The sequence below is a fragment of the Rhea pennata genome, chromosome 2 (assembly GCF_028389875.1).
Source record: "Rhea pennata isolate bPtePen1 chromosome 2, bPtePen1.pri, whole genome shotgun sequence".
Classification (NCBI taxonomy): domain Eukaryota; kingdom Metazoa; phylum Chordata; class Aves; order Rheiformes; family Rheidae; genus Rhea; species Rhea pennata.
In genome coordinates, this window is record NC_084664.1 from 102,924,260 (window position 1) to 102,989,805 (window position 65,546).

At 39.5% G+C, this 65,546-nt stretch overlaps 2 protein-coding genes across 2 annotated transcripts; one reads left to right on the plus strand and one right to left on the minus strand.

Annotated features, from left to right (window-relative positions):
- Window positions 1-12,022: 12,022 nt before the first annotated feature.
- C2H18orf63 (chromosome 2 C18orf63 homolog) lies at window positions 12,023-26,163 on the minus strand. Its single transcript, XM_062568095.1, has 13 exons — window positions 26,030-26,163; window positions 25,298-25,376; window positions 24,724-24,780; window positions 23,172-23,283; window positions 21,707-21,748; window positions 20,688-20,764; window positions 19,128-19,237; window positions 18,377-18,473; window positions 18,163-18,248; window positions 17,433-17,610; window positions 15,564-16,643; window positions 14,227-14,343; window positions 12,023-12,079 (listed from the first exon to the last, which is right to left on the minus strand). The coding sequence occupies exons 1-13, from the start codon at window positions 26,161-26,163 to the stop codon at window positions 12,023-12,025; spliced, it is 2,226 nt and encodes a 741-aa protein (XP_062424079.1).
- Window positions 26,164-30,620: 4,457 nt separating this feature from the next.
- Window positions 30,621-44,419, plus strand: LOC134137284 (cytochrome b5). Its single transcript, XM_062570066.1, has 5 exons — window positions 30,621-30,821; window positions 38,125-38,253; window positions 39,883-39,912; window positions 42,418-42,452; window positions 43,292-44,419. The coding sequence occupies exons 1-5, from the start codon at window positions 30,678-30,680 to the stop codon at window positions 43,368-43,370; spliced, it is 417 nt and encodes a 138-aa protein (XP_062426050.1). The 5' UTR covers window positions 30,621-30,677; the 3' UTR covers window positions 43,371-44,419.
- Window positions 44,420-65,546: the final 21,127 nt, after the last annotated feature.

The window sequence follows — 65,546 nt, forward strand, 5'->3', positions numbered from 1 at the left end:
AAAAATCAAATGGCCTTAGATAAGTCATTATGAAAAACTCATCATTCTGGGCTATTCATTCTGGATAAAGGATGCATTAACGCACACCTGACTTAAAATGCATATTGCAAATACGAAGTGCAATTATAGTGAACAAAATTTCAAGCAATAGCGATGGCTCTGTAGTGGGGTATTCACCAGCAGTAGCCCAGGGTCCAACGAGCCACATTTAACTCCTTGTTCTTGTAAATATGCTGCGTGCCAGGCTCCCCTGGAGCGGCGGCAGGAGGCTTGGCGTGTTCACCGGTGCAAAAGCCACTACGAGCCCGCGGGAGCTCAGGACCAACCCAGCTCCCCAGCAGCCCTTCACAGCAGGTACATGCTCCCCTCCAAAGACTTGAATACTGATATGATGTTAATTTTTTCCAAAACTAGGGCAGTAGCAAATGTCTACAGTTGCAATTAGACATGTGCCATATTTGCCAATTCTGAATCTTTTAATTTCTTGGAGATGCCTGATCCCAGGTGTGTGACAGAAATATTCCCAACAGCTTCTGTGGGCTTTGAACCAAGCCCGTGACTCCCCACTGAACGTGGTATAGCTCTGTAGGGCCACATTCAGAAGCGACGGCTGGATCAGATCCTTAATTTGTATGTGGCAGTGTTCAACTCATGCGCTCGCTGGGTGGGCGGGGGAATTTGATGGCTTTCAGATTGTGTGGGGAAAAAGGAAAAATACTCTTTGTTCTGTGTTTGGCATGAAAATGATTAATCTTTATATTCTTTTAAGTTAAGACATGGATGTGGGGTGAGAAAGACTAAGATTTTAATCTTTTCACTAAAGTAAAATAATTAAAAGGGTTTCACAAACTCATTTATTTCCACATGAAATATTCTATTTCAGACATGTCTGAAAAAGTATTTCAGAAGTCAGGAATTTAAAGCAAGCAGCTGCGTACTGATAACAAGGGAAATATCTCACTGCAGCTTTAGATCACAGGAATCCACTAAGCAAAGGTACCAATTTTTCTTTTTAATTTTGAAAAAAATAGCACTGGTTAGAGTGCTAGTCTGAAATTAAGTCATGTATCTGCTTATTTTGCAAGAGAAACATTACAGAAGTAGGTTTAAATAGCTGCAGCTTTTCTGAATATCTCACAAACAATAATTTAGTGTGAATGGAAAGGCCCCTGAATGCTTCCTCCTCTAATGATTATTCATTTGTTACATAAGGACTGGAGATGTGATGCTGTTCATAAATGCACTTTAAATACTGACTGTTTAAAAACTTTATGCTTGTTCTTAAAGTTATTACCGCAGAATTGAGATTTAAGAGGGTTATATGTGTTTCTAATGCCTGCTGTGGTACACTCGGAGCAATTCTGAGCAGCATTTATCTGCTGGGCTCAGAACAGAGACCGCTATCATCATAAATATCTACATAGTGCTTGTAGTGGCTTGTTTTCCATGTAACAGCCTGTTCTTATGCCTTAACTTCTGGCAGCTCAGTTTTATTAAATAATAAAAAAAATTGTCAGATGAATCAACGCTTAAATAGAAAACATGTTTTGGGAGAACTGGTGATGGCTTACTTATAAGGCGGTTTGCTCAGTCCCTTTGCCTGCCCTCGGACTCACGACCAAGCTGAGCATGAAGACGATCAAATCCTGCTAAGATTTACACTTGATATAGATGTGGAATAACTGATCAGGTCAAAACATTATCTCAGACTGATACCCTGCAACACAGGGGTACGTGGGGCTGAAGAGGGCTGCGGGGTGCGTGCTGGCTTGCAGTGGGGCTCCTTGGTGGCCCTTCAGAATAAAAAAGCTGCTCCCTACCAGGAGAAATTTTCACCTTCAGATGTCTCCTGGGACATGCGGGCCTATGATCTTCTAGGCAGTGTTTCAAAACTGGGCTTTTCCATAATTATTTCCTTACTCACTCAATACTCGGAGTTTGGCAGAGGAAAGGTCTGCAAGGGAATTCAGGGTGCAGAAGGTCATGCTCACTTTATCTGTATCTTAATTTACCCTGAACTCAGACTTAAGCCCAGGAGGAATTATTAAATATTGTAATCTTTTATAGATCACAGGCCATTGACTTTCGTCCAGTTACCCTTGGTGGAGGCCCCCAAAATGTTTGCTTGATTACTCATCTCTTCCAAGGGAGATTTGATTGTTGATTTGAAGACATCCAGACATGGAAATCCTCCACTTCTCTTCGCAGCTTGTCCCAATGGCTAACCGCTCTCACTTGTTTCTCAGTTAGATCTGTTCGATACTGGCTTCAAGCCATCTATTCTTGCTATTTCTTGCTCATGAAGGAAGACAGCTTTGGCAAGTTGGGGTCCTGCATTTTTAAGCTACATCCACCCAAGCAAAATGTTCTGTGGGAGTGTATCTGTTAACACATTTTTATTATGAATTCTTTATAGGCTTATTTAAATGAATTCAAATTACAAAAGTGAATTTAAATGGCAGCATTTTAAAGGTTGGGGCACATTACAGACACATGGCTTTGTTTTAACATTTCTCAAGGCAAACATTAATGAGAATTGGCAGAATACAAAAATCGGTGCATTCGTTCTTTCGCTTCACATAACGGCCGCCTGCGCTCCGCTCTGCTCCAAGCGACCGCTCGTGACGGCTCCTGGAGAAACCCGCCGCCCAAGGAGCAGGCCACCACAGCACGGCAGTCTCCGGGGGAAGGTCAGCAGAGGCTCTGCCTGGCTAAAGACGTTTAAAAAAGCCTGAAAACTGTCACCTGTCCTTTACAAAATTAGTGGACCCCCCAATCCCCCAAGGCTAGGTAAGATTTATTGTAGTCATCGAACTAACGGCCTAACTTTTTTGGTCGCCCTCCACCGAGGGACCTCCACCGATGACACCGTCACAGCGCAGCCGGCTTTGCCCTCTCCCGCGGCGACCCGGCCACGTTAACGCGTCGCGCCTTTCCCGCGGGACAGCTGGCGGCGAAGCTACGCGCTGTTCCGGAGCGGTGCCCGCGGCAGGTCCAGCTCCCAGCGAAGGGAGGATGATGCTGCTTCAGCCAAGTCGCCTGGGGTTTGTTCTGGCTGTGTTTCGGGGCTGCCGGCACGCTTTTCCACGCAGACGGCAGGCGTATTTTTGTAACGCAGAGTTCTCCCTCCTAAGGAGACTTTCTGAGCGCTTTCTCCCGCTCCCCCGTCTCCGCAGCGGGACGTTCCCGGCAGAGGAGGAGGCAGGCGGACGGGGGGAAGCCGGAGGTGCCGTCAGCGCGCCGGCTCTCAGCCCAGCGCCCCGGCAGAGCCGCAGCCTCCTCTCCTGGGCCCCCAGGTCTCTTCGAAGACCCCAGAAAAACTTGCCATGGGAAATGCCGGGCACGGGCTGGGTGCAGGCGGGACGGTCGCCACGGGGCCGTGGGAGCCGGGTGCCTCAAGGGGCTGCTGCCAGCCCGGGAGGCAAAAGTGACTTACTGCATAAATACTTTATTACGGTCACAAAAATCCAAAGAGCCCCTTCATACCGCTTCCCACTCCACGCTCCCGCGAGCAGAGCGCGCGTTGCTCACGCCAGCCGATTCGCCTCTAAGTCGAGAGTTAAGGAAGACGCGTGCGTGTAGTGGCCAGCCGGGCTGGCGCGGCGCCCGGGCAGCGGGAGCTACGCGCTTCCCATTGCTGGAATGCGTTTGCTCTGGTTTTACTGGTCTGCAGAGCTCTGATCTTACTGTTATTCTTTCTGAAGCAAAAAACCTGCCGAGGCAGAATATCCAACCAGCACGGTCAGACTGAGAGCAAATAACCTACGGTTGGCCAAGAGGGCAAAGCAAGCTGCCTGGGGCACGTTTTAGGCAACGCAGTCCTAGAGTCGCCAGGAGATTTGGGGTGAAATGACGCGCTTTTGTCAGCCTTCAAAGTGCTGCCCTCCCCAGAAATAAAACTTGGTGGAACCAAGTCAGACTTCAAGCGTTTTCCTTAGTAGAATGAATGCTGCAGAAATTCACTTGCTAACAAAGGCTTGAGTTTATGCAAAGCTCAGTTCTTTACAGTTTTGGTCATGTCTATTCAAAGATTCATAGTAACCTACAAAATGACACCTGCTTTACGAGTGAGGTTTCTCTTTTTTCCTATTATTCTCCATTATATGATTAGTAGAAAAAGAAATGAAACATTCAGGTATTTCTGATATTTTTTTTTCTTTCAAAGAATAAAAAACACACAATATTATACTGAATTATAACTTACCATCCATTTTTGCCCCTTCAGCAGAGGCTGAACTTTGCTTTGTTCGTCTCACTGGCTTTGAAGTGTCCCACAACCACGTGGAGCCCACAAGTCAATACATGCCATGTACGTACGGACATAGTACAGTAAAAAAGGTAACATGGAAAGTTATATGGGTATCTCCATCTATTTTGAATGTGTGAGCATGGGTACCTTTTACTAGCACCTCCCAATGCAATAACCTTTTCTTTTTTATTATTCTGAGAAGCACATAGGTGCGTGGGCAGCTGTGGTTGAATGTTGTAGTGATCGGTTGTAGTATGCAATGCAAATACTGAACGTTTGAACATGTAGGTCCTGGCACGAGCAGAAAAAGTGAAAGTTTTACTGTTAAGTTGGCATGACTCGAGATTTCATACTGTAGCCACAAGGCAACATGCAGCTATCAAAGGACTTTGTTAACAGCTGATTTATTTAAATAGTAGTATATTTTAATAGTATTTAATTAAACTCATGTACAGACAGCACAGCTGAACCAAGCAAGCTCTGGTAGCGTGTTCCCCTTGACGTAAATGGTGTTGTGTGTCACGGTTCTGACGTGGGAGCTGCAGCTGCAGAGCGGAAATTACCCGTTGCATGTCAGCCCTGCGCTGCCTGACAGCTGGAACTACCAAACGCTGCTGGCCAATGTCGACTCACTGCTCTAAAGCAACATATTTCATATTACAATACCCTGCATATTTTTAACATGTGTAATGAAGTATAGATTGCATGTGTATACATACATACATACACCTATTGGGCTGCTGAAACAAAACTACAACTGTTCTTGAAACTGGTTATTTGCTTCCAGACAAGGAGAGGCCTCCTGCAAGAAGACCAGACATACTAATTTCCAATATTTTTGAAACTTCCCTCACTGGGACAAGCCTAAATCAAGCCTTGCTTATTGGGTCTAATACAAAATTTGTTATATATTTTTTAATAATATCATTGAAAGAACCTGTACATGTTCTTGATAGAATTGTAAGCTCTTTGGGAACAATTTCCATGTATTTTCTGGCTAACTAAGACTGCTTGGTCCTTGGTCAAAACACTACCATGGGAGGATCAAGCTCTTGAGCTGCTGCATCCAATTCTGCAGAGATCCCAGGAAAAACACAGTGGCTGGGCCTGCCCATGGAGTTTTAAGTGAGAGGCTGAGCCATGGCTCTGGGCTGCCTGTGGGCTAGCAAAATACAGTTTTGAAAGAGAAATGATACTGCATCTTTTTCAGTGCCACAACAAATGAATTTCCTACGAGAGATGCCACAAAATTTCTGCAATTTACAGTTCTCCCTGAAGCACAGGACCAACACATCGATGCAGAAGAGCTCAAAGTTATTAAATTATTGTATTTATTAAATTATTGGGTAATATAGTGACATCATTTTTTTCAGAGAGCTTAATGTGACTATTTTTAAATCAGCTATGAAGCACACATTCTGGTACAAAACCTGCACAAAAGGAACTAAATAGCAAGCTTCCCTGCTGTTGTAAACCCCCCAAAAATAATCTGTAACATGTAAATTCAGATTTAGCACAGTGCTTGAGCATATGCCAGTTTTAAGTACATAAATTGTCCCTTTGGCTCAAATCTGTGTAGACTGAGGAGAAGGAGAAGACTGACAATTTATGGAAATATGCTAGATAAATAAGATCTTCCTCTGGAAATGCGTATTTACTGAATAATGTAAATCACTACATGTACTTCAGCTGAGATTTCCTGGATACTACTGTGGCCAAAGAAAGCATTTTCAAACCTGATTAAAGAGCTATGCAAAATGACAAAACCCAGCAGCTGATACTTTCTGCTGTGCGACCTCTTACCATTTCACTCGCACCTGGGGATTATTTTACCCCTATGCATTTCCACTGGTTATTGATGTACGTTTGGATATTTTGGGGGCAGGCGGGTGGATCTTTCCCTTTAATCTTGACAAATCAAGCCTGCAGGCATCACACGCAGAGATGGTCAAGACTCCAGGTGATACTAGATGTTGAGGGCATCTGTGCTTTGACTTCTCCCCTGCCAGAAGCGAGGGGATCCTGCCGCTTGATGAGGACTGATCAAAAAGAGACCCGGAGATGGACTCCTACAACCTCTCCGTGGATATGAGGAAGGGGAAGGCAGCAGCAAAGGCCACTTCGGCATTCCCGAGGCCCTCCGAAGGCAGCCACGGACCTATTGCTTCCTCCCCCGCAGTGGCATTTCCACCACCACCCCTGCACCCAGCAAGTTTCTGCTCAACATCAACACATTAGTATGCACTTACGGGGCAGGGGGCTCGCCCCCCCCCCCCCCCCCCGCAGGAAGTACTTGAAAATTTAGCACATATGAATTATTTATTAGTTTATTTTAAAGAGAACAAATCAGATCTGCAATAATTACATTTTTTTTGTATCTTGAGTAATATAATAGGTAACATAATGTAAAAAAATAAAAATACAAGAATAATGCAAAATAACTTTTGTTACAATAAAACAGAAGGCAGATGTTGGCAATAGGAAGCTTTTAAAAAGCAGCAATAGGAAACAGTTCAGATCATGTACTAGTTTACATAATACAAAATAAATGCAACTGTTCTTCAGGTTTTTTCATATTTTAAGACAAGAAAAAGATCAATTAAATATAGTCAACCTATGAAAGAACAACTTTTCTACAGCATTTGAAAAACAGCTATGTATACTAATTTCCAGGCAAAATGTAAATATGATTTGATTTCTTTCCTAGTTGACAAATTTAAGCATATGCTAATTTTTGTAATTTGAGTATTGAGAAATACATACATAGGAGAAATACATGAGAAATACCTACAAGAAAATTCTATTCTGGTGACATGCCCACCTGCTGTTGAATACTGACACCATTAAGTTAGAGCTATGTTAACAGCCACTACTTGAGAACAAAACGGAAAGTTTTGATACTAGTAAGGAAAAATCTTAATCTGAAAAGTGAGGTAAATACAAAACACAACTATGGCAATATAAACAAAGAAAGTTTTTGTAAAACACAAAGTTTCAGTGTACCAAGTCCTTTAGGAAAGAGGTTTTGCAAATGTATATCCAAAACAAATGTTGAACTACAGGTGTGTATATCCATTGAGTATAGGAGTTACTGTTGTGACACTTACTGCTGAATATCTACATAACACAATAATATTCACTTTAAAAAAATAATTACAGGGCAACAATCATACATATATGTATGATATGTGTGTATATATATGTATATATGATTTATATGATATGCATATGTATACATACATATATATGTGTGTATGTATATATGTGTGTGTGTACACGTTTTTGTAACTACATCTTCAAGTAGGTCTTTGAAGATATATTTATTCTGATAAAATTACTCAAATGGCAGTAATACATATTTTAGGGGGAATTGCTTAAGAAGGGTGTTATTAGCTGAACTTAGAAAAATCTTTTACATATCAGTTTCACCTTTGAGAACAGAAATTCATTAAAAACCATAATAAGAATTAAGGAAGCAAGATTCAAATAGAGCATTCAGATTATTCCCAATAAAAATGTTCCTAACCATTTGACTTGACAAGGAGAATTTATTTAGGAATGTTTTACTGATGAAACAAAGAGCCCTAGATATTGCAGCAAAGAATTAAATATAATTATGTCATAAAAAGCCAGACCTGAAACTGCAAAAAAATTTGGAAGAGTGATTAAGTTTGTAAGTAAGTATTAGGACAGACACAATGTGATTCCAAAACTCTAAGCAGTTAGCTAAATTTCCAAATCCATTTGAGGTTCATTAACCTCCACTGGCTGGAGGAGAAGTTGATATGTTGTTTCACTTAGATGCAGGTATTTAACCCTCAGTTTTTCACGTAGAAATGAACAGGTACCAACAATGTGAATATAGAGGAGCAAAGATCACAAAGCCCAGAGCAGCCTCAGATATGTTCATGCCCTCTTGGGAACCTGAATGGAGGAAAACATAGAATAAAAGTTTAGATTAAAGAAAAAGAAGACAATTCAGAACTATATGTTCAACAAAAATCCAAAAGGAACTGTATTTTGGCATTCATATTTTAATTCTGTTTTCATTTTGTTACAATATTTATAGTGTACTAATTAAACTTTTCTCTTTTTATGCAGAACAAGAAGAAAGTTCTGTCCTTGATAAAGCTATGGTAAATGTATACTGTCTCAGCTTCATTCTCTCTCTTATGTTCTGGTCTTTACATGCAAAGTATCTCAAAATTTTAGAAAGTTAGTGGTGCTGGAGGAAGGAACTCTGACTATCAAACTGTATTCCTACTTCTTAACCAGCTGAGATCAAGTAACTAAATCATATTCTCAATTCTGCAAGAAAGAAACAGATGGAATCTGAAAAAAAAACATTCTTCAGCATTTTTAAATGGTCAACCATGCATAACTTGGATTAGCCCTAACCTAGAACAATTCCACAGCAATGAAAAATCAATAGGATAATAGCAGTAATGTTATGATCACATCTGTTTTTTGAGCATGGTTCAGGCATTTAGGTACCACTAGTGCACACAGTTCAAAGGGTATTTCTGTTATAGACTTGATTAGGAAATGAAATTTATGGTGTCATGAAGTTGGGTTTTTTTCACTGAAAGACTAAATATTTTCAGAAATATTTTCACCACATACAATTTCCATAAATTTTTTAAGTTTAAAATTTTTCCATTTATAAAACCAGATCAAGCTATTGCATTAATATGACATATAGGAAGGTATTATTTAAATTTAATATTTCATGTCCAGAAAGCATTTGAAAGACGGCTTTGTTGAAATTTCACCACAACATCCTTCCAATTAGAAGGGAAATTCCTAAATGTTTTCTTGAGGCAATCCACATTTTAGAAGAAACAGTTCAGTCCAGTGCCTATATACAAAATTGCTGAGAGTTGGTTATTGGAATTCCCTGCCTTCACCTTTTGTTCACATGATATCCTTACAGCAACGGTAGCAATGTAAATATAATGTAAAATAATTCTATTATTACATCTGATTGATTTTTAGCTTCTCATTTGCTAAATGAAATTTGGCAACTAAAACCACAGGTCTGATTCACATAATAGGACAAGAGTAGAGCAACAGAAAGAGTTCTGTGAACTTCAACTCTGTTGTTTTGAATATGTCTATCCTAATAACAGTCTGTAATTACTCCAGTCCTTCTTCTTAAATCATTTTTCTGTAGTAGCACATACTCTGCTTTGGAAGCTCTGCTCTCCTGATTGGTCTCAGGAGCCCAACTTTCCTTTCCTCAATAGTTTTGACCTTGAAAAATAGTAGGATAATTTTCTTTAATGAATGACTAGACATAGGATAATAAACTTCTTCAGATTGTTTTATTTAATTCAAATGCAAATCTAAAACTGCTAAAAAAAAATCTATAAATCTCTTCTGAGAACTTTGTAATCATGCAGGATTTAGTTAAGCTATTAGAAGACTACCCAGTTAGTCACTAAGTTTGACTCTTGGGATGGTATTCAGCTGGAGATTTAGACAACCTTACACTCAGGTGTCTATATATGTCCTAGGCGGCAAAACTCCTGTGAAATTCAGTGGAAACCCAGTGAACTTTCCAAGAGACTCTATAAAGCTCACTGTGCAGCCACCACCCTCTCCCCCCGACTCGCTGGGCAGCCCAGCAGCTCTGGAGTTCCACCGGGCTAGAACAAGAACTTACATACTTGGGGTGCAGCCACACCATGAATACCCGTGTTTTAATCTCAGGTTGAAACCTACATTTAATATCTAAGAACTCCTTTTATGTCAAGCAAAAGCCCAAGTCCTTCTCTAAAGAGCGGGAGATTGTATACAAATGTATACAAACAGAATGAATGAGAATAATTTAGTACTAGAATCAAATGTTAGACATTTTAAAATGTCACATGCTTCTCTTGTATTGCTTTATAACCTCAATTTTATTAACATACTCCCTATTTTCATCAATAAAACCAAGAAGAAAATTAAGAATACATTGCGGTTTCTTGGCCTAGTTAGCAGAGTGGGCAACTTGGCACACATTAATCATAAAAATTGCCCCTTTTTACAAGAAATTGAAAATATAAAATTTTTTAACACTCATGAATTACAGATCTGCTCCTTCCTGTAGACTACATCATTGAATTTCATTGTAAAAACTTCTCACCCATAAATCTTGCAACACAGTAAATTTGAAAACTTACAATTAATTCTCAAGTGTTCAAATGAAAACAAGTGTTGTAAATGTAAATGTACTAATACATCAAAAAGAAATTTAGAGCAAAGCTTTTTACTATCAAAATTGCAGGCACCAATCCAACAGCAGAAGTTATTTTAGCTCTAGTTTTAAGTAATCAGTACTAATGAAGAACCCATACCAACAGGATTCTTAGGAATCATATTTCGAACACTTTATGGAGGAGACTGTTTTCTTTCTGAGGTGTAAACATTACCTACGCAATCAACTGGATCCTATAGCACCTACCTCATAAATAATGAAGAAGTTGGGATTTTTTTATTTAGTAAAAAAAATAAAGTAAAAAATTTCTGGCCATTCTAAACTCATCTCTCAGAGACACCACTTCTGTTGAAAGTAGTGAAAGTCATAGACTCCAAACCTGCAAGTATCTATGCTGAATCTGCTAATATAGATCACTTCTGAAGAAGGACCATGTCTTGCTTTGCTGTCTCTGTTTGAAGCAGGACAGGTAAAAGGACAGAAGAAATGCTAGTCAGAGGAACAGGATATGCTGAATGCTGAATTATGAAGGCCCTATGAAAAGCTTTCATTCATGGAAGGGGCTCTCCTTAGGCAACACAGACAATTGACATGTATTTTCAATTGAAGAAATTTATCCACCACAAAGAATGGAAGGGCATAAAATGCGTCACTGAGACAAAATGCACATTTAGCTACTTTTTATCACCTTTTTTGAAGACAAAAGCCAGACTGAAGGACCTGGAGTTTGTATTCTGCTTCTTTATTATGTTTTTCCATTTGCTTTCTATAATGTGCATTTTGTCCACTTGTGTCTGTATGACCATCTTACTTACACTTATATTTTCTTTTGAATGCATATGCTTCTACTTATCTCTGAAACAGTTAACTGCATGTCTTTATAATGATAACTTGCAATAGGTTAGTAAATCAGTAACACTAGTGGTTTTCATTCAATATATATATCCTTCACATTCAAAGGAAAAGCTTGTTCTCTCCTGCAAGGTTAACATCAACAGCTTCTCATAATGTGGGCAGTGTTAGCTCAAATGTATGGTCAGAAAACTAATTTTTATTCATTTTATATAGCTGACCATTTTGTCCTTGGATTAGATCTCAGCATCTAGCCAATCTATTTCACATCAGGATATTAATGATATATGCAGCTTCATATTAATGGTTATATGGTTTTAACTTTAGCTCAGATTCAAGTGAACCTCAGTAACAGAAAAAAATAGGTTTATTTTAGTTTTTTTAAAAAGAGAAATATAGATTTAAGCAAGATTGTGCATACTACTACGGACAAGATATCTTTGTATTTAACATTACTTTTTTTTCTTTTTACAAAAATGGAAAGCTTTATTTGCTAGTGTCCAGAGAAAGCAAGAATTTTGGCTTCCATTACATTATTATCTTGTTCTAGAAGCTATTCATTTAGAGAAGTGATTCCTTTAGAGATAGTTGATAGGATAATCATAATCTGTAGTAGAAGAAGCTATTATAGATATGTAATATGATTTTATTAAAGAGAAAAACACTTTCAGATTTTTAATGAGCATACCTAGAGTTCTCCTTCAATAATCCACAACATCCTACACAGAAGGCTTACTTCTTTTGGCTTTCTTTAACTTCGAAGAGTCTTGTTCTTTCTGTAACAAGAAATAACAAAAAAAAGTAAAGCAAACAAAGCAGTGACACTAAGCTAACAGTTCAACTAAGAAGTTTTTTTTGAGTGAAATACTTAGTTGAAAGGTATCAGAAATGGAAAATAAACAATTTTATTAATCAATGTAAATATTGTTTAAAATGGGATTACATGTGCAATTAGTACATAATTAAAAAACAGAGCTATTTTGAAAATACCCTTACAAGTACTGGCAGCCAAGACTTCCAGAAACAACTGATCAATTTTGGTGTCCAAACCTGAGATAATGATAAAGGCTTAGTTTTCAGAGAAGTGTTAACTGGTGTTCCTATGACATACAGCAGGATTCAGCACCATTATATTCTATTTTGGAAAGAGGAGGAACTAGACAAAAGAGCACTGCGGATCCCATCCCTAGCCAGTCATTAGGCAAGTCCCTCTCCTACTCTTGAGACTCCAGATGAGCGCAGCTTCCGCAGAGCCATGGAGCCACATCACTTGGCTCCAGCGGTGGCAGTGCCACGCTGGGAGCATGGCGGGGAGCTGAGGAGGACCTGCTGCCTCCTGCCACCTCTGAGCAGCAGCTCCCAGGGTTCAGGCTAGTGCCAACGTCACTCACAGCCTGCCTGGAGAGGGAGAAGCAGCACAGGGTGTTTGTGACCCACGGCGAGGGCAGAATAGTGCCCTTTCCCCAGACCAGCGTGCAAGCAGCCCAGCTACAAGCCCTGTGCTGGCCCAGGCTGTGGAGCTAGCTCCGTGCTCACAAGCCCTAGTACAACCGACATTCGTCATTCGCAGTGGCAGGCAATGGACCTTAGTACCTAATGCCTGTTATGCTGGAGCTCTGTCTTTAGTAGTCAGGCCCCAGAAGCTCGAATTTTTATACTTCTGTGGAGGGACTGGGCCAGCCCAAAGGGGTTGGGCTCATCTTTTGCACATCAACACTTCTCTTCCCTGCCGTGGCCTGAGCTCTAGCATATGAGTGTCTTTCTGCAGGATGCCCTTGAGGCTGCTGTCCCAGCCCTTTCGGAACTGCACTGATAGCACAGACTGTACTCTTTTTATTGCCATTAAAAATTACAGACTAGTCTGTTATTTAGCTTTAAAAAACATATCAAAACAAAAAGATGACAAATGAAATTTAATGTGAAGAAATGCAAATTTAATCAAAGAATCTCAAATATGGCTACATATTAAGTTCTTAATCAACAGTTAATGAATAGGTTTGACAAGGTAAGTTTATATATTGTAATATGTGACTAGGTAAAGGCACTATGCTGAACATGGGTTATGAGACCTCAAATGGTCATGTGGCTGCTTGAGATGGAACATAAAGGCAAGAAACCTAGGCAAAAAAAGGAGTTAAGTGTGCGTAACTTTTCCACCTTCTGGTTTATTTTGTGGTGTTATTACACAGTATTTTCAGCTGGCTAGTGGCACAAATAATACATACGTATCTATGTAAGAAAACATAATTATACTGAGCTTTGGAGACTTGGCACCTGCTCTTTACTAACCTTTCTAATTTTTACATAGTAAAAATATTAAAAATGTGGCCATGAGGAAAAGGAGAGGGAAGATACTACTAAGCATTCAGGAAGTGATATTTAGAAATAGAAATATACCCCACTAGTGGATAACAGCAACATTAAGAATCATGAAAAAAAAATCTGTAGAGGATTTTAGAAGTGCGTACTGTTAGACAAGCATCTACTGGATAAATTACATAAAAATACAAACAGTATGAGGAGACTATTAAGTTGTTGTTGTTGATCCTTTCTAAGCCAAAGAAAATGCCCATAGTTAGATTAGACAGGATAAAACTGTCTTCTGTAGAACCAGAAAATATGCTCCAAAATCATATTTATATTAAGTAACATCATTAAATCTTTCCATTTCAGTACCATATTTTGCAGAAAATAAACATTTTCGACACATAATTGAAATATTTAACATAGCTGATAGAATAAGGCTAATTTTACTCAGAGCAGGAGCAATAAGATTTTGTTACTTTCCCTGCTTTAACTGGAACATGCTAAAATGACAAAGCATATATTTTCCTTTTTATCTCTTAATTCAAATTCTTGTAGACCAGATGAAAGGTGTCAGGGTAGAGTTGGGAAAGGGATAGGGTTTGTGTGTTTTTTTTACCTGCCTTCTTCTGGCACAATCTTTCTTTACAGATGCTTCCATGTTGCTGCCCTTCATTAAGTCAGTCAGTTTTGAGGTCAGTGATTCATATGTCAGATGCTCATTCCCTGTAAAAATCTTAAAGCATAGAAGTTCACACCTTCATTAGGAAAAAATCCAGCCTTTTTCTACTTGTTAAAATGACTGACTTTTTATTAATACATTTTGTCTGACGGATCTAATCAATGTAAGTCAACAATACTTAGCACGAATGTGAATTATACAGATAATTTAATTGTTCCCCAAACCAAGCTTCATCTTGATAGCTTTATTTATCCCTGTTAGAAATTGCTGTATGTGTGGTCATTCTAACAGCTAATCTGTGTCTGTCATACAGTAATAATCTGATGCTTTTTATTTCTAGGTGCTTTGGCAGTTAAGAACTAATAGAATCGAAGACCTGTGCTCATGGAACAGCAAAAGATGCCCTCGTAGCACAAATTTGAAATCATCTGCCAAATTACATTTTATAGGTGAAAACAGTGATAAGTGCAACACAATTTATTCAAGTGCTCAATCTGTGGGATATCATTCAGAAAAAATCGCACTGAAATCAGTTCAGCCATTTGCTTTATTGAGATACAGTCACAGAATCATAGAAAGTTTAGGTTGTAAGGGACCTCTGGAGCTACACCTAACTTCTACTCAAAGCAGAACTAACTTCAAAGTTAGATCATGTTGCTTTGGTCCTTGTAAGTTTTGGAAAATCTACAAGGCTAACGATTCTATTGCCTCTCTACGCATCTTGTTCCAGTGCTTAACCTCTCTCATTCTGAAGAAATATTTTTCCTTTATGTCCAGTAGGAATTTCCCCTGTTGCAACTTGTGATTTAGTGAAATTTGATTAAACTTGTATTTGCAAAATTTTATGTTTGTCTAGGAGCCCTATGCATTACAGATGCTACAGCCAGCACCACACAACTGATGAGATTCAAGATTTCTTCCAGGAGCTGTTTATTAATACAGTATTGTATGCAGACAGAATGAACACAGAAAATCTCACCATATTACTTTTACACAAGTCTCAATAATGGTTTAGTAGAAAGTTTTAAAGAAGTAAAAACAAATTATATCACCTTAAAGATCCCAAATAAGAGTATTTATCTCAGATGACAAAGCAAATGATCTTCCCTTTCAGAAAAAAAAATAAAATGACAGCGGTTGAAAACATTAACACACACTGCAGAAATTTAGAAAATTGTATTGAGAAGGATGGTAAAACATGATGAAAGTCATGCTTTTTATTGCTTATTATTTTTTAGAAACCCAGGGAGAATGCATGCTGTTATTCATCATACCTGCTCACTGTTAACCTTTGAACGTCGAGTAGTTGTCTTAGTGATACAGTCCTCAGAATGGCATGATTCTGGATGTTCTCCATTTTTGGCTATGCACACAGTATCATGTAAGATGCATTCATGAATATTTAACTCTGCTCCTTCATTTAATCTCTTTGTCTGTTGCAGTGATAAACCAGAATTTGTCATTTCATTGTCTAATTTGCAAGCCTGCAAATGTACTTTCTTTGACTTGTATTGTTTCTCAAGAACTTGTGTGGTGTTTTGACTTGTAAACTGTTTCCTCCTTCTTCTACTGGAAGTAAGAGCTGCACATGCATTCAAATTCACATTGACGTTTGATTTCTGAAGTGCTGACCTAGCATTCTTAGGTAATGAAGGAGAATTTGTCTTATTGAGATTGACTTCTCTTGAATTTCCACTTGAAGCAGAGTTATCAGAATATTCAGAATTAGTCATTTGTCCACTAGACTCTGTTTTCCACTGAGATACAGATATACCATGTTTTACGTATGTTTTCTCTGTTGTTATCTGAAGTACGCTGCCGTGAATAGGATTTTTGACTGACATATTTTGAACAGGTTTGTAAACCTCAATTATGCTGGACTTGCACACTGTCAGCATAGGTGATGAGGCATCCATAATTTTTATTGGTGAATGTCTTCCAGAATTTTCTCTTTTTTTCTCATCAGTTTGTCTTGTGCTTTTTCCATTCATTTGCATCAACTTTCCTTTGAAAATAGGTATAAATTTGTTAACACTTTTTCTTTGGCAGTCAAAGGCTGAACTCCAAGGCCTTCCTAAAGATTTTGGAGAGTGAATTGGTAAGTCAGATACTCCTGGTATTTGCCTGTTATTCACTGATATCTGTGCTGCTTCAGAGCTAACCTTTCTTGTACCTTTACTGCTACTTGAAGTATGTGTTTTTGGCTTGTTGATCAAATGCTCCATCCAGTGGCTTTTTTTCATACTGCATGATGAAGAAATTGCAGGTAAAGTCTCTTTCCTTGGAGGAGCCTGGGTTAGAGATGCTGAACAAACCACTTCATCAGCCAGTTTCACAGGCTTCGATTTTATTTCCTGCAATACAATAACAGTTGCTAAATGTAATGAACTGGATTTAAATATTTCATAGTGCCATTTAATGCATCACTATATGATATATACCTGGTGCACATCACAATATAAACTGTACGCTTTCCTGCTTGAAATAGAATGATCTATATTTTTAAACAATATTTTGTGGTCGCTATCAATAAATTTTGTCTTCTCCTCCCTAAGTTCTTTGTTCATAAACTATGCTGAGAATATCATATTTCTCAGGAGAAGGGAAGACATAAATTATAGTCATTATCTCGGTTTAGTGCTTTCCAACGTGGTATTGCCTAGCATTTTTAGGTGGTCTGCAGAGAGTTGTCTGACTATTCTCCTTGTCTTGTATGACTTCTAAAAGCATCTGTAGTCTAAGCAAAAGACAGTCTCAGTGTTTTTAAAAACTGCAGAAGACAAGGAGGAGCCCTTCTAGCTTTGATCACTGAAGTGACATAAACAGGAACTGTGCTCTGAAAGAAGATTATAGTATTTTAGAATCTGCAGTTTCTGTATTTATTCTTTTTTTCAGAATTAATTATTTCATTTCTTTTTTCAAACATGACTAATAAAGAAATTTCAGTTTCAGCCTTTGTTGCAGCCTCAAATGAAAGGAGTTGAGATTGCTCTTCTCCTTTCCATCACCTGTCACAAAATAAAACTTACAGCCTAAGTGTTTTTAAATGACTAAGTCCACACAATTTTATCTTTTTGCAGTTTCTTTTTTAGAGAAATACATATACATGCCATTAATGTTTATATAAAAGACTTTACACTTACTAGAGCTCTGGAGAGTCCCTGCGTAGCATAAAGTGCTTTATTTGTCATCTTTACTGGAAATCCACATAGATATGAAAGATTAGACTTCATGTCAGAAAGAAAAGAGTTCAACACACTTTCTAAGTCTATTCTAGGGAAATACTGCACTGGTTGACTTCTAATGCAACTTAAAGGGTACCTGAATAAATGTTCAGGGTACATAACAAGGTTCTTCATATTTCTATAATTTTGAATCATCTTCTTTGGAATGAATTTGGAATGAATATGTTTAAAGCTTTTTCAAAAAGCTGAACAAAAGCATTTACTTTCTTAAGGAGCTAAAACTTTAGAAGCTAAAGAACTTTAGTATGTTTATATCATACTAATCTAGCTTTGCTCAACTTGAGTATTCTTTAGTCTAGTCTTTCCTAGCAGGAAAATTCCCTTTAGAATGAATCTTTTCAACCTTCTTTTACTGAAACAACAAATAGCATGAATTCAACTCTTCCTTTTTTTTACTGTTTAGAATGGTATTACTGTGTTTACAGAAGCTGTAAGGCAAAGCAATCTATTTGACTTAAGATTACTCAATACGAAGAGACTCAACTGAGTATTTTGTTCTAGTTTGTCTAGTTAAACAATTCCATTGACTTTTATGTAATTATGCAAGAGATAAATGTAGCACATGCAAAGATGAAAATTTAGACCTTAGCTAGAGTAGTAGTGAAGGAGATGTATACACAAAGGATACGTAAAAAATCTTTCTCCTATTGGCTTGAAGTAAACACTGCAGTATGTTTTTGTCTCTTCAGTATTCTCTGGAAGAATATATCCATACTAAAAAAAAAAAAAAAAAAAAAAAAAAAAAAAAAAGGCACACACATATAAATATGTATTAAAAAATACAAATTCAATAGATAAAAAGATGGAGGGAAAATTTTAAAAAATAGTGTATTCCTTCTTACCAGACTCTTCCAGTGCATCTGAAAGTCTTTATATGAATGAAAAGGAGATTCTGGAGGAATTATGTGGCTGATGCTTATGATCTGACCCATTTTCATGCTGTATATGGGTAAAGAAATGATATTTAGAAAGGATGTCATATAACACAGCTGAAAATACACTAGACTTTGGGGGAAAAAAGTTAATCTCATTTTTGGCACTGCAAATATTTATAGATTATTGTTATGTTTTGAAAACTATTGTCTATAGCTCATGCATTCAGGACAAGTACATGCAATGACAGAACAACACCAACATTTTTCCTGAAATATGTAAAAGAGTTTGTCATCTACAAGTTTGATTTCTTCTTGTCTGTTATACCATTACAATGAGTGTAGAACAGGAGGAAAAATATTATTACTTCTGATGTTGCTGTAATAAAAATTGTTGGCAAAAATAGAGGTAGTTTCTGGCAAAAGAAGAAATATTTTTTCTTTAAATAGACACTTTCTGCTAAAATTATGTTTGAGAGAAAGGTCTTACATATCACATAGTAACAGATTTTAGTAATAGATATTTAAATATCAGATTTATCAATTACTGATTATTTTTTCTTTCTCCTTTTCTATAACACTGAGACAATAAATGTAAAATGGCTTCCTGACAGTAAAACAGACTATAAAACAGAACTGCTTTTATCACTAGTATCAAATTCACAATTTGCATAGCAAATATAGCAAATATGTTTCTGCTGGAATTTAAACAAACTCCTACCTTGGCAGAACATAGCACCAGTTACTCAAAATGGAATGCCTGTGAATAATTGCATTTTCATTGCTGTCAAATATCTTTAAGATGTTTTCTGAAATATCAAACTCTCCCAGCTTAAAACAGAAAACAAAGTTATTTGCAAATATTCCTGCAACAGTACAAAAATAAAAACACGCAAAAATAAATATGTATATCAAAATACACTGAAGGTCTTGCATTATTATTAATCTATCTGGTCTCATGAACTGCTTATTTCAGAAGCATATTGTCTCCATGGTTAGAGCCTATACTTCCAAAAGGTACTTAAGTCAAAAGATTTAAAGGTCACTTAAACCAGCAAGATTTAAATTTTATTTAAAGTGCTTTAATATGTAGGGATATAGAAGGAATGCCTCAGACTACAAGCTCTCTCACTTCCTTGTAGATTTTTTTTAAATTCAATTTAAATAAATGAGTTTAAATTCAAATTTAAACTCATGTTTGACAACCTAGTTGCTCCATATTCCAACTTACCTAATCAAGTGCAAAGTCTCCAGCAACAGCATTAACAAGACATACACCTTTACCCTGTGAGCAAGTCAAGAAACTCCACACATTTTCATGGAGGAAATATTTGACTATAGCAGCCAAACACTTAGATTTGAGAAACATGTTTTTTCTCTAAGGTCTGTCATGGTTTGCATTAATTCACTGGCAGGAAAATCTTACCATTTCTGTTTTAGAAAAGTAGAAAGGCATGAATATTAAAATGACCAAACTGGTAAAGAAACCACATTATGATTACTTCTATCATTGCTTTGTGTACTTCTGGAATTTGATTCATAGACATATCTTTAACGTTTATGTTGTCTAGTTAAATCAAAGAGAAAATCCTGATCTTTTGTTCTAAAGAAGAAGAGTTCAGATCAGAAATACTTATTTTGGGAGAAACAGCGAGCCTGACAAATAGGCCCCTCTATGCATAAACATATTTGGTAAAGGCAACATGGCTGTCAGAAAGAGACTTATTTTTTAATCTTAAACACAATTTCTTAAAGCATTTACTAATTATTCGCAAAAGTAGCATAGTCTGAGCTGTTCCCATATTTTGAAAGTTGCACAGAAAATGGAGAAGATTGCAGAAAAATAATATATAGAGATCTTATATGTAGTGCTGATAACTTGATCTGTAGCTTCACATTTATTACTCAGAGCTGTCTATACATTAAAGTGACACTATGAATGCCTTCTAGAGAACACTGTTAGAAGGAAACATGCCTCAACACTATAATCAGAAAGTATTTTTCCAAAGGTCTCCTAATTAGTCTATAATCTCAGTTTTACAAAGACAAGTTTGGTATGCTTGCTAGAATGCATCAACAGGCATATAATGTGGAATGTTATACACTCCATAGTGTGTAGGCATAGGAATAGATGTATATGGTCAACTAATAAGATTACTGTCTTAATACAACCAGAAATAAGCACTTCCATCCCCACCACATTAATTAAAGTCATCTGAGAGAGGAGAAAATAAAGCTAAGTAGGTCAAATAAAGTCATAGAGAGTATAGCTGTTATATACCTCAGGTAGTGGCAGCCGAACTGAGTAAGCCTCCACACTGATGCAAAGCTGTGTCTCTGATACATTGAGGTCTATAACTGAAGTAAAAAAAAGCCCAAGGCAGTATCTGTAGTCTATTTGTTAAACAAAAAGCTAAAGCAAATGTTTATTTAAAAGAATTTTTCATTGCAGTACTGAGTTTGGAAATCAAAAGATAAGACTCAGCATGGAAACAGAAATTAATTGCATTTTAGCTGTGAAAATAATGAAGTATCATCTATAAGGTAGATCTCCCTAATAACTCATGGCTGTCCATGCAGCTGGATGCTTGATATCCTTATCTTGGATATACAAATACCTATTTTCAAAGCAAATGTATTTAATGCAAATATAAGATTGGCTCATCTAGCACAATACTGTGCATCCAGTAGTGGTCAACAGGAAAGGCCATAACACCAAGGCAAGCATTCACTGACACTTCCTAGAATATTTAGCCAGCCCCTGAGCAAGCACAGGGCCTTAATGTATTATGTTCCTGAACATATGTCCCTACTGCAAATTTAGGTTGCAATATCTGAAAGTGTAATCCTTAGTTCTTTTCATTTTTTGCAACAACTAAACAGCATGTTCTATGTGACTTAACTTTTGCAGAGGGCAAACTTAATGTATACAGCATAGTAACTCCAGCTCAGGTTCCTACATAATGTTATGAAACTTCCACATTTCTTGCAAGAGTCTTAATTTTAGGCAAGTGCATTTAATTGTAACAATTGTACTTTTTGATAGTACATTCCAATCTATGGTCATAAGAGTAAAATTAATAGTAGACAAATTACCTTTTTCTGTGTGTAACTTTTCAAGGGTGCAGTTGAGCTGACAACTATTACATACAAAGAAATATCTGCCATCAAGTGTATTTTAAATGAGATCAATTCAGAACGAAAAATGAAAAGCCAAGATCATGGTAGTATTTAGCTCATGAGAGCATATAATTATACCTTTCTCATGCAAGTTTACAATTAACAGAATATTGTACCTACCAACAGCATTTTGCCTTCCTGAATGAGACAAAAAATCCTTCCCTTAATAATAAAAAAAAGTAAACATTATTTTGTAAAACATATGCCCCATGCCTTTATGCAGATAAAATGTAGAGATCACATGGTTTCTTTTGTGTGTACTAGCACTGCTGTAAAGTTTGTTCCTTATAAAAAGAGAAAGAATCCTATATCAATTAAATTTTCATTAAACCATTAACATAAAATGAAAGAAAGAAAGACTATTTACATGTCATTATTCTCCCAGTAAGGAATATGCACATGGAACTCTTTTTAACTGACAGTTAATAAATTTCTCAGGCTCAAAAGCAAACTTGTAAAGTGTTACTATATATTTTACCATATATCATTAAAAGCTGATAGACTGTAAGTGATACACTTATAGCACTACTATGTATACTTTACATTAACGCTTTATCTTACTGGTATGACAAAAACTGAGAACAGTATTATTACTGTGTTCATCTGAAGAAACTGATAAGAGTATCTTAAAAAGAACTGAGAGTGTGAAAGAAATCTAACCTTTACTTTTTCTCAACACTTACTCTGGCCCTATTTTCAAAGAATTCCTCAGGGGAACATTTCCATCTGTTTATCCCAACTGTTTGTCCCTGTACTGCTCATTTTATTCCCTTTTAGCTATATAGTTGCAACTGATTGTGTAGATGTGCTGTAAAAGAAACCTGTCAAATGTTTCTGGATGAAAATAACCCTTCAAATAAAGAGAGGCAGGGACTCTAACACTGGTCTCTTTGCCACTGAAATCAGAATCCCATGCCTCATATTAGCTGGCTCAGCAAGTTCTTAAGATCATTTAAAGCCTGTATCAACTTTCTGTGAGTTATGCCAAATAGAATTAGAGGTAGAAGCAAAACCTCTTTCTGCTCTCTCTTTTCTTATCAGATATATTCAGCCTAGGCTGTTTTGCCCAGATTTAGAAAAATATATGATTAGACAGGCTGCAGGTCCCAGGGGGACACTGTTGTTCGTCAATGTCTGGTTCAGTGAAGTCAATTTTGTACCAGCTACCAACCTAGCTCTCTACTTTTAGTTGCTATTCTTGAGTAAATCAACTTCATTTCAGAGAGCTGTATGCTTTGAAGATACTAAAAAACAGCTATTTGTATAAAATAACCTGTTAATATTGTGACTGAGAATAATACAAGAAAATACACATTTTTCTCTATATTTGGAATGATCCACAAAGCTGCTTTGCTTAATAAAGAAAACACATCATAGTTATCAGAAACACATCTATTTTTTCATACTTTGATAAATTATAATTGTCCTACATAGCAATTAGTAGAGAGATGTCAGGTAAAGGAACTACCACCTTGTAAGACCAAGATTGGTAGAATAAAAGATGGTCCAACAAGTCCTCCCTTCTCTTCAGTAATAAAGAATGGAAAATCAAACAGTTTATCCCTGACCCACGTGAGTAAAATACCTTGCACCAAGAGATGACCGGCCTTGTTCCATCTGGGTGCAAGTCTGGCTATAAGTGTGTAGGAGAGACAGGTTTGGAGAATGGTTGGACTAACTCTTTGTGGTGCTTCCAGCTAAAAACAGCAGCAAGAAAAGAAGAAAAATAGCAATCATTTAACAGATTTGTAAAAGGCTTTGGTCAACATTTTATCAAAGATAATACTGCTGTATTTTGGGGCCAAATCCTAGTAAATGTTAACATCTTTACTTTTCATCTTATCTACAGCAGGAAGTTAGCACAATATTTGATGTAGTCATTTAGATTTTTATGGGTCATCAAAGCAACACAATTCCTTTAATGTTTCCACAGGGCTGATAAGGAACTTGAGGAAAAAATGAATTGAACTGTATGGAGTACTTTACTAGACGCACATCTCTTTCCAGCCATGACACCCAAAATTTACAAATATTACCTCTGCTGTCAAACTAAAGATTAGAGATGTTCTTCTGTGATCACAAAAACATTTGATAAATATATCTCTCTTCATCTGACAGTAGTACTTGCCTGCAATATATTTGACTCTGTCTTGCATGGCATTCAGTTGACAGTTAGCATTAGTCAAAAGATCAATTAAAATAGGTTAAAAGAGTTAACCAATACACCATCAAGAGGATATTTCTAATGAGATCCTGCAAGGATCTGCTTGCAGCTCGTGGTTATTCGGTATATTTGTTACTCAGCTGCTGGAGTGGGAAAATCTAATGATGATAGGTTAGTTACATATATTGATATAAAGTGGTTTGGTAAGGTTACAAACTGTTTGTGTAAGCATCATGAACAGTGTATGTTTTCCAAATACAAACACACATTCATGTATCTGGGAACAAGAAAAAATAGATCCCAATGGCTGTGCAAATAAATCAGTAGAACTACTGTCTGTGATTACAGTAAGTTTTTTGACTTAGAAATTTAAGTATGTCCATACATACATTCCTAAAAACACAAACATTGCATAATAGAACACAGCAAAACATATGCATAATACTCAGTCTAAAAGTATATCAGCTGTAAAGCTCATGGGTTCCATTTCTTCTCTACATTTTTGCTTTGTTTCTTTGAGACAATTCTATAAAGGTTGGATATAGCCCAGAAAGGAATGGAGACACAATTCAGCAGTCTGAGCAGCCCCTTTGTGGGACCACCAGAATGTGTACATGCAGGATCATGCCAAAGGGGGAGCTGCAGATTTTTGGCCCAAATGGCAGGTCTATCTTTGCCTTTAGGTCAAATACTAATGTCCCCGGAAAGGACGAGGACTCTCCTGCAGCAGACAATTCTACTGAAATTGCTCAAGAAATTCTTTTTAAAACTTTTGTCTCTGATTACATACCCTTACTATAATCAGATTTGCAAGACACATTTTGGCTAAGGGATAGATGCTTTTTACTTTGAAACTCTGGCTCCCGTAGTGTAAATTGCAAGAAAAGAAACAATTTTCAGTACTCATCTTTGGCAACAGCAACTGCAGATAAGCATAATAATCTTAAGAATTGTGACATCTTTCAGCACTTACAGTAGCTCCTTGTTTCTCTATATATGCTTGACATATTCCAGTTTTGTAGAAAGGAATCTAAAAAAAACATATATATATCCTCCAGAGTCTGACTTTAAAGAGATATTTTAACAAATCGTAAATTAAGTTCTTGCCTATCAGTATCTTTGTCTTAGAACACCCTTGGAAGTGTTACAGTAAATACTCTATCCTGTATTTTAAAGGAGAATGGTAACTGAGTATTCTGTATTTATCTTAGTGTAATCTGATTTACAGCTAAAGATACATTACCAAGCAAGCAAAAGATTGCCTAGACTGTAAAGGCAGAACCCTGACCCTGCTACAGTCATTGTGAATCGTGTGGCATCTTACCAACTAAGTCCATTCTGTTCCACAAAAAATTCAGCATCTGGAAAGGCCACTTCACCAAAATAAAAGAAGACATAAGCTGTATCTACATCACTAACACATGTATACAAAAGTTTGCTTTAAATAGTATGATTTTACTTATACTTGGTTCTCAAACAAAACATTTTCTTAAAAAATGTATTTATGTACGTAACTGCATATATTTATTTACACAGTGATTACTGACCGCTGTTACAACTGAAATTTGATTTAGTGTTCCAATGACAGGTGCAGAAAGGATGTCTTGATGCATAAATAATAATTGTCTATAAAGAAAAAGTTTGAAAAATCAGAAATAATTTTCTCTACTTCACTTTCTCAGCTTACGTTTATTTTTTTTACTTTTTACAAACACAATACATTACATTTTTAATCAGTTTCCAGTGGTTCATTATAGTATGTTGGTGTAGCCCAGGTTACTTTGCTGTTAACCCACCCACAATGGTCTAAGACAAAGACTGCTGGTCTTCGACAAATGAATAAAATACCCCAATGGTTGTTCCTGTTGGTAGAATTTCTCATTTCTTCCCCTTCCCAGTAAAGAGAATGGCATAATGCTTGGTGTGCATTAAGGAAAATACATATGCTTTCTGAGTATTCTCTTCATTCAGTCTCAACCTCCATAAAGCAATGCAGTAGCCTGGAAGATATACCTAAAGTATTCCAACTTTTTATGTGATCATAGATTAATTTTAACTATTTATTAATTCCAAGTAGGAGGCCTTGTTAGTTTTACCAGATGACATTTTTTTTCAATAGTGAGCAAGTCCTCCACCAAAAAATAACACAATTATACAGCGCTCACTGCTCTTATGAATTTTGCTGATTTTATTACAGTTAACTACTAGTACTGCTGATAAAATCCTTGAATAATGACTACCAACATCTTCTCAAGATAATAGCCCTGAAAATTCTTTACCTGCAAATCTTTATCTGTGTATTCCTTATCTCGGTTTCCGGCAACTGGGAACTCAGGCTTACCGTAATGGCACAGAGTTTTTGTAGTTCAGGCAGACTGACAAAGAACAGAGACTGGTGTCTAGTGTCATTCATGTTATATTGTTGATTGTACCTAAACAGCAGCTTGGTCTTAAAAGAAGAAATTTATTTCATTATTATAAGGCAGGTATTTGTTTGGAGAACTTTATAAGTATATGACATCAGGTAAACCAATAATCAGATAATTGTCTTTTGATTAAGGTTACATGGGAAATATAATTCAGTCAACTAAACCAGACAATTAAGCGTACTTCTAACATATATAATGTACCATACTTTTTTTTTTTTGCAATTGCCAGAATATTCAGAGTAAAGACAAGAACAAAAGCATCCCTTACATCTTCTTCTGTATCTATGTTTGGACTGCAGTCAACCAGGGATTCATGGGCAGAGGAATCCCTCCATGAAGTTGCTCCCCTGCTGCCTGAAAAGAAAGTTTAATTGCCAGAAGCTCAACAGAAATATGCTCCCCAAGTCATACAAACACCACAGCCAATCTGTTAAAGAGAATGAGAATCATGGGAGACACAGACCACACGGGAAATCTTGTCCCTCTCTTATCCTTCTTGCCCGAGCAGGTCCCCTTCCTAGTGTTAACAGAATTCTGATTAAATCCACCTCCCTTTTCAAGCCATAGGCGAACACTGCATTGTAACCTATGCAGAACTGAGTACCTGCTTATGTTGTAGTACTCCAAGCTGTAGTAATCCAGAATCGCATTAAGCTATGTCGCTAATAATGATCACAGACCATTTGTTCTCCCATTCTTGCTCCCAAAGGAGAAGTGTAGGAAGAGCAGGATTTTGTTTTGATGTGAGTTTTAGTTTTGAAATACACTGCTATGCATGTATTAAAACATCAAGAAAACATATCTGGTGTTTGGAACATGGTTAGGTATCCAGTAATTCTAACAAAACTCTCTCTCACACACAAAATTATTGACTATATTTCCAGTTCAAGAACAGGAGGCAGTTTTGGGCTCAGGCCACTATTACTATCTTGTATATATACTACTACACTAACTATGAGAAGTTAGTATACAGAGTACACGCATGTTCACCACCATACAACTGAGTAGACCTGCTGCAACTCCATAGCATTTGAAATTTCCTAAACATGCCAAATAAAGCTCAGGTTGCAAATGTAATCCTTTTATTCCTTCTTGCTATTTTTTGTACACCCAGAGTGAGAGACCAGATATTGTGAACTATTATCATTCCGTAAAGATTCACACTGTTGTAACTGAGCTGTGACCATTTCAGGATCATATACTGGCCAGAGATGGAAATTTCTTTCCATGAATTTGTTTTTTCAAACACCTTTGGTGGGTCACACCTTATCAGTGTTATCCAACAGCACTAAAATGTTTCATGTGAGTGAGAGTAATACTAAGTTAGGGCCAATTGGTTATTTGACTGTTGTAAGTCCTTATATATTGCAGCATAGTCCAGGCACAATGTAAAGGAATTGGAATATTTATGACTCAAAAAAGAACAGTTAAAATATCATTATTCAGAGAAAATACACCCCTTCACCACAGCAGCTTTCTCAATGAATCAGTGTTCCAAAGTTAAGTAGGAAGTCTGTTTTTCATCCAAAACTGGGCACAAGCACTGCACAAAGAAAAGAGCTGTTCTAATAGTTCTCCCCTTGCAAACTCTCAAAAAAAATTTTTTTTGAACTGGCTTTACCAAAGCACTCAATAAAGTAGTAAATATAAAGCAATATATTTTGCAAATGTTGTGAAGTCAACATGTGAAGTCACCTGATACAGCAATTTTGTAAGTCATGACAAAAATGATGATCCAGAAACATTTTTGAAGGAAAATGCCAAAGACAACCTTGCTGTTCTGATTTTGCTTTGCTTTGATTATAGTGTAATACATTTAAAAGCTTAAAAAGCTCAGTCACATGCTAGAAAATCACAATATCAGTGTTTTAGAACTGCAAATTTAAAGAAAATCATGATTGTTTCTTTGTTTTTCATCCTTAAAGGATGCATTTCAAGTTTTTTTTCTACTCATGAGGAGCAGATTTTTTAAAATGCCTTCAAGATTACCACTTCATCAGAAAATTCCAGAAGCTATAGCTTTCAGGAAAAGACCATTTTAAAAGAGTAAGACAAAAATGTTGTTATTTTGTGAACACAGAAAAGAAGGGCCAGGTTCTCAACTTTCACACTGTTTTAAAGAATACCAAATGGCCAACTGGGGACTTTGTAAAGATGTTGTAAAACACATGCTGTAATGTTCCAGTGATCTGCTTGCTGGTTCAGGACAACTCCTCTCCGGGAACCACTCACTGGATTCAGTTAAATCTTCGCAGAGATCATAAAAGCTGACGAGACAGAGTGCTTGCAAATGGTTTGTCCCTTCAGAGGAGGAAAAAAAAAGAGAGAGAAATAACAGCATAGATTTATCAAATTTAAATCACATCAAATAATCCAATTGCCTTCTTTACAGGTAGTAGATGGCATGGGTGGGAGAGAAATTACACCTTTAGAGTGTGTGACTGATAATCACAACATTTTTATAGGAAAGCATGATCTTGAAAACATTACAGAATGGCTGCCAAACTGAGTAAGCCTTTAGTTACACAACACTTCTCCTTGCTTTTCAGTCAAAACAGAAGGGTAGATCACCGAGTTTGGAGATGGTATTTATTATTTTCATAACAGCCTGGACGATGGAATAAAGAGCCTCCTTAGTAAAACTGGAAATATCTGGAAAGCTGTGAGAGACTATGGGCACACTTCCCATTAGGATGACTCTGACAAATTTGAGATGGGATCTGAAAAAACGGTAATTCAGTGAGGAAGTTAGGAAGTTGTCCTGTTTCGGTGTACAGAGCAGCGAGCTAAGTGTCAGCTTAGGGAAAGGGATCTGGGCCATGACGGGTCGCCTGCAGTCATTTTTAACTCCCTCATGTAAGCTTCCCAACCCCTAACCATAACGGAAGGTATAGGTATCAAGGTACCCGACGCAGTGCAACCGCTGCTGAAGCTCAGCCGGCGGCGAAGCGCCTCAGCCGCCGCCGCCGCCGCCTCCTCCCTCAGGGGCGCGTAGCGCAGCTCCTCCCCCCCTCCCCCCCCCCCCTTCCCGCCTCCCGCGCGAGGAGCCGCCATAGCAGGCGGCGCCGTGCGCGGAGAGGCAGGGGACGAGCTCGGTGCAATCCGCCTCCTCTCGGGCCGGCAGCGCTCGCCGCCGCCTTGGGGGGTTGAAGGGAGGTGCGAGTCAATTCCCTTCGCCGGGCCTTGGTTGCTGTGAGTCCCCGCGAAGTGGAAGATCGTGGTAAGAGTGACACTACGTGTGTAGGGCAAAGCTGCTCGTGTTCCCTAAAGGGAAATGTGGGAGACGACATGACTGGTAGTATTGACGATATTTAACAGCGGGCAATCAGCACGTGTGGCCAAATCCTGCTCAACAGTAGACACATTTTTTCCACATGTAATACGTGCTTATGCTTAACATTAAAACGTTTTCATAGCAAAGAGACAGGCAACGCACAGCCTTTGCATAGTTGGTGGGAGTATGCTTTATTGTAAGCTACGACTTCAGAGAAAGGATGCTTATGTTGTAAGTGAAGTTATGTTGTAAGTTAATGATCAGCTTATCACCACACTCTCCGTAACATACGTGTATGGTGAAGGAGCCAACTGCTGCCAAAGGTAAAGAGCTCTAAAGGTAAATGCAGCTCAACAAAATGCATGTACCTCCCCTCACATTTCATCCACTCTGGGAGAGGAAATGTAATGAGTACAGCCCATTTCAAAGCCAGGTGACAGCCTGAAAGACAGCCTAGGATACTGCATATTATGTTTCCCACTGGTAAGCTGCATAGTAGCAAAGCAAGTTGGACCATTTGGACTCCAAATCTCATCCGGGGTTCAAAATCGCGAGTGCTTTTTGTTATTTCAGTGAAGCATTCACGCACACTGTTCAGGCTAGCTACAGAGATTATTTTAAGGGCTGAATGAGGGTCGTAATACTGTGGATCTAACGGCGGTGGTGCAATCGACAACTCGGTTTTATCAATCGGGAGCCCGAGCAACTGAAACCTGACCAAAGGTGCTGTTAGGTAACTTGTGTCACGGCCTGCCCATCGGGGAATACACTGCCTGTCCTCGAACGACCCCATGAAGGGTCTGGCTGTGAACGGTAGTTATTTCAGAGCCGCCGACCCCTGACCGAGCAGCGGGTGCTGGCGGGGAGAGCCCCCAGCTCGGCGGGGAACGGCGTGCAGCAGTGCCCCGCACGGCCGCCAGCGGGCGCCCCGTCACCGCCGCCCGGTCACGCGGGCGCGGGGCACGCTGGCCACGCCCACGGGCCCTCCCGGCGGCCGCCCAGCTAACCCCGCGCGCAGCGCGGAGCCCTCCAACCATCGGCGGGCAGCGGGACGTCTTCCTTGAGAAGCATTTCGCTGCGCCAATGAGAAGCCGGCAGGGAGGGGGCGGGCCGAGAGGGGCGGCGGCGGCGATAGGCTGCGGCTGGGCTCCAATCAGCGCGCGCTAGGGGTGACCGTAGTCGGGGCCGGAGCGGCGGGTGGTTCGGCTCGGGCGGTGCGGGGACATGGTGGGGTCCGAGGAGGCCGGGAGCGAGCCGTGGCGGGGCCGCTACTACCGGCTGGAGGAGGTGCAGAAGCACAACAACAGCCAGAGCACCTGGTTCATCCTGCATAACCGCATCTACGACGTCACCAAGTTCCTGGAGGAGGTGGGTGCCGCTGGTTCCCTCCCGTGGCCTCCCCCGCGCCGGGAGCCGGGCGGCCGCCCGGGGCGACGCCGCCGTCCCGGGCCTCGGGCGCTGCGGCTCTGGGCACGCCCAAGGCCTCCGCCGGCGATGGCGCGGGCGCGGCCGCCTTGGGGGCGGCTGGGCCGCTTCCGGGCAGCGGCGCTAGCGGGGGGCCGGAGGTGTTCCTCGCGGCGCCCCGCGTCCCGGGAGCCGGTCGCTTCCTTTCTCCGTTCCTGTGTTCTTGAAGCTTGGGCGCCGGCGGTTTCGAGTCCAGGAGCAGCAATACGATAACACTAACTCCCCTCGTCCCCTTACGCCTTCTGCTTTTATAAAAACCTGTGCTCTCCGAAGACTTTTCTTTTACTGTAGTCTTAGCATGCAGATCTTGAGCATGTAATGCAGTAATGTGGAGCTGTTAAAGTTCAAGCTCTCCAGTGCAGTGGTCTAGTTAAGTGCCTCCGCTTTTCCAGTTAACGATTGATACTGTTGATCAGAGCAGCTGATGTAATCATTGATAGTTGTCGTCAAGAAAGTAGCAGCTTAGTCTGCTACTTGGACTGCACCAATTAAAAACTTTCTTTGTGGAGATCTAGAGAAGCAGTATTTTTTTCAGTATTAAGTATAGCTAAGATTTATTCATGATGTACTGTTCCATTTTTTTGTGCTGTACTAATACAAGTTGTTTGGCAGTTCAACAAGCTGGTTTGGTGGCAGTTCAACAAGCTGGTTTGGGAAACTGATGGGCTCACTCTCTGGGATATTTTCATCCATCTCTATTCCTTGTCTCATTTATCATTTAGTTACGTAATAGCCTGTCTTTGTAGGTAAGGCCATTTTAAGTGTAGAATCTCTGGAGAAGAATGGAGTTTTTCATGCAGTCTGATTATAAGTCTGAAATAGCTGTTCTTCCAAACTTGATCAGTTTTTATTGGTACAAAGCAATACTATGAGCTCTTCTACCAGGCTAAAAAAAAAAAAAATCATAAAATACAATCTCTAGAGCTAACAAACTTCTGGTTTTAAATAGTTGCACAGACAAGCTGACATCCTCTTCCTTCGTTATGTGTGATGAAGTTGATAAATACTAAGAGGTATTTCCTTGTTCAGAGTTTTCCAAGGAAGGGTCTTCAGGAAAACTTTTGCCAGTTCAGTAACACATCAAAAAAGCCTAGGCTATCTATCACCAGACTTGAGTAATTGGTTGTAGCTGTTATTGAGCAATAGTTGGGTGTCTGAAGCACTTGGTACATGTTGGTCAAATTCTGTCCTTACGCTACACAGCTTTTAATGTTGCCTTTGGAGCTGAACCTTGAACATGAACTCTAATGTTCTGAGATAAATAAGATTGGATAGCATTTCTTTTTCCAGCACTTCTCAACAGTGTAGCTTCACTTCGAGCAAAGTTCTGGAGTATTACAGTATGTGTTGTGTTAGTGCACTCTAGGATGGAATCCTTGCATGAGAATAGCTGATAGGGCAAGTATTTTTTTATATATATATACCTTTTCTTGAATGCTTTTGATACCTGGTTAATTTGTGAAGTGATGTGGTAATGTTCTTGGGTCCCAGACACCTTGAGGGATTTATACATGATACAGATAAGGAGATACTGAAGTTTCCATAAACTGGAGTACTGTAAGTTGTTCCCAGTAAAGCATAGATAACACATGTGTTTTTATAGTGTTATTAGTGAAACTCCATGCTGCAATTCCTTGCAGGAGTAGAAAAGATTAAGATATTTCAAGAATTAAATGTAGGATACTAAAAGTCTAGTAGTACTTCAGTGAGAGCACTGTTAAAGCATCTCCTCACTCCTACTGAGTGGATGTTGGTACTTAGAGCCTTGTCCTTAGGAAGCCAAGCTAAGAAAAGCTCCTTTGAAATACAGCTCAAGTGCTGGAGGAAAGAAGGATTTTGTACTTTGGCATCTTATCCTAAAGATTACCAAAGATGAGAACTCCAACAACTGCTTTTCTTAAAGCAGCAGATCTCAGGATCAAGTCTAGTGACTTGAATTTAATCTATGAATTTTCTCTATCAAAATATGCCCTGTAAGAGAGGAAATCCAGAGACCTCAGCTTCTGGAGTATAGTATCTGAAAGCTCTTGATGTGAAACAGTGTTCTTGAGTCAGGAAACTGATATCACCTTTTCAAGTCAAAGCCTGTTGGACCTGTACTACAGAAAACTTGAGAAATGTTTTCTTAGTTTCAGGTCCTACATTTTTTAAGAAAAATAGTTACTGGAAATGCATGTGTTGGGATCTTATGGTTGTAGTGACTATAGTATAGTTAATATAGATAATAAGAATAATACTAAATGATAATTGTCAGGTTAAGTATATTAGTTGATAATTGACTTGTTAGCTTAATAAAACAGTCTCGCTGTTCAGGCTCTGATGTCAATTTGATGAGCAAAACAAGAGTAGCTCTGCCTATAAAAACAAAAATAAAATCACTGGTGACCTGATCTGCTTCCCACTGTGGTGAGATTCTTCCCAATGCCTTTGTGGGAACTTGGTTGGATTCCTTAAACTATGCAGAGAAGCTAACATGAATAAGAACATGTCTTTACTTGCAAGAAATACTGCTTTCTAGAAACCAACTACCATATGTATTTAAAAGTCATCTAAAGTAGACCTTTTTTTTTTTTTAGGTTCCTTTAGTCTTGAAAGTTTCTTCGGGAATACAATTCATGTAGAGGAATATAATTGGCTAATGCCAATGTAGATTTTTTTCATGAGCTAGAGCTTTCATGGTGATCTGAACAGAGATTCAACAGCTCCCATAAGATGTGTTTTTTGGAAATGTTAATCAAATAAAAATACTATTAGATGCAGAAAAATACTGTTTCATTGTGTCAGAATAGCATGGTAAAATGTTTTCTCTATGTCATGATAAACTATGTTCATCTGATATGATTATATTTTGGGACAGCAGCATGACATTTCCTATGTTTAACTTATTAAGTCATTTACATCCAAAGGTGTCACAAGTAGCATGTTCTTTAATCTGTCAACAAATGAGTTTCAACTGCAAAACTCTAAGTTCCAAAGATTTAAATCAGTGTTGTCACTTCCTAAAATCATGATGAAGCCTGGAGGAGGGTTTGGGTGTTTTGAGGGGGAGAACCAGGAGTTCTTTGGTATTTCTTTGGGAAAACATTACAAGCTATAATTGTTTCGTAAGCAGGGAAGTGGGTGCCAAGCTACTGGACATTTCTCTAGCACTTCGTCTGAAATCCGAATGACCCTTTTCAAAAATAAAGGGTTATCGAACGCTACTCCTGAAATTCTCAGTGCAGGACTTCTGTCCTGTAATTCCAGTAGTTAAGATGCACTTTACACAAACTCTTCCTGCTGTATGAAAGTGTCCTTGAAGCAAATGAGTGTTGTCAGTCTTGCACAAAAATGCTAAGATTCTCAGGGTATTTCTGGCTCTGTTGCTTTTCCTTTCTGCTTCTGATTCTCTGTGGTGCAAATTGCCATACTTAGATTTGCAGACTACCACTGGCGGAGAGCTGTGCTCGTCTCCCTGAAAATCAAACGTGACCCTAGACTTAGTTTTCCCAGTATGGGATGTGGGGGGACAGATTATGAATTAAGATAGTTACACTTTAATAGAGTCTTGAACTATGACACAAAGTTGCATGGCTGTATGGAGAGGGAAGGGGTGGAGGAGAATGTGATAAATGCTCAGGATGAAGTAATTAGACTTTTGACCCAGGTGATGACTGAATATGGCTGTGCAGTTGCATTGTCTGAAGTTTTTTCTAATGTGCTGCTTTTAGAACTGTTAAGCTAGTTTATACTAGAGACTTTTACTGTCTTTGCACGGATTTGTTATGCATATAACTTACACTGGGAATGTCCTAGAAATAAGCTAGACTAGGTTAATTAGAAAAAGCCTTTTCCTTTCCCTTGAGCCCCAATTTAACTAAAATGTTTTTCTAAGTATTTGTAATCAGCAGGATTTTGGTTTAGGAGTGAGCGATCATCTGTGTACTCCATGGGCTTCTAGTTCCAGGGACTATCAAGAAGCTCTTTAATAAAGTAGAAGTTCTGGTAGCCAGCTTTGTGCACTCTGTGGAAGTGTAAACAAAGGCCCAGTATAACTAAACTTTGAGAGATTCATTGAACCATGGAAAGTGTTAAGTTTTTTTTGATACCAGCATCATTTGTTGCTGTTTGTGAAGCGTTTCAGTTATTTCCTTTCATTAGTGGAGATGCAGTCTTTTCATGTGTTGCTCAAATACGTGCTAGTTGTTTGTAGGAGGGGGTTTGAGTTTGTATTTTTAAGTAGAGGTGTTGTCTAGGGAGAAAAGTAAGCTTTTGTGCAAGCTTAGTAGGTTTCTAGTTACTGGTAACATGTGCTAAGTGGCTTAATGAGCTGGAAACTCCATATAGAGTTAGTTATCTCTACCTTAGTTTTGCTGATGTAGCTATATCCAGGTTGTGATGAAAGATTTCCCTCCTCCTACTGCCCTCTCTGGGCCTCATACAGCTGTGGTGGCAGAGGTCAGGGTGAGTGTCATTTGTGTCATTTGACTTCAGCTGCTCTGTGGTTGTCACTGAGTGGGGGACTGATGGTCACACCTTCTCTGTGGTGGCACTGTCAGTCACATGGCTTTATAGGCAGAGGGATCTGGTCACTGATGAGACTAGGATTTAATAGGACAAAATTAATTTACAAAAAAGCCAAAGTGCTGCACTTAGGCTGTTCCTATAGCTGTGTGATTGATTGCATTATCATGGCACAAGAAAGGGATTTGGGAACAAATGAGTGTAGGATTTTTTTCATAGGCAGCTGTCTGCAAGTAGTTTGTTAAAGCAGTCTGTGAAATGGCTGGTTTAATGTAGATGCAGTTATACTGGTAAGAATCCTCTTGCTTATATACTTGGAGGAACAAGTGTAAACTGTATGATCTTGACAGATTCCTGGAGTAACTGGTGTTTTATCTGTTGACTTGAGTAGGGTGCATAGTTCATGGCAGTACATGAATATAAATATACATGCTGCTAATGCACTTTGAGTAGTGTAACTTTAGTTCATAGTGCTACTTGATGTCTTGTCTGTTAAGCAGAAAAGGCAAAACTCCTTGGAAAACTTGCTTAACAAACTACAAGACAATCCTTTTAGTGTAATATCTAATAGTTTGATACAGCACAGCTCAGGCCTGGGAGAATAGTTTTTTTTTTTTTTTTTTTTTTTTTTTTTCCCTGTTCTGGGGAACACATTTCTGTAGTGTGGTATTGAAGAATGTTGTTGATGGAATTCTTTGAAGACTTAGTTATGGCAGTATCTGGGAGGTGAGTTGAGTTTCTTGAATGTACTGTAAACTTCAGGGCCTTAAACTTGAATATTTCCTCAACTTTTGTCCTGTCCTTTCCCTGAACACTTACCAGAAGGGATTCAAGGGCAGGATTTTGGTCAGCGTGCCACCATATCTGCATGTCCACTTGCGTAATCTTTATTCTGCACGCACTTCTTTAACCTTTTTTGGCTCAGTTGCTGCACATAATCTCTCTTTTCTAGCAATTGCTTAATCTCTTTGCTTTTGCTTAGTCATAGTGGGGATCAGCAGTGCTTCTAACTGTAAAGCTTGGCTTTAGGAAAAATAAATAAATAAATAAACCCACAGTGTTTGTAGTCTTTTTTAAAAGAAAAACCTGCCTTTGAAAGGATTAATGCAAGTTTTAGTGCTTTAGTGCTGTTGAAAACTACTAATAATGACATTTCTTGATTAGTATGAATAAGAATTACTTTGAAAGGGAAAGATTGCTGGGAGATAAATACAATATTTGAAGTAAATGCTAACTTGAATTTGTTAGGCTGGCAGAAATGTTTATGCCATTTTTTATCTACTGTTTGAGCACAGACTTCCTGTTTATCTTGCTTGGAGCACAGTTGAACCTGAACAGTAGGGTATTTGCTTATTTTTATGATTCTAGGTTCCATTGTCAGAAGTGTTGAAAAACAGAATTCAGGTTCTGAAGGGGGTATTAACAAGCTTTAATAAGCAAAACTACTGTAACCTTTACTTTATTTCTCTACTCCTCCCCATCCTCAATGCCTAATGCAGCATGATTAGCTTTCAGTAATCATAAGGTTGTGCATATTTGCCTACCCAGTGTGCTAGAGGGTCAGGCATGTTAATACTATCTTCTGTCATTTGTAAAGTGTCAGAACTTGCTTTGTGGCTGTCCTAATGCAGGCAATATTACTAACATGTTTTCAACTTGCTTATCTAATCGCTACTGCGGTTTACAGAGTAGTTTCTCACTCCTAAGTTGAGTGACAAACTTCTTTGCATGTTACTTACAAGTAACTTATTTGGTGCTGAGAAAATTTATTGAACTAAGATTTATGTATTGCACTATATACTGAGTTATTTGATGTAATGGGATTGTGAAACTGCATGCAATCACAAAATGTATCCTGAGGAAGAATAAAAGTCAACAGATAGCAAGGATCTAGATTAAAGAAATGGTAATGGGTAGAGGTATTAGGAGATGCTAGGACAGCTACTCTCCTTCCCATCTCGATGGTTTTAGTTGGCTATGGAATCACAAGACCACACTGACAAAACCAATTTGTAAGCTAATTTAATGTCTTGCAAGAGTTCTCGGTTGTTCTTAAGCAGCTCCAAAGTAGCTGACTCACTAGATAAAAATCATACAATAATATCTGTTGGGAAGGACCCTTATAGAGCCCAGTGCCCGGATCAAACTAGTGCTAATGTGAAAGTTAGCTTTGGTTCCTCAGGGCCTCACCTATGCAAGCTTTGCATGATTAAAAGTATGAAAATTCTGCAGGATTGCTGGCCAATTTGTTTGTGTTTGATCACCCTTCTTGTGAGCAGTTTTGTTATAACTGGTTGGAATGCTGCTTGCTGCAAATGATACCTCTTGACTCTTATCCTTTTTGTATAAAGCTTTCTTTCTATGAAATACATAGACTTCCTGTAGAAGGGAGTGCAGCTTAATAATTGGGCCAGCTGAAAGGTTGACTGATGATTGATGCCTGTTACATTATAAATGCTTCTCCAGCTGCTATGGGCAGTGCCTTATACTGATTAGTCACTGATGAAGCAGAGACCTAGTTTTTCTTTTTGACTTCTGAGCCCTGGAGTTACTTAAAGAGGTTTGCAGTTGCTTTAAAACAATTGCTTTTTGGAAGGCCAAACTTAAAATTTCAAATTGTGGAAATGGTGTGTGTATGTCTTCTTTTTTTTTTTTTTTTTTTTTTTTTCCCCCACTAACAACTTCGAAACTGATTAAATTGCAGCACCCAGGAGGTGAAGAGGTCCTCAGGGAGCAAGCTGGAGGAGATGCTACTGAGAACTTTGAAGATGTTGGCCACTCCACAGATGCAAGGGCACTATCAGAGACATTTATTGTTGGAGAGCTTCATCCAGTGAGTATCTAAGAGTACTGGTAGTTTGCTGCTTACAAACAGTGTTCTTGTGTCTGGATGCCTCTGTGGTAATTTACCTTCAAAATGAAAAAGAGTTATATCATGTTTGTATGCCACTCCTGCGATTCTTTGTGGTGGACCAGGACTGGAGATGGGTTCTATCAATCTTCAGCAATTGACTAGTGTACCATAACAATGGTTGCATGTAGATCTTTCTTTGAAATGCATTTCGGCTTAGCTATTGAATAAACTGAGTATGAAATCATGTTGTTCCTGACCTGTGAGCTCTATAAGAAGACTAAAGAGTCTTAAAACAACATAAGACATTGAAGATGATGTGTCAGAGTATGTCTAAGTCTAACAGCCTCTTTTCTGCTTTCATCACTATAAATATGTATGTTAGGTTTCCGTCTAGATCTACAAGTACAGTCTGGATCTCTGCATGTCTGTCTAGACAGATCTTTGCAGTAGTGGTTTTCATCTAGGCTGATGCTTTCTCAGTCTTCCCTGTCTTAGACTCCCCCCTTTTGTATTGTGTCAATATGTTACATGCTTGATTTTATTTTTTCTAAGGCTGTTCATCATCAGTTCCCACCAGTTCTTTTGCCAACTCCTTTTTTTCCTGTTTTTCTTGCCATTTCTTACACTTTTAACGAGCACCTTTCTGCTGCCCCAGGCTTTAAAGGATTTATTTCTACCTATTAGCTACAGCAGTTTTTGCCTTGGCTTCCTCCTGACTTGCCTTTTCCTACATTCCCTTGCACGTTGGTGGCTGAAAAGTGCTTGATAGCAACTTAGACTGCTAGTGTGCAGACTGTACTGCCTGTTGCTGCCTCTTCTGTTGTCTTCTGTTTTGTGTTTTTTTTTTTTTTTTTTTCTCCTTGCCTTTGGGATAAATATCCTTGTTTTGAGTAGTGTGCTTCACAGTAAGATTTCTCATCCTGTATACATCTTAAGCCCTGTTTTGATAACTGTTACTGGTGTAGCCTCTCCTGATATGCACTCATGAATCATATGCATTTGTAGCCTAATAAACTTGTAATCTGTTTCTGCTGATGACTGATGTTACAGTTTTTGTTCTTAATTTGGCTACTAATCTTCAATTCTTATCAAACAGGCACCTGATAGAAAGTAAACAATTGTTGATAGTCTTATGTATGATTACAACACTATCAAGATGATATACTGCCTTTTTTGTAATGAATGTGCCTACTACCTGGAAAACTTAATGAGTTTATGGAAGAGCCATAGAATTAGAGACCTTTGTGCTGGACCAGTACTACTTAGATAAGATTGGTCATGATGCTAGCAGACTAGGTAAACTATATTATTGCAATCTATATGTAAGCTAAGGTTATGTACTGCTTAGAGACAAAGGAAACACACATTGGCATAAGAAATAAAGAAATGAAATAATTGTTAACATATTTCACTATTCATTTCAAGGAAATGATCTTGTTTGTAGCTCAGCATCATATGTTGACATTTCTGCCCTTTTGTAAATCTTTTTTTCTGAGAAGGAATAGATACACATCAGCACAACAGAATTGTGAACTGAAGTTAGTGATAAATGAAATTTTGAATGCTTTGTTTTTTCCTCTCTAAGCATTTTTCCTTATTTTCCTGCAGGATGATAGAGGGAAGCTTCAGAAACCAACAGTAAGTATTTTCCTGAAACGTTACATCATTGTTTCTTCTGAGCGTTAGAGGTAGTGTTTTTCTGTACAAAGTAGACCCACAAAGGCAAAAATAATTCAAGTCGATTTTAAAGGGATAGTGTTTCAGGTCATAAATCTGTTGATCTGACTTAACAGTGAATTATTCCTGTTAGCTATACTGTTTTGCCTGTAAACTGTGTGGGTTTCAAAGCAAGAAGTGATTGTGAAGTGATGGCATTATATTTTAGCACTGCGTATCTTTCTTTCTCCCCTCCAAAATGCTTGTTTATCAGTCCTGTGTATAAGTTTAACTTTTTCAACTGAACACTAGAAGACCATCGATTCTAGACTTTCTTTGCTATAACAATACATTGGTTAGATATATAGACAACAATAAATTGGTTAGTAGCAATGCTCTGTTTTATACAGAATACAGATGAATTTGTTATGTAATAGATTAGTTAACTAGCAACAGTGAAGCCTTTTCAAGGTAAAATGCTGTTTACTTCATGCCTATTTCAGTAGATGTTGCTGACGTTGTCCTGACAATGTAGTATTGCACTGTCTTACACACTAACACTTTTTTCTCTTTTGAGATAAGGTTGTTTTGACACTTGGTGTTAAACTCATAAAACTGACATCTGTTAAAGGAGGAAGGGCGGCAGGGATTAACTTGTACACCTGTTGCTACTTTGTTTATAGGGGATGTTGCTCAGGGCTGACTTAATAGCACAGCATTGTACTTGGAAAATGGTTAAACATAATTTGAAATGGAGTATATTAGTAATAGGATTTTGCGTGTGCTCTTTGAGATTACTTTCAAGAACAATCACTTCTGTAAAATTGCTTAATATGAGTAAGTTAAAGGGAAGAAAGTTGGGAATAAACATTGAGATCTTCACTGTAGTAGTTACACTTAATTAAGAAGTGGAAGCAACATCCTAATAATTAAGAAGTTGGATGGGAACAGGAATTCAGAGTGCCTTCCAAGAACAGCGTCTGCTGTTCAGAGCAATTAGTATGTAAACTGCGAAAGTAGCAACCATAAATGCAACTGAGAAACAGATTGTCCTGTGCAAATTGTAATAGCACCATCTCCTGACTATACCATGCTCAGGAAATCTGGTCAAACTATGATCAATTGGAGTTCAGATGAATCATGATGACCTCTTCCTGTATTCTATTTGGTTTGTTCCCGTGTTTTGGCACTGGTGTGAGGCCATCTGCACTACATGTGTGTCTTCCAGCTTCCTTCTGGAGTGATAAGGACCCTTTTCTCCACAGGAAGTGTGGGCATAGCTGATAAGATAGTTTTGCCTTAGAGTGTGCTCTGGATGTGTAGCTTGGCAAGTTAGGCTCCCTGTACCCAAGCTTTCTAGCAACCTTCAGCAGGCTTGTGCTTTCAAATGTCCCCCTTTTGCTTGTGTTGTATTTAAAGTTGGCTTACACTTATACTGCTAAAAAAATCATTTTTACAAAGTGGCTGCGTTTTTCTCCTCCAAAAAAGGAGGCATGGGGTTGGGGGAGGCCCTTTGCCCCTGTAGATAAGGCCAATCTGTTACAGGAGGCGTTAGCCTTAGTAGTGTGGGCGCAAGTTGTTCCGCACTGGGCTCTAGGGTTAGACTTCTCTTTGAAGCAATCTACAAAACCAGTGCAGAGGTGATCATGAGCCTTACTCTTTAAAGATGGTATTTTTCAAACACTTGAATTATCATGTTTATGTGATAAAGCAGCTTGTTAAATCTGTATGAGGGGATCTGAGAAATCCTTTGCTCTAACTGAATTATAAATATTCTGGTTATCTATTTAGTGATAGATCTAGTCTTAATCCTTAGGCCTTTTAAATGTATTCAAATGAATAAATCTTCATATAAATTGTGTACATGTACCCAGCTAGAGGTAGGATTATAAATTGTGTACGTGTACCCAGCTAGGGGTAGGATTTTTGTAGTGTTCCTTTTGCTGTGGAAATTGGAAAAATAAAATGGAAAGATATCAAAAACAGTAATAACTTAACTGAAATCCTTATGCAGACTGAAACATCATACTAAACACAAACTGAATTTTATAAAACTCATCTGGATGTCATTCAGTAGCTTGCTTCATGTAGGCTCCATATAAGAAATATTTCTGTGTTAATTTGGAGACAATTCAATTAGATCATAGGCAAGCAAGCAATCTTTGTCTTTAAAGAACCCTCCTCCACCCCACAAACAAACCTCACACACAAAATAACTTCAATTTCAGAGTTTGTCCCTGTCGCCTTGACGCCCTCCCTTCAGGTACTTGTACACATTGATAAGATCCCCCCTCAGTCTTCTCTTCCCCAGGCTGAATAGGCCCAGCTCTCGCAGCCGTTCCTCATAGGGCAGATAAATCTGTGGATTGCTTCATTTGAAAAAGGTAGTAATTAGTCCCATTTAGTCAGTTTTGAGAAGCTCAGGGGCTGGTTAGGGACGAAGAAGAATGTCTGCCTGACATAAATTTCTACTGTTTTGTCTTCCAGGAAACTCTTATTACCACTGAGCAGTCTGATTCCAGGTATAGTATGACTTCTGATGCCAAAGTTTAAGTGTCCTATGATAATGTTTCTGAAGCTTAGAAATCCAAATAGTTTCCATCTGGTGGAAGCTTTGGTGTTAGAGAATACTGCATTACTATTATGTAGCACATAACATGTATGTTTATGCAGCAAAATTACTGTTGTGCAGAGTCCAAATTGTCATCTCTGCATCATTTTGCAAGTGCTGCTTACTGTGGAGACTTTCTCATTAGTATGTACCACTCTCTACCGAATGGTTTATAGTGCCTAAGCCTTCATTTCCAGAGGCTACTGATGACTTAAGTAGAAGGCACTTGCTGCCATTGCTGTCCTTTTTTTGTGACAAATCTAAGGAGATGAACAGTGTGTCAGAATGGGGGGGAAGTCTTAAATGCGTAAATTCCACCAAATCAAGCTTCATAAACTAGTATCCTGCTGATACACTCAATTGTCCCAACACTGAAACGTGAGGGCTTGCATGCCCCTTTGAGAGGTGAGCTTGGGTCCTTAAAAGTGTCATATGATGTTGTCTTTTAGAGTAGCTTTTGAATGAATGATACTGTTTTGTGCAGTAAACCACAACTTTAAACAAATCTATAATCTTACTGTCCTTTGAGCAAGCTTATTTTAATCTCCAATGTAAAGCGTGATAGTATAAGCTATTTTACTTGGCTAAAGTATCACTGTCCATCCAGTGTATTTTGCTATATTAACTTTGAAGAGTTTGGGGAAGGGGATGAGGCAGAAAGTGGTGTGTGTAACTTTGCTAACCAATGACTTAACCTTTTAAAATTTGCTGGTGACCATTTCTAAACTGATATTTCAAACTTCTTTCTAGTTCATGGTCCAACTGGGTGATCCCAGCAATCGCAGCTATTATTGCAGCCCTAATGTATCGTTCCTACATGTCAGAGTAAACGCCTTATGGAAAATTAATGCAAGAAGAGACTGACTTGGGAAAGAATATAAGCAAGCCTAACCCACTATGTTTCTGACAAGCCTGATGTCTGAAGAAAAATTCAACTTTTTCAGAAAACTGAACAATTCTTTTCTGCTGCGCACTTTTCTGAATGTTGCTGTCTTATTTGCAGTTCTTAAGTGATTAAAAAGGCAGCATTTCTTTTTGTATAACAATTTTATTTTCTAATGAATTATTTGATAACTGTATTCATTTCTGTGCTAGAATATTTTGTAGGTGACACTATGATTCTGGTTATTTCTTTTTAATTTGTAAAATAGGTTTGTAGGACTTCTCTTGCATATGAATTTTACAGCTTTAAATGACTACCAAAACTTTATGTACATTCATCCATGTACACAACTTCACTTAACTTCAAAATTGTTTTCTTCAATATAGTATGTTTGAATTAAATGCTAATTAAAAAAAGCAGAATGGAGAAAGCTGAGTGGGGTAATAGGTATAGACAGCTGTCTGTAAGTGGTTATTAGGCCCTACCAACTGGGCTATAATGAGCTATAATCTTGCTTCCTAACGTCTATTCCTACAGCTGGTATAGGTCTTCCTACTGGCAAACTGCTACCTTTTGAGGAAACAAGCAAAATATTAATAATTGGTCCCAGTGTTCAGCCCAGTTTTGGCCTAATGATGTCTATTTTGTGAGCAGTAACCGTTTTACAAAAATAGAAAACAAGTGCTTTGTGAATTCCACTACAGATAATGTAACTACTACTAAATAATACTGTTCTTGCCAAGCACTTCAGGTGACTCTAGAACTTGTTTGGGAACATTTTGACTTGTATGAGATCTTCAATTTTGTCATGGTACCTTGTAAGGAAAAAATGATATATGGGAATCTCTTTCTGACTGTTCTATGATGTGCTCCTTGGTGCTTCACTATGAAGAGATGACTGTTTTCACTGCTAAATACAAGATAAAATTTTGCATTTTGTGGTGAGCATTTTTTAGCCATATGTAAATGATCATGAATAAAAGTTTAATTACTTACTCTTGCTTGACTCGAGTATACTCACTTCAAACTTTTTTTTCTGAGGTCTTTGAAAAGATGTTCTAATGAAGTGTTCCAGTACACTTGTTAGTGTATTCTGAAAGTTGAGATAAATTGCTTATAAAGACTGGGAAAGGGCACTGTGCAACACAGCCTGGCTAACTGTTCCTATCCTGTCTAGGACAAACACCATAGCCTCAGCACCAGCTGGGGCCCTGTTAGCAGTGGTTTGGCGTCTCTGGCAGTCATCAGGGCTTGTGGTGGTGTTCAAAAGGCCGCACTTTGGCGGCACTATGAAAGACGCATAGCTGTAGGTCCTATGTCAAGTCAAGGTGAAAGATACTGCACTGTGAACACTGGTTTGTGTGATTTTTGGTTTGTTTTTTTTTATTTAAAATAGGGCTGAGGAGGAAGAGTGTGATCTCAGGAGATTGACGCTATCTGTTGATTCTTGAAGCATAAAATGCCTATGTACGTCCAAGACTCTGAATTACAAATGGAAATCCTTTACTGTTAAAGTAGTTGAGAATGAACTGGGTGTCTGTTAGTGGCTAGAATGCCTAAGAGCTCCCCGGGAGCCCATGTTCAAGCACAGTTCTACCCAGAAGCAATCCAGTGGGCACACTGGGGGACTTCCCACAATCTGAACCTAAAATGCAGTGAGTGGAAACAAGTGGGAGATATTTCAAAAAGTGCAACGTATTAAGATGTTAATGTAGACGTATGCAACTCATTCCTTGTAACTGGTTTAAATTCCCTTCTCTCAGTGCTGATGTAAGCTGTTCCTCAGAGGTGAAGTTGACTGTTTTCAAGTTTTCACATGTACACTGATAAATGCAAAAGGCTAACAAGTTTTTATTATTATTACTATTATTAAAGAAAGGTTAGAGCTGCATTCTGTAGGGGATCCTACAGGAATTTTTGTGACCTTAACTTTTAATTATGAATATGAGGGGGGGAAAATGTGCATAACTTTGAGGAATGGATTATGCTGTTGAGAAACTAAAGTGAATTAAGAATAGCCCATGTTTTTATTATCTGATGACAAAAAGAAATGATGGAGACTTTTCCTCTCTAAACAAAATCCTTTGTCCCCAATTCACCTCTGAAGGTCTTTGCTCTAATTGGGAGTTCACTTTAATTTTTCCTAGGAGAAGCTTGTTTCTATGATTAATGCTTTAAATTAGATGTCTCCTTTTGTTGTTTGTGTGTGCAATCTCATAATGTTTATCCTCTCTGTATCCTCAAATAATGTACTTGAGTATTGTATTTTTGGCCTCAGTTCTCTGCTGCTCAAAAGAATGTATAGTTGCAAGAGATACCCTTTAAATGGAGGCAGTGTAGGCTTCCTCTTGCTTTATGTGGAGTAAAGCCACCCAACTTTTTCTCTGTAAAACCCTGTACTGTCTCTTTCTCTGTCTCGGTTGCTGTGGCACAATGGTCCAGTGCCTTTCTGCAGTACTGAATCCTCTGCTGCAGTCAGGATTTTGCAGAGTGACAGACAGGAACTGGCAAGTTAGGTAAGAGTTTAGGCTAAATGGAAGTTGATCACAAATTTGTAAGTCATGTTACATCTTATCTAAGAGATAAAAAGATGAGAAGTTGCTTTTTTATTTTCTGAATGTTTGATTACTGAGATGAATGCTTATAAATTCTTGGCCATGTTGAACAAAACTGTTGCTGTATTTTCTGCAAGGCTGTCAATGAATGTTAACTGAAATTGAGTGCAAAAGAATAAGCTATATCAAAGTATCATACAAAAGCACACATAGCATTAATAGTATTAAGGAACTTGTCTTGCATATAGGAAAGGCTTTCAGAAACAGTACAGGAGAAAAACAGGAATGAGCTTCCTCTTCCCCCTATCTTTAGCTCTACTGACTGACCAGATCTGAACTGAGTCCAGTAACTGATGAATCATATCATTGAGTTTAATTCTTCTCCATTTTACTTTCCCTTAATACTACATTACAGTGCTTCTTATGAACAGTTCATTATATATTTATTTCATGCAATGAATGACCTTAAGGAGATGGGCAGACAAGCACTTGTTGGAACCTTGGTAGGTGATTAATACTGGTTTTTTTTGTTTTTTTTTTTTTGTTTTTTTTTTTTTCCCTTCCTGAAAACTAGTTGGACTTGTTCTTAATCTTTTCACATGTAAGAACGTGTGTATAACAGTTCCTTAGAGTTGGGGACATATAATGCAGCTTCAGGTCTCTATTGATGCCTGCTAAAACAGAGCTCAGCATAGGCTGTGTTGCATTGTAGTCTCACACAAAAGTAATAAATACTGACTTTTATCCTATGTGGTATAATTTTTGTGCCAGTGTCTTATTGTCTAATGCACTTACACAGAGAATGTAACATCAAAATTCTGTTCATGAAGAAAAATTACCTTGCTAAGGCAAGATAGATTTAAAACTTAGGAAAAGGTTTTGGTAATTCTGAATATACTACAATAGAAATCCTGTGAACTGGCAAGAGTCCTTGAGCAGTACCTGGTAGGATAATTAGCAGAGATAGTTAGCAAAGAAAGTATTTCTCCTTCTTCCATAGACCCTGGTATGCGGGTAAAGCTAACTTTTGACCATAATGAAATACCAAACATGCTTGAGTGATACAGGTTATAATATACTTTGTCATGGTGAGGAGACCTTCAAACCTGAAAATGTGGATGACCCAGTTATTAAAATACAAGTTAGGGCATATACACTTAAAGCTTACTAGCTACTCACTGGCAACTACTAGTTGTGGGCTGCTGTTAATATTTGTTGTATGCAAGGTAATTTACCTAACCTTTGCTGAAGGATATATGATTATATGCTTGAGAAGCTCAACATCTCGTGGATGTGTAAGTCTGACCAAACCAGACCTACCCGTCTCAGGGTCCTGTGAATCTTGATCCAGGTTGGTGCCTCACATACAAATGCATATCAACAGGACTAGACTCTTCACCAACACTTATATGAAAAATGTAATTTTTTGTAAATACGTGTCAGTAGGTGAGAAAGGGAACAGTCACCAGAGGGAGGAGAGAAAGAAGAAAAACATCTAGTTTACAGTGAGTTTGGCCACATCTCTGAGGTCTTGGTGCAGGTGTAGCCATACAGTTTTCAGCAGAGCCTTGCTTCTCCTTTCCCTGCGAGTGCAAGCTCACAGCTTAAGTCCTGCTCCCTCCGTTTCACTGTAATGTTAGTTGAAAGTCAGGCGGAGGGAGGTGGAAACTCCTGGCTTTATAATTCTTTTGGGCCAAATGCTTCTTTAATATAAGTTCAAGCTAACTCCCTTTGCCCTTTACAAAAATTACAGGGTTCTGAATCACGGAGCGGCTTTCCTGGGGGGGGGGGGGGGATGTTTGCTTGTTTCCCTTGTCCTTAGTGGGATTTTCTTAAAAATGTTCAAGGTTTGGAGGAGGAAAAAAATGCTGCACACCCACCACAAAAGGGGAAAGAGTTTGTAACTATGCTCATTTTGTCCCTGCTTGCCAGGGCTGCCTTGTTTGCTGAAGGCAGCTGCTGCATCATTCTGTGGCCCAGGCTTTAATTAGCGGCAGATGAAAAAAAAATTAAATAAACCGTTTAATGCAGTTGTAGAGGCATTGGGTTACCAAGGTCTAGTTTGATGGCTCTTTTTGATGTTTCCATTTCTCTTTCTTTTCTGTTAGTATGTCTGTATTTGCAGGACTCCTTTTGCAGGCACTCCTGAAGGCTGCAAGAGCTTGCAGAGCAATTATTTTTCTGTGGGGCTGGGAAGGCTGTAGAGGCAATTCTTTTGAAGGTATGCCAGGATCACATTGGCTGGGTCACATTAGCGCATGTTAATGAAGAGACACCAGTGACCTTTGAAGTAAGGCATCATACAAGTGCTCTAAGGGAACAGCACTTACCTAGATCCCTGCAAGGATCCTACAAGTTGAATAATGTCAAAAAGTCTTCTATAGCGATGACGAATACAGGTAGGGCAGGCTGTGAGCTTAACCAGCTTAGAAGGTTGTGAGCTTAACCAGACAGAATGAAGTCTGTATCTTGAATGAGACTTGTTTAGCTTTTTCTTCTGTAAAACCTATCATTTCTTCAAATTGAACCTGAGAGCAGATGGAAAAAAACTGCAGAATTTAAATTATTTTCCATGTAGAAAGAGGTCAAAACATTTTTTTTGGTCTTACTTTGAAAGCATGAAAGGTACAAACAAAAAAGAATATAAAGCAATATTTTGGTAAACAGTATCTATAAACTTATTTTTGGTTCTTTAAAAAAGAATTCTCTCCCTCAATATTTTTGTGTAGAATAGTTTCTGAATACAAGTGTGTGAGGCATGCCTCATTCTTGATCATTGTCTGGTGCCACTGCAAAGTTTGAATAGATCTCTCACCCTTTCCATTATCATTGCCATACACTAGTAATAATAATCAAATCTTTACATGTTTATCTAGGCAGTTTGCTTTATCTTTTGTCTTATTCTCAGTTGCCCAAGCAGTCCAATAAGCTTTTGTTTACTTGAACTTCGACTGTGTCCTTCTGGACTGTGTGGAGGGAACAGTGCCGGGGCAGAGTCCAAGGCGGAAGAGTTGTGTTGACCCTGTCATGGGAATCCTAGCTCCAAATGTGACGGCTCCATTCAGAGGCTCACTGTTTGATTAACTATTTATGTGGTCTACGAGTGGTTGTCAGGGTCCAGTATCCAAACTGGAAGGAAAAATATCTGATGTAACATGTGCCCCGAAATCTAAGCCAGGTGCAGAGATACCAGAGAACAGGAGCACAAGGGAAAGGTGAGACTCTATGGGGGAAAGTGAACTAGTTTTTAAGAAAAACCTTCTGGGCTTGCCCCAGGCTCTTGGCCTGCCTCTCCTCTTCCCCCAGCCTGTTCCTGCAGTACCAGCCCTTTGCCGAACTTCTTGGCCCCCCCACCAGCTTGAGCAGCAGTAGCCGAAGAGATGTGGGAGGCTGAGAAAGCGCTTGAAACGATGAGAGCTAACAACTCGTACCGACTGACCTGGACACGAGCCTTGCTCCTACTCAGGGTTGCATTCAAGCCCGAACTGTAGTCCCCAACCACAGCCTAACCAGGACTAGGATTTGGGATTACACTGTGGTAACCAGTGGCTGAGAAAGCTGCTGGCAGGTTAAACTGCCAGCTGATGCCCAGGTGGCTCACTGAGCTCTGCCTCTGCGCAGAGTTGCTAAGTGAGGTTTAGAGCTGCCGGTAGAGTTAGGGGTGCCTACAAAAGTGTACCTGCAGATGCTAAAGGATCTCAGCGAATGGCACTGGCTTAGCTCAGCCACACCTGATGGACATTTTGGGCCTTTACACTTTCTGTAGGAGCTCTGTAAGCCTGAGCCATAATGCCAACCTTAAACTGAATGGTGACTCTAGCCTTAGAGTCTAGCAACCCTTCTCATCCTTTGCCTAAAAATATCCATGCTTGTACAAGCCTTGTTGCAGTTGAAATCTTGTTAGGGCAAAAAAGATACATATTTTATAAATAGAGACCAGTATGTAGTATTTAGTATAATTGTGGTTTTAATAGTCTAAACAAAAAATTGTTATTAGTCAAAATGTTTACAGAAGAAGGAAGAAAATGAATATGTACGAGCATGACTACTTCTAGAAAGCCTCAATAATAAGAAGACAGTTAAAACTGTTATACACGCTTCCTAGGATCTACCCCCTTTCCTCCGGTGTCGTGCTTGCCCTTGCACTGCTCCTCTGGGTTGATGGCTGCAGTCAGGGGGAGCAGGTATGGCGCTTTGTCAGCAGTCCTTCTGTCCTGAGTCCTTCACCAGGACGACTATGATGGTGGTGATTTCTTTCTCCCCCTCTGGGAACTGCTTAGGTTGTCTCCGTGTATTTCCTTATATCCTTTGAACCATGTTCTTTCTTTGTCAATTCACAATTGTGTTACATCTGACTTTACTATGTATGGTATGTTTTACTTTTTCATTACTCCTAAAGCTGGGGGTTTTGTTTGGCTCTGAGGTCTGCCTGAGGTCCTCAGCCCTTGTCCCACCATGCCTGTTCTCCTCTACATCACATTTTGTGTGCCCACTTTCAGGCCTGTATTTTTCCATGTTGCATCACCATAGTCATAAATACTTCAATTTATATAGAGCACCTACATCTTACTGTCTATACTATGTATACTGTCTGTATTAAACCAAGGGGCTCATGCCATTGTGAAAAGCTATCCCAAATCTAATCTTAGTCTTAATCCCAGTCTAGGTGTCTGTGTAGCCAGAAACGCTAAAGTATCCTGGTGCCAGACAAGGAGAGCAGCCCTCAGTTGGGCCTCACCAGGTGATTCCAGAGACCTGACTGGGTGCCAGCCTGTGTTTTAACTCATGGGAATTTTTTAGCCCGCTTGGGTTACAACACTGAGCCACAGCCACTAGCCCTCACTCAGCCCTTGACCCGTGCGCAGTGACCTCCATGGAGATGGAGGACTATTGGAGCTCCCCAGCTCCTGTGGACAAAACCTGGCACTTCCTCTATATCTGATGCTTGAGGCCTTTCCCAAAGGCTCATGTCCTCCCCAAGCCCGTTGACCCTTCCAGGGAGCAGAACATGTCCCCGTGAGTCCTGTTGGTGTCAGCACAAGCCTCTCCTGGACAAGAAGTGAAGGCAATCCTGGTGAGACCTGCCTGAACGCTGCTGAAGCCTATGGGAAGGAGGGAGGCTGGTTTCAGAAAGGCCTTTCAGCCTGCTGCCATCTGGGCAGATAAAAACAAGGAGCGAGGCTCACTTGGACGGAGCCAATGCTCGTAATAGGAGGAGGGGAGGCACGAAACGGGTGGTGAGTATAGAAATGTGCAGGAGCAGAGGACTGCAGACAGAGTGAGTTAAAAGGGACTGGCAGGTTAAACTGAGGGCCCTTGCCAGAAAATGACTGTGATTTATTTTGAGGCAGAACCTGGAAATGGGGATATTTTTGAGTGGAGACGAGGTTAGAGTTAGAAAACTCTAACCTCATGTAGGAAAGGAAAAGAAAAAGATTCGGGGAGAAAGCATGAGTTGGGAATGCCATGTGAGGCCGTGTTCAGGACTGACCCTGTTGGGGAAGCAGAACAAGGGCAAATATGAGATTAGGGTGTGGGACTGCATAATCAATAAATCAAGAACAAAACTCATCTTCCAAATCACTTGTTATCAAACCAGCAATGTGTTTTGGAAACTGCATTCAAGAGAGTCTTGTAACAACCTGGGAAACGGTACTGAGCAACAGGCAGGTGCCGACTCCAGCTCTCCTGCATTTCCTCAGCCTTTGCAATGTCCAGGCTGGAAGCAAACCTACAAGATGCCAAACTGCTTGAATGAACACAGGAAACAAACAGAGAGAAAGCTAAGAAAATGAGAATTATCACAACCCCAGTTTAGTAAAGCTGTGCAGGCCGTACCATATCCAGAATGAAGTGAAGGCAAGAGGTCCTTGTAGGTTGGGGTCATGCCTATGTGGGAAGCACCCAAGCCTTCGGGTCTCAAAGGCCAGGACCATCAACTCATGGTGGCCTCAAAGAGAGGTCAGACAGGACTGTAAAATATTTGGGAAAATGCTGAGCTCAGTCAGAGGTAGCTAGGTGGAGTTTGGCCAGGTAATATTGAAAAAGGCCCCTTTTCTCTCTATTTTGGCCTAGAGCTGATATGGGTCATGTGCTGGGATCCCCTAAGCCTGTGAATGATGGTTCCCTTGCCAAAACATTGAAAAGCAGCATGGGACCCTTGCTTCGCAGTGGACACATTTTTACAGATGCTAATTTTTAATCCTATTGGAGCAGTCAATTTTTTTTTCTAAGCAATATATTAAACTCTTGGTTATTGTTTCAGTATCTTTAATCCTACTCCTAGTGTTATTTAGATCAGCCTAATATAAATGGGAGGATATTTTGGAGTGTGTTTATGTTTTGGGGCTCTATGAGTAAAAAGGAATAATTAAGAATTATTTTGGTTTTGGTATGGGATTTGACTATTTTCAAGGGCAGCAAAGAAGGTGGAAATAGTTTCTGTTTTAGGGCTCTGGGTTGAGGTCTGAGGAATTTTTCACTTTATGGTTGTATCTTCTGAAATCTGTGTTTTTCTGAAACAAGATGCTCCCTGGTTTGAGAGGGATCTTCCAATGCACTGTGGTCGCTTTTACCAAAATGCCTGTCAGGAACTACTGCGAATTTAGAATAACTCCTGGGGCTGTTTCTCTGAGTGCGCTCTGGCAGTACTGCCCCTTCTCCAGAGGAGCAGGCTGATGTAAAGGGGCAGCTACATTAGCCTATGGGTGTGCACTAGCAAGGTCTTAGTACTTGTATCCAAAATGCCTTTTAGGAGCATTTCCTGGCCAAAGCTATTCCTTTAATGTACCTGGGCACGATGCAGGCCACCACTCTGCCAGCAGGCGTGCTAAAAATGAACAGCAGTGCGGGCCTGTGCCCTGATCCTGTTGAATTTCCTATTATTGACATAGCCACAGAACTGAGTGCCAGAAGCTGGATGACAGCTCTTCCTGTGTTCAAAACTGAAGATCCTGGAAATTGCGGTTAGGTGTTGCTCAATCCTGGAGTCTTCTAGCATCCAGAGAAAAATCTTCCTGCACAACTTTTAAATTTCTCAGATGACTACAGTAGCATTTGTGTGTGAGTGTCCAGAGCTGTGCAGTGTTAGTTAACTAGGCTGAGCAAATGATATCTTGATCATGTGAACCATAAATTAGATGTCCTTCTGCTTAAAGTCCCTGAGGACTGAGGAATCTGGGTTCTGGGAGGTATGGTTTGGGGGTCCTCTGAGAACATTGACAGGCTTAGGCTCAGCACACAAACAGATGTATCTGAGCCTTTCTTCTAAAAGATGAGGAGAAGGCAAAGGGAGAAAGAATCCAGAGTTTCATGCACACGCCCTCAAAATGAGGAACAGAAAATATTGAGACCAACAACTCGGGCAACCACATGCTCATGAATTTAGCCTGTTCTGCTACTGGATGTTGCATCTCCATACCAGTAGTATCTGCATTTCCCAGTTTATAAACCAGTTAGTGCACACCCATCTTCACAGATGAGAGGTTGGCTATGGCCATAAGCATGATGAATGGAGAGTAGATAGAGGGTCAGGCTCAGCAACCTTGGCCAGAGATGCAAGACCTTCAGCAGGGTCAAGGACATCTGAAATGACCTTGGCTAAAGCTACAGCTGCCCTTGTTGTCCAGTCTGCAGCCTTGTATTTCATTTGGGTGCTGGACTATTTCATGTTGCCATTCCATATTTTTTCAATTTGAAATATTGCATTATCTTTTCTCAAAACTGAATTCGTATTGTCCAAAATAAAAATAGAACACACCAGATGCCACAACATTTTTGAAACTTATCTTGAAACAAACATAGGTTTTTCTGAACTGATTTTATTATTTTGCTTACTGAATGCTCCAAAATGGTGAAAAGATTTTTTTTTCCTCCAGGCAATTTATAAAGAAAGCCAAAGTAATCATTTTTATTGCTCTTTAAAAAAGGCTTATCATTGACAAAGGGCAACAGAGTTCAGTCCCGCCAGGAAAACTTTGAACAATTTGATTGCCAAATGTCTATTAATCAGTAAAGGAAGTTTTTTCAAAGTCTGTATGAGACAACCCAAAGGGAAACATTTCAATACAATATGAATTTTAGTCTTTAAATTGCATAATTGAGTATAATGTAATTATTGTTGGTTTTTTTAAGGAAAAAAATACAAATGATTTCAGTGGCCTTAGGGTGAGAGTAAAACATAGGGAATGTGAAAGACAAACACAGTGCGGTAGATCTGAAGCTAACCCCAGATCTGAGAACGGTCAATGGGATGAAATGTTGCTTTTACATAATCTCTTCAGTTAGCGTTTTTAATTTATTTTGTAGATAAGCTCCAAAAGGTTAGGTCCTTGAGCTGCATGTGCTCTGGATCTAAGCCACTTGTTTGCTATGGGAAGAGCATATATCTCCATCTGAAGACATTCAGAACTTGACTAGACATGACCCTGTTAGTTAGATCAGCAGTCTGATCTAACTTGCAAGTTGGAGCTAGCTTCAAGGCTGGCCCTGCTTTGAGCAGGAGTTGGACTGGTGGAGATCAAAAAGATCCTTCCAACCTAGATTCTTCTATGAGTATATATGTGTACACAAACCAGTACTGAGTGCAGGTTACCCTTCAGCTCCAGTCTGCGCCTCTCACTCTCCCTGAAAATGTCAGTATGAAATTTGTGAGGAGGCACTCCAGTGAGCAAAGAAAACGATAGTTATCTTGCGATTCCAAGGCACGCAGACACAGAAAATTAACTATAAAACAAGCTACGAGAGCGAGTAAAGGCCGCTTAGTTGTGGGTCCCGGCAAGTTAAACTCCTTTTCCCTAAGGTATTGCGTAGGTGGAGGAACTAACTGAGAAAGAAGCCTGCAGCCTTGTGAGCAGTCACCACAAAAAGCTGGGGTGCTTGGCATCTCCAGCTCCAGGCCATGCCAATGCAGAGGCCCTGCCTGCCTGCAGGGCAAAAAGGCACCTACAGACGGAGCTGGGGCAGCCCCATGGAGGAGGAGGCCTCAGAGAGGGCAGAGGGAGGTCGCAGGTGGCTCCAGCCGCCGGTCGGCCGGCTCTCCTGTCAGCCTGCCCCCCTCACCTTCCTTCTGCTGCTCTGGCTCTTCTTTTTCTCCCTCCACTCCTGTTCTCTTTCAGCTTCCCCTTTTTCTCTTCCAGTTGCTGTTGTCTGGGAATGACACTTAAATTCCATACAAAGTGCTTTCTAAGTGTCCATATTCTGTGTGCTGAAAAGTAAATTTGAATGACAAGAAAATACTGTTAGGAGAAAAAAGCCTCCCAAGATGCCTGATGTATCGCTGTAGCTCTGTTTTTCAGCTGTTCAATATACCATCACAGAGCTACTTCAGTTTTTGGAACAGAATAAAATACTTTGGAAGTTAAGTGGATTTTGACAGCTGTTCTAAACTGAAATTATAGCAGGTATTTTTTCAGTGTTGTCTCTGAGTATATGATGATTCTTAGGTTCAGGCATTCATCTACGAAACCTGAGAATTTTGTAGTCTGGTGCTTAGCTGCATTCAGAAAAAAAATGTGTAGGAGGATGAAAATCTCTTTGCAGCGTGTTGAAGGAACTGTAAAATAAAGGAATTACAAAGAAGGCTGATAAAAGCTGAGGATGTTGCTGGTGTAAGTCAACCCAAGCCCGGGCTGTCCCATAGATTTCCTCTCTCTTTCGGCATCCGCACTGATCAGTTAGTGTGGCTGCAGCAGTGGGGAAAATACGGAAAGCGCGGGTCGGCGTGCCAGGGGAGAGAGGGGCTGGGAAAACCACTCGGGGCCTGGCCTACTAACTAGAATTCCTTCGTTATTTATTTCATTCATTCATTTCGTTCATTCATAGCTTTCAGGGTTAAAAAAGTCCTGATATTTAGACGCGGTATTTTTTATGGATACATTTTAAAAAGGAAATATGAGAAGTAAGAATTGGTTTGTGGTAATCATGATTCATTAAAACTGAGCTTTGATTAAAAGGAACTCGCTTATTAATGCCAACTATGTACGCAATATTGATTTCTTTAGTGTTTCCCCACAGAAAGTCATAGTAAAAACAGCACGAAATGATGTTTCTGGAGACAGGTTCAATTTATTATCCTCAAATGAAACATTTTGACTAGGAATTGGGAGACTGTCAGGAGAATAATGGAGGGCAGCTCTATAAAATGACACTGGCTCATGAAACCCCTCTCTTTTTATTATTCTTCCATTAGTTTTTTTTTTTTTTCCAAGTGACTTCAAAGATAAAAGGTAATAGAAAACCCCTAAGGGCCAGCACTGAAAATCAAGTTTGCACCTTCATTACCAGTTCTCTTTTATGTCCCTTAGGTTTTTACAAGGGTCTCAAAATGCCGCTGCTTCTTCCAAGGGGCCGTGAGGGGTGGCCAAGGGTGCACACAGGCTTTCCTACTTCTATCTCTCTGCTTCCCTCATTGAGATAACTTTCTGCCCTGGTTTTAGTTGAGAGACAGTGCTCCAGGACACCGTGCGTGCTAAGCCTGACCTGGCATTTTCTCTTTCCGAGGAGCTCTGGTGCTCCAGCTCCCTCGTTCCTATAATCCAGGGTGCTCTGAGGAGGCTGGAGACAACTCCTCTGAGCACTCTTCTGAGAAAGAAAAAGATTTCCCTGTGTTAGGCTTGGTTGCTCTAACTTTTGCATCCAAATTTATGCCTGTTACACACTTGGTAACCTATCAGCATAACTGAGGAAAGCACTGTAACAGATTTCCCTCTAGTGATGAAACATGTCAACTGCAAATTATGTTACACATTTAAAGGATTGGCATGATGAGAGTAGTTGTTTCTTCCTTCTCTTCAGACAGGCACTTTGAGAGAAAAGGAAGAAAAGAATCACGCAGAAGTTTATTGGGTCTAGAATACTACAAAGTCAAAGCATAAAAACAGGGCAATTTTTTAATTTTATTTTTTAATTTGGATCTTTTTTAATGGTATCGTGCATTTAATACACATTCACATTGAGTTTATTCTTGTGGAGAAAAAATACTGTCTCTGAGAGCAAGCTGAGTCTCATAATCTCTTTAATGAGTTCTTTTCTTAGTGTTTAGACAATATCTCATCTTTTCCAGACCTGAGACTCTCTCAGTAGTTCAAAAGTTGTCATCCTATGCCAGAATTTTAAAACTGTAGCAGAAAAGCATGGTCCAGGCCTCAAAACTTGAACCTTAGATTCAGTATGGAATCATCTGATTTTGCTCAGCCAACAAAGAAATAATTTACTTATCCTAAACACAAAATACACTAATATATCTTTTGTTCTTCTTCTTATTTTCTAAAGAATTGTCACTTTTGGAATGAAAAAGCTTTACTGCCTGGGTAGAGAGCAGATAGTCTGCACCTTGGTCAAGGTATGCGTCTTTTGTGTCTTGGATTGCCTTGGATATGGTCTTGGTCATGAGCACTGGGAACAAGATCAGGATTCAAAACTGAGGAACAGGACAGATGGATCACTTCCATGGAGACAGAAGAAAGGTGGTTCAGCTGGGCAGGAATAATCAGCTGTACGGTCACTGGGTAGGGGACAGCCGCATGTGGTTCTCTTCTGCAGAAAAAAATCAGAAGTTACTTGGGGACTGCAGGTCAAACACCACTACTTTAACACAGCAATACAGATATGAAGCAATGGAAGAGACTTCATGGGGCTGAAGCTGCCATAACCAGAGGTGTTTAGGTTACACAGTTTAGATGAATGTTTATTTTAGGTGTACTTTTTCCCAGCCTCAAAGTGAGGGCCTAGACTAGCTGACTTCTTGTGGTCTCTTCCTGCCTTGTGGCTGTATGAGTGATGGTTAAATCCATGCCTGATGTCCAAAGAGGGGGTGCTCACGCGGCAGTCCTAAAATGATTCAGGTAAAGAGTAAATGGAAAATGAAATGCAAGGGAATGGGGCATCTCTAGTCCTAATGCATTTATTTTAATTAGGTAAGTACAGAGAACTGGATGAATCAGTGGTGGATTAGGTACCAGAATTTTTAATGAGGTAAGGAAGTTGCCGAGTTACTAAACTTTAAAACACTGAACATGCAGCCTGTCTTTAACAAATGGTTTATATCTTGATTAAAAGCACTGTCTCTTATATTACTCCTAGTTCTGTGGGAAAAGCCCAAAGCAAAGCGGTTAAGGGGGATTAGCAGTAAACAGATTCGCGACTGACACCAACAAGTTGTACAGTTACTCACCACTGCACTGCATCTGTGCGGGTCTGAGGGTGGGAGAGAGGGGTGAGACCGGGCTGAAGTGTCACGAGCTGCGACAGCCCGCTGGGGTACAGCTAACGTGATTTCAGAAGGTTGCATTGCCAGAACGGGCAGTTTAGGTAAAAGAGCTCCACCTTTTTTGGCTATTCGTTTTTCCATACTTTTAGGGGGAAGTCCTGGTACCGTCAGCCCTGGATGAGGCACCAACTCGATGCTGCCATGGTGCTTGACCCAGCCATCTGGGACCTTGTGCTGGTGCCCTGGGAAAGTGCCCCACTGCCCGTGGCCTCCTGATGGTGGGAGAGGTTTGACACATGGGGCGTGGGCAGGGCAACAGCTCTGGTACATGGTCCTGGTGTAGGCTGCGATGATCCTTGGGGGCTTTTGGACCTGACCGGACAAAGCCCCAAGCAGCCGGGTCTGAGTGCAGAGCAGGAGGTTGGACCAGCAACCTGCCGAGTTCCCTCCGAGCCCAAGTGGTCCTGGGAGCCGTGACCACATGCTGGGCTGCTCAGCAAGTACCTCCAGAAAGCCCAAATCGCAGGATTTGTGCACTTTATTTTCCCTTTTCCCATTTCTCGACCCTTTTTTTGGCTGCCCTTTTACCCTCTTTCTCTACCCTCCTACTTACAGGAAAACATAATACTCCCAGCAAAAACATCTCCCAAAGCTGGAAAGGTTCAGAATCTGAAATACAACAAACATTACTTTAATAACACCAAAAAATCATTAAATATTTAAACTCTCTGAGAATTTTAATTATATTTAAAGAGCAATTCTTCTCTAACACATGACAACAGAAATAGTGTATTCTGTATCAATAAACTTGCATTCAGGCTGTATGCAACTCAGAGCTGCATATTTTAGTCCGTCTTTCAGAGTCACTAGCATCACAATAATGATTTTAAAACATCTTTTTGTAATTAGATCCTTTTCATTCCCTCTGATGAGATCACATCTTCAAATGTTACCTTTGGTTATATTACCACAGAAAATTTCAGGGCTCCTCGCGGTTTTTTCAGTAGCACAATAAATATGTGCCTTCTCAGCTTTACTCGCAATAACTGAGGATTTTTGTGTAAAAATCCCTAATGTAAGCTAGATCTGTAAGCTGTAAGAGGTAAGAACAAAATAATTTATTTTTTTTCTGTGAAACCATTAGGGACCAGGATTGATGTTAGATTGCAATTAGGAAGCCAATTAAAAACTCTGAGGTCACTTTACAGTTTGGAGTATAGTTGAAACAGCTTAACCAAGTCTAAGATACTGTTGGTGCTGCTGGAATCTGCCTGCTCAAAACAAACTTGCAGCTTCAGGTGTACAAAACCTCCATTAACACCTGGACCAGAGGTGATATTTGAGTAGACTAGATTTTGATTGATTTATTTTTTTTTCTGAGTTGTGTCTAAAATACCAACTTTTTGTCTACTCTCTGCAGATGACTCTGGTTTCCTTAAGGCAGGAACTATTCTTATACACTCACTTTGGCTTTCGAGGGCACACAGTAGCATTCCCTAGATCAGGAAACTCAGGTGAACTTCTAAAAGCTTTATGACTGTACATCTTAGCTGCAAGACGCCAAAGGAGCTTTGCTTGGCATGCCAATAACTCCGATGCTCAAGAGGGACAAGAGCAGACGATGAAAGCTTTAGATGAATAGAGGAAGAAGAAGTCTCTTGCTAAGTGCTTTCCAGTGGATATTTAGGTGCATCGGAGTACTATAGAGCATATAAAACTGATTGTAAAACTAAGCAGCTCTTAGAGGTGAGTGGCTTTCGATTTTACACTTTAATTGAGTAAGTTGTGATTAATTATTTCAGCCCTGTTTTATTGTACTGCCCTTCTACAAAACATATGCAGTAAAATAAAATCAGACTGAAATGTCCCCAAATAATTAATCACGACTTATTCAACTAAAGTGTAAAATCCAAAATACTCCTCATCTAAGCTCATTCATGATAAAAGAGCTGAGAAATACAATAGACTCCATTTGCCAAGTAGCTATCACTGTTGCCCTTGTAGCAGAAGAAAATAGCTATAAACCTTCTGCTACTAACACAGAGAAGAAGAATATTTTTCTACGTCCAGAACTATCACATCAATCGAACACAAAAAGAAAGGCCAGCACTTTTTTTTCCCTCTGGGATATATTCTCTTCCATTATTCTCAGGTAGCTAACTGCCATCCTGGGCCTTGGTGGGAGGTAGGGGCGGACCAGGGCGAGTGATCTTCCCCAAGGGACACGGCGGAGCTAAAGGCTATGGAGATTTCTCTGCAGCAAGGCTGCGGCTGGAGCAGCCGCTCGGTCTCACAAGCTTCCCATCTATAAGCTGCTGGTCAGTACAAGTTAATGGTGAATTTTAACGGTGAATTTGAGAGAGTGTTTTCACGGCCAGGGGAAAATAAGTCTGTGCTTGCAGCTGAAAAATATTTTAGGTAACAGCAATACAAATACATGGATTTTGCAGCCAGAATCAGTTCTCTTGACTGTTGGGGTTTATATTTCATAAATGAAAAACATTTTTTGTAAGCATTTTTTGCTAGTTCTGAAGCTGATGTCTTCCATGAAACTTAAAGCAAACAAAGTGAGCTGGTTTGCCTTTGCACAGCCCAGGTTTGACATCTGTTCTACACTGTGTGTTGGAGAAGCTGCTGAACAGGGCAGCTGTTATACAGTTCCCTTTGGGTTTCTGGGCAGACTTCTCTTTTGCCTTTGGAAGTATTTATTTTATAACATTGCTAGGAGTCTTTGCTATGGCAGTTAATGATCTAATGATGATTTTTAAAATTAGTAGCTTTTTTTTTTTTGGCAGGGAAAGTTCAACATAAAGTCATGTAAAATTTCTGTGTTACGAATGTTTATTCATTCCTAGCATGTTACCTTTTGAAAAAAATGTATTATTTGATGTGTTCGTTTTGTGCAAACTGATGATTGAGACCCACATCCTTTAAGATCATGTGAGAACCGGTATTTTGCTAGAACTGTTACTTTCTATTAGGCTGTGATTTGGCAGCTATTAATCCAATCATGCTGAAATACATCTTTTCTGTGACATGTGAAATCCAAAAGCTCAGGCCCTGGGTGCTGTTGCTCTATAGGCTCATCAATGTATATATTTTTTAATTAAACAAGAAATGTGACAACCCAGCAAAGGAGGGAATTCCACTTCTGTAGCTCCTTAGAGGGATGAAATTGTGTGAAGAGGTTGGGACTGACCATGCCACGTCCCAGTGCAGCTTGGGGTGCCGAGGAAGCTGGCCGGGCACGTGCCCCGAGCACCAACGGCACCTGTGGCTCTTCCTGTGCATCTAGCCAAGCTACGAAGCCCTTTGCCACATCATACTGTGGGGCTAAAAGGTGGCTTTCAAAGGGAGATCGAACAAGGTCTGCAAGAGAAGTCAATGGAAAGCCAGCAAATACTTAGAAAGCACATCTAGGCCAGGCAGTCCTTGGGCTGAAAAGGGTTGAAAGCTAAGAAAGTATCTGAGGGAAATGTGATACATGCTCTCCTTGTCCGTAAACTCTTCCAATAAACATCAGCTCTTGACCTCTGCTGGAGATGTGATGTTGGGCTAAGCAAGTCTTTGCATCAGCACAGCTTATTCTTGTATTTTCCATTTTCCTTTATTCTGAAGGGGGGGGGGGGGAATCCATCGTTGCAACAAGCAGACGAAGCAAAGCTCAGAGCAATCTGGTCTGCCACAGAGCTGACCCAGCCATGAGCAGGAGGTTGCACTAGAGACCTCCTGAGGTCCCTCCCTACCTGAGCCTTCCTGTGAGCCCAAGAAGGATGAAAAGGTGTTATCGCTCAATGTTTAATATGTTTTCATGTGTACGTTCTTGACGGTTATTGTATGATGCGGCCCATTTTAATCAGGTAATGTTTGCAGCTATGCCAGTGTTGCTACTTTAAAATCTTTCTTCCTATATTCAGGATTAGTGCCTGCACGGTGACTTGCCAGGATGAATTCCTGGCAAGCCTGCAGTTAAATACAGCGCACTGGAAGGATCCATCCAGTTACAAACAGCCCAGCAAAGTCAGTAGGGATTTTACCACTGACTTACTGACTCTAAGGTATTACCCAAAGATTTGGAAAGTATCAAAACAGAAATGTTCCCAAAGACCTTACTTTCAGTCTCAAAAAAATGTTAGGTGCATCCAACGAAACAGTTCATTCCTTCGCCTGCCACTGCCTTTTCACCCCTGTGCTGATCTGACTTCACACTCAAGATTTGTGCTGAATCTGGTTCTTGTTCACATGTAAAATCTTAATTTCAGTTAATTGGCCTTAGCCAGAGTCAATATAGCTTCTTTTGGGCCATGTGATTTGGGTAGGAGTAGTACAGCTTGCTGATACACAGCATGAAAAGTACTAATAGTTCAACCAAGTCTGCTGGTCATTGGGAAAAGTTGTTAAATGCGTGAGTCTTGTTTGGAAGCTGTTCTCCCATTTTTATATGAGTAACCTAGCTATGTAAAAAGTGATCCAGGATGTAGACAAAAGCACTATTAAATTTTATTCCTCCTTTTTGTAAAGGTCAGCTGGACTATAAAGAGTTAGGCTATGAATAGAGGCAAAATACTGCGGATTCAGAAAATAACAGAGAAAATATATTTCCAGCTACCTTTGTATATTTTTCACTTGGGATAAAATGCCTATCATTGCAACACTGACAGGTAGCATGAAGCCTTAGATAACCAGAAAACAGTTTCAAAGCAAAATAGAGTAATCCACAGAGCCAATACTTTATGCGGGGATGAATCCAAAGAAAATGGAGCATCAGCAGATTTGAGGCCGCAGGCATCCCAGTACGGAGTCAGCTGAGACGAACCCTCCTGCTGCCAGTGAACTTCAAGCATGTCTGGAGTTCTAAAGAAACCATCAAAGAGAAGGGAATTTTCCGTTTCTAGGTAAGAAATGAGCTTAGAAATTTTCTATTCTTCTATATGAAAGAAGTATATCTTTACTACTGTAAAAATTGCCAATGGATTTTTGTTTCTATATGCAGCCTCAAAGATACTTATGGTCTATGGCCAACACATACGATTAAATACTCTCATTTAACTGGAAGAAATGAAGATTACAAAATTGAGTTATACTTTCATATATAAAATAGTCCTTATCTTTGCTAGCAAAGAGTTCTCATATCAAAATGAATATCTTAAAGTATTTAATCTACTTTTCCTACCTTATTTTCTTGTTCTTCGACTTCATCATACTTGAGTAATAAAAATGAATCTTTTTTTTCTCTTTTGTTTACAGACTTTCTTTTCAGTTTCATTTTATTTTTTGAGGATTTAGAGCAGTGCTGCTCTTTTTCTAAAGAGCTGTGTGTAAGTCTTTTGCTTCTGGAGTGATTTATCCAGGATTCTCAGTTTACAGGTTTGTAGGCTCTGTGATTGTGATGAAAATTGGAGTATATTAAATTTTGACTCAAAACCTAAGGAGATAAGTAAGGAGGAAAAAAAAAAGATAAGAAATGTTTTCAAAAGGCTTGATTCATGATTTTTGAAAAGGTGGTGTTAGCATCAGTTTGATTGCGACAAAATAACAAAATGACATGTAATTCATGTTAGGGTTGATAATGCTCCATTTTTTGAAGGTTATTATTTTTTCAAAGTCTTAAATGCTGGGCCTACAAAAAACTAGAAATGCTCTTTGAAATATATTTACTCCTTGTGGAGATTCTTCTTTTTTGGAGTTTTCAGTGAAACAACTGAAGACAAGGAAAGTTGGATGCTGAGACAAGGCTCCCAAGTAGAAGAGTGCCCACATTGCCTATCAGAGGAGCAGTTCTGCCCAGGAAATGAAATTCCCCCACCCTAACCCCGTGCAGAATTAGGGCACCTCCAGAGTACTACGTGAATCTCCTCTTTTTGGACAGTTGGGTCCAAATCTTCCTCGAGGCCTCGTCACCCTCTGCCTCTGCGGCCCTGAACCCTAAAGCCCAAAGCAGGCACGCTGGTGCTAGCAGCGCTGTACTTCACGGGTACGTCTGGAAAATGCCTTATGAGGCAAGGAGGGACGACTCACTTCTGGGTTCCTCCTGCGCTTATGTGGGACATGGTTGGCAGACGGTTTCCTCCACCGTGACTGTCCTGCTCCAGGGGCCACCAAGAAGCAGAGCTCCAGGCAGCTGGGCAACTCTGCCAAAAACTGAAGCGCCAAAGGACTAAGGTCTTGGTTTTGGCTTTAGGCAAATCCTTCCTTTCCTGTATGAAACGTGTTCCGGTCCCTTGGAGTAGTGCAAGTCTTTTTTAATCCTCATAAAGCACCGAATTATATCAGTATTACAAACAATAGTTTATTTTGATAGTTAAAGGAAAGGAAAAGGAAAAGAGAACTTCTGACCAATTATAGGCATACAACAATTTTCTGTCAGATGCAGTAAATCCTTATTTTCCCAGTCAGAGTGCATCATACCGCTTTGGTGCTAACTGTAATTCCTGTTTCTTCTACTTTCTTTGTGTTACTCTTATGATGAAAAGTTGGAAGATGCTAACTGACCTGAAACCATCACCTGCTCAGATAGGCTACTGAATTACTGGTGCTCCACAGTAAGTAGGAGAAAAGTTTGAGTGTTAAGTTTTCTACCTCTTCACTGAGCTCTGGGGTGCTAAAGATAATAACCATAAAATAATAATGTGATGGTTCATAATTATAATAGCTATTAAAAGTACTATTTACAGAAGCTTGAAAATAAGTTGCCATAAACCATAGAAGATCAGGTAGCAGCACAGAGACAGACAGGTGCATCACTGAAATCGTTACTGAATGTATATGTTAAGACACCAGGTGCTGAATGCTGCTGGTGATTGCTCAGCTGGCTTGTTCCAGGTCTGTGGGGAAGCACTAGCAGGGCAAGTGAGAGCAGAAAATGGAGGAGAGAGGGAAAATTGGCTCTTCAGGGTGTGTGGTAGGATACCTTGAATTTACACTGAAAAAAGCTCCCTCTTTTCAGCACTGCTAGGTAAAGACATCAGTAAGATCATCTATCGGTATGCTACTGCTCAGGAGGGATAAACGCTGATTGCACTAGGGCCTGTTTTCAGTAGAGCAATTCCCTGTGTTTTTGTTCATTGTTCAGTTATAGACTGGCTCAGAAGACCAAAAAAGATGTAGAAGCTGATGGAATATATCAAGGGTGGAATAAAAGGTCTCATGCCTTACTCCTAAGTACCTTCTCTCAAATATCTGTACTTGTATATCTCACTGTACCTGGCTCTTCTCTGATGGATGTTATTTTCTGGTGCCTGCTTTCTAGATGTGCAGCGCTTTTATTGCCCTACCACCTGTTCTAAATCATTAAGGACACTTTTGTTCTCAATTTTTCTTCAGGGACTTGGGAGAAGCATCTGCCTCCAAACTTCCCAA

Excerpts from the sequence above, each read along its gene's own strand:
- C2H18orf63 (XM_062568095.1), bottom strand. The coding sequence starts at position 26,163 with ATGAATGACACTAGACACCAGTCTCTGTTCTTTGTCAGTCTGCCTGAA. Across the intron at positions 24,781-25,297 it reads AAATTTCAGTTGTAACAGCG|ATTCCTTTCTACAAAACTGG; the intron begins GTCAGTAATCAC and ends TGTTTTTTTTAG. Across the intron at positions 18,249-18,376 it reads AGATGCACTGGAAGAGTCTG|TATGGATATATTCTTCCAGA; the intron begins GTAAGAAGGAAT and ends TTTTTTTTTTAG.
- LOC134137284 (XM_062570066.1), top strand. The coding sequence starts at position 30,678 with ATGGTGGGGTCCGAGGAGGCCGGGAGCGAGCCGTGGCGGGGCCGCTAC. Across the intron at positions 38,254-39,882 it reads TTGTTGGAGAGCTTCATCCA|GATGATAGAGGGAAGCTTCA; the intron begins GTGAGTATCTAA and ends ATTTTCCTGCAG. Across the intron at positions 42,453-43,291 it reads ACTGAGCAGTCTGATTCCAG|TTCATGGTCCAACTGGGTGA; the intron begins GTATAGTATGAC and ends ACTTCTTTCTAG.